Raw genomic sequence first — 72,089 nt, 5'->3', positions numbered from 1 at the left:
TATAAGCAACAAGTCTTTTGACTGAAAACAGTGAAAAGATCCTCGAATATGAATCTTGAGACTATATAGGCCTACAGAAAGAAAAAAAACCAGAAAATGATGATTATGATTATTATTGATACTACAACAACAACAACAACAACTACTACTACTACTACTACTACTACTACTACTACTACTACTACTACTACTACTACTACTACTACTACTACTATTAACAACAAGAACAGTAATAATAATTATAATCGTAATCACGATATATAATTTAAGATTTATATAGCGCACGTATATTTCGATAATGGCAATCAAGGTGCAGTATGAACAAATACACATATTACCATGATACGAAACAACAAGAGCAAGATCGGAGCAGCAACAAGAAACACAGAAAAAAAGGAGAAGTAAAAACTGGCCCATAAAATGAACTTCAGGAGATTACTGGCGATATAGAGTCCGAAATCGGGATTTTCCTCGCGACATTTTACCGTCAATGCGGGGTCATTATATATCGAAGATAGATTTTTGTTCAAATCCTACCGTCTTGAAAATGTGAAAATAGAAAATAACGGTGGGCGGTATAAAGATACTTCGATCAATTTTCTTCTCGAAGTCCTCGGTCTGGCTAATCCTTACCAGGCATTTCACTAATTATCGGAACGAACGAAACAAATTATAATTAACAATATGTCAATATGACCTATTAAAATGGCAAAGCAGAAAAAACACATCCTGGATTCAATAAACTCTGAGTTATTAGTATTGTTCGTAATAATAATGATAATAGCTGGATATATAAAGCGCTTTTTGCCAGAGGATACAAAGCGCTGCTATTATAACCCCGGCTTTAGCTCGAGCTACCATCACCGGCGCTCAGTGCATGCAAGGAATTACTCCTGCTGGGTACCCATTCACCTCACCTGGGTCGAGTGCAGCACAGTGTGGATAAATTTCTTGCTGAAGGAAAATACGCCATGGTTACGATTCGAACACACGACCCTCTGTTTCAAAGGCGAGAGTCAGAACCACTGGACCACGACGCACCCACATTAATTCCCCCAAGAGTAAAAAGGAAATTGTTGAAGTGCGTATAAGTCAAACTAGTTTTCATGATTTATCAGTTTATGACAAGCAAATTTCTCTCCCATCAGATGTTGCGAGTTCAATATTTTCTAAGCTCAATTTGATTCCAGTTCAATATTTTGACTAGGAGAAAAGCAAGCTTGTCCAGAGTTTGGAGTGAAAATAATAAGACTATAGATGAAGATATACTTAAAAGACAACTTTAGACATTAATAATAATTTTCCTTAAATATTCTGCTTTCGACATGTTCGTAGGAGCTGTGATGATGCCGGGGGGGGGGGGCACTCAGTATATAATGCATAGTGGGTATCACGGTGCCGCGGAGGGGACCCCCATTTTCACACTCAAATTTCCGTTCCAAGGCATAGCATTTTTGCCTTGTTGAGAAAAAGAACAAAGAAAGCCGCTCCAAGGCATAGCATTTTCTTCTTATCGAGAAAAAAAGAAGAGAGAAATCCGCTCCAAAGCTTCGCATATTTTTCGTTACGCCGCTCCGATCGCATTGAATGAGCCGCAATTTTGGTGAAAAGCGGCCGAAGAGCTCTCCGGCGGAGGCCGCGCTAGCTTCATCATGCACACATGACCGTTCCGTATAGTCTAGGAGCCAGGGGGCTTTATTCAGAATTTTTGGTGGGGAAGGTTTGACAAGCTTATCCTGGGTAAAATTGTGCGCTGATTCCAAAAATGCCACTCTTATTTACCGTACTCACGCCATTTTGGTCATTTTGGCCAAATTTTGACCAAAAATGACCATTTTGACCACTCTTTGGAAAATGGTCCCTTAACAGACTGCTTTTGTAGCCACATGCAATTAAAAGGGTCTATCTTAAGTAAAAATGCACACAGATTACAGATAAAGTGCTTTCATTTGCCAAATCACAATAGCAGTGGTCATTTTGGCCATAATTTGGCAAAAAATGACAATTTTCATGATTTTTTGGCCGAAATGTGTTACAAATATTGATCAGAGCTACGACTGGATGTTTTTAGAAATCCACATTTATTTTCAAAATGTGCGCTGGATCATAACCATCAACCTCATGTAATTTATTCCGTCAGTTTTGACCTATGAGGGTCATTTTGGGTACTTTAGACATAACTGACCATTCGCGCAATTTGCATTATTAACTGTTCAAATAGGCAGGAAATTGAGGTCTTCAGCATGCTTTTTCTTCTTCCCTTATGAAATGAGAATGCATTTATATGTCCTTCATGTGTAAAATTTTATGCTGATTCCAAATATATCAGTCATAATAACCCTATTTAATAGCTTGTGGTATTTTTGACCACTTATGGCCCTCAAAATGGCCAATGACATCAGTTCATTTTACCCCCAAATACTTCGAACGTTACCAGAACCATGTGTGCTGCGACACCTAACATTGGTGTGTTAATCCTTTAAATTGAACATCTCACAAAGTATTTTGACCTTATGTAATTTATTCCATCAGTTTTGACCTATGAGGGTCATTTGGGGTACTTTATACATAACTGACCCTTCACGAAGTATTGCATAATAAAGTGCACATATACATGTAGGCAGGAATTTGAGGTCTCATAGCGTGTTTTATCTTCTTCCCAATATAAAATGCAAATGCGTTCAAAAATCCATCTTGTGTAGAATTTTATGCAGATTCCAAATATATCAGTCTTAATGACCCTATTCAATAGCTTATGGTTATTTTGGCCACTTATGGCCCTTAAAATGACCAATGACATCAGATCATTTTACCCCAAATACTTCGAACGTTACCAGAATCGTTACAAGGGTGTGTTGCGACATCTAACATTGGGGTGTGTTAATCCTTTAAATTGAACATCTCAAAATTATTTTGACCTCATTCCATCAGTTTTGACCTATGAGGGTCATTTCATTTTGGGTACTTTAGACATAACTGACCATTCGCACATAGGCAGGAATTTGAGGTCTTCGGTGTGTTTTATCTTCTTCCCTTATAAAATGGGAATACATTTAAATGTCCATCTTGTATAGAATATTATGCTGATTCTAAATATATCAGTCTTAATGACCCTATTGAACACCTAATGGTCATTTTGGCCACTTATGGCCATAAAAATGACCAATAACATCAGTTCAATTTATACAAAATACCTCAATGTTACCAGAATCGTTACCAGGATGTGCTGTGACATCTAACATTGGTGTATTAATCCTTCAAAATGAACATTTCAAAAGTATTTTGACCTCATGTAATTTATATCATTAGTTTTGACTTTTGACCATTTTGGGTAACTGACCAATCGTGCAATTTTGCATAATAACTGTGCAAATCGGCAGGAACTTGAGGTCTTCAGTGTGCTTTATCTTCCTCCTTTATAAAATGGGAATGATGCATATGTCGTTCTTGTGTAGAATTTCATGCTGATTCCCAGTATGTCAGTCTTAATGACCCCATTTAACAGATTATGGTCATTTTGGACAATTTTTGGCCCCAAATGACCAATACCATCTGTTCAATACTTCAATTTATCAAAAAATACTTTGAATGTTACTATAATCGTTACAAGGGTGTGCTGTGACACCTAACACTGGTGTATTAATCATTTAAATTGAGTGTCCCAAAAATATTTTGACAACCTTGGTCATTTTGGCCAGATTGTCCCCTGCCCAATGTGTATACTAAATTAGCCTATAGTGAACATAGTCATGATAGTGAGGAGACAATTCAGGATTGTGTTAATATTAGCATCAATTATTGTTAAATTGGAAAAGTTTGAAAGCTTTAGGGTGAAAATCAATGCAATGATTCCATATAAATCAGTGTTATTGGCCGAACTATTGGACTTTGTGGTAATTTTGATCACCTTTCCTCAATAATTTCTCGTGACCACACATTATTTGATTTAAAAGGGCTCAAATGTTGCTTAATATTATTTTCAGCTTGAGCTACTACACCAATAATCAAGAGTTTAATGAATGTGATAAAAACCTTTACATCAAGTACACATAAGGTTGTTTGACCATGCACTTTGGTAATTTTCATGATTTTAGGCACATTAACCATTTTGTAATTCATGGATACGAATTCAAGAATGATGTTAGATAGGACATATTTCAAAAACTTTCTGCACCAGATTAATACGATGATTTAGAATATATCAGTCTTAATGACTACTTAGTGGTCATTTTGGTCCCTACAATTAGCAATGACAATTACATGTATCAAAAGTATTCCAATGTTCTTGCTCTATATTTTTGTAAGATTTGTTGTATCAATCATAATCAATGACAAATTATTTAATTCAATATGATATTACTAATAGTACATAATCAAAATGTGACCATTTTGGCCACTTTGACCGTTTATCCAATGTGTGAATTTTGAAATAAACATGACTTAGCAGCAATTGTAGGTCTATGAACATGATGAAATGCGTTCAATCCCTTTTCATGGGAAATATTAAAGGCTCACCTTGAGTAAAAATTGTGCCAAATATCATGTGACTGTCTACTGTGGCCCCTTTGATCACTGTATGTTCCTAAATAGCCATAATTATTTTCCTTCTTTAAACTTGTTAAAGTCAATTTGTACTGAGAATCATTACAAAGCAAAATAGGTCACAGTGAAGTTCACAAAGAGTTTTGACTATCATTCATTTTTACAATCTTTGTTTTTTCTTGTACAGTGATTCACAAAGCTCACATTGGCATGATTGGTGAGCAGCAAATTTACCCTTAATTCTTTTGAAGACGTACTGGGTAATAAAATACATTCTCTATATGAAATTATTCTCTGTGCCGAATTTTGGCCACTCTTTAACAATTAAGGGCAAGTTTTCCACTTTCAACTTTACCAATCATGCCAATGTGAGGTTGTGAAACATTATACAAAATGGCAAAGGTAATAAAAATGCACCATGGTTAAATCTATTCGTGAAATCCACTTTGACCAATAGCTTTGTAATGACGCACCTTTGAGTTCAGGATTAGTGCCTTCCTCTAGAATATAGTTATCTGTATAATTTAAATAAAAAAGGAGGGAATGATGTTATGGCTACTCAATGACCATACAATGACCAAATGGTGAGGTATTTGGCACAATTTTTTACTCAAGGTGAGCTTTTAATATTTCCAATCGAAAGGGATTGAACGCATTTCCACAATTGCTCCTGTCATGTTTATTTACAAAAGTCATACATGCGATAGTCAAAATGGCCAAATTGGTTTCAAAATTTTGATAATGTGCTATAGTATTAGTCATATCATATTGAAATCAATAATTGATATAATACATCTTATTAACAATACGGAGCGACAACAACATTTGAATCCTCTTTGATACATGCAAATGTGATTGGTCATTGTCGGGACCAAAAGCGACCAAAATGACCACTAGCTCATAAAATGGTCATTAAGACTAATATATTTGGAATCATTAATCTACATTAATCTAGAAAAGTGTCTTAAAATAACATGTAAATGATGCTAAAATGTCTCATTCCTGAATTTACTGCCCCATATATGTGAGGTTTCCATAAACATTTACTGTGTGGTCAAGGTGGCTAAAATCATGTAAATGACCACAGTGCCATGGTCAAACAACCTTATGTATGCACGATGTAAATGATTTTATCACAATTATCAACACTCTTCACCGATTGGTAGCTCATGCTGATAATGATACTGACCAGCATTTGAGCCCTTTTTGACTCATCAAAGCATGCAAGGTCTCTCTCTTAGCTGATCTCTCCACTAATTAGAGATTCCTAGGGTCCATGGTCACTGGTCAATATTGAGGGAAACGTGGTCAAAATGACCACAGGGTCCATAGTTATGGTCTGTGTGGAATAATTTCATTGATTTCCACCAAGAAGCTTTCAAACTTCCCCATTTAACAATAATTGATGCTAATATTAACGCAATCGAAAATTTCTCCTCACCATGTTCGATATCACCTGAATTAACATACACAATGAGCAGGGCAGGCCGGGGGTCAAGTTGGCCAAAATTTTGACCCCCCGGTCAGCCCTGCTCATTGTGTATGTTAATTCAGGTGATATCGAACGCCCAAAATGACCAAGGTAGTCAACTTTGGGGATGCTCAATTTTAAGGATTCATTCACCAGTGTTGGGTATTAAAGCACACCCTTGTTAACATTCTGGTAACATTCGAAGTATTTCTGGATAAATTGAACTGATGTTATTGGCCATTTTAAGGGACATAAGTGGCCAAAATAACCTAAAGCTGTTAAATAGGGTCATTAAGACTGATATATTTGGAATCAGCATCACATTTTACATAAGATGAACTTTTGAATGCATTTCCATTTTATATGGGAAGAAGATAAAACACGCTGAAGACCTCAAATTCCTGTCTATGTGCAGTTTATTATATGCAAAACTGCGTGAATGGTCAGTTGTGGCTAAAGTACTCCAAGTGACCCTCATAGGTCAAAACTGATGGAATAAATTGCATAAGGTCAAAATACTTTTGAGATATTCAATTTCAAGGATTAATACACCAATATTAGGTGTCACAGTATGCCCTTGTAACGATTCTGGTAACATTTAAAGTATTTTTGGATAAATTGAACTGATGTCATTGGTCATTTTAAGGGTCATAAGTGGCCAAAATGACCTTAAACTGTTAAATAGGGTCATTTAGACTGATACATTTGGAATCAGCATAAAATTCTACACAAGGACGTTTAAATGCATTCTCATTTTATAAGGGAAGAAAATAAAACATGTTGAAGACCTCAATTTCCTGCCTATTTGAACAGTTAATAATGCAAAACTGCGCGAATGGTCAGTTATGTCTAAAGTACCCAAAATGACCTTCACAAGTAAAAACTGACGGAATAAATTACATGAGGTTGATGGTTATGATCCAGCGCACATTTTGAAAATAAATGTGGATTTCTAAAAACATCCAGTCGTAGCTCTGATCAATATTTGTAACACATTTCGGCCAAAAAATCATGAAAATTGTCATTTTTTGCCAAATTATGGCCAAAATGACCACTGCTATTGTGAGTTGGCAAATGAAAGCACTTTATCTGTAATCTGTGTGCATTTTTACTTAAGATAGACCCTTTTAATTGCATGTGGCTACAAAAGCAGTCTGTTAAGGGACCATTTTCCAAAGAGTGGTCAAAATGGTCATTTTTGGTCAAAATTTGGCCAAAATGACCAAAATGGCGTGAGTACGGTCAATAAGAGTGGCATTTTTGGAATCAGCGCACAATTTTACCCCGGATAAGCTTGTCAAACCTTCCCCACCAAAAATTCTGAATAAAGCCCCCTGGCTCCTAGACTAGTAGGGATGCATACGAACTCACACGCTGGCGATCGTTCCAAGGACCCCCGTTTTCACAAACGTTTGTCGTTCCGAAGCCCGTTCCGAGGACCCTCCTTTTTACAACAAGGCCCCCGTTTTTTGTCTCGCCGCGGCCCCACCATTTTTTGTCACCCCCCACTTTGTGGGGGGATGATGATATTATGTATTGGTATAGCTTTATATAACTATACATATTTTATTTTTACTTTACCCTATTGGTATTTCCACAATAGTGGACAGTTTAATAGTCACGACCGTGTATGGGAGCATGACCTTTATACGCCTATATAGCTAATACTAAATATCATGGGTGTTTTCCTTTTTTTTTTAATTCCAGTCAAACAGATCGTGCTTTGATATGGCATATACGGGTAATGATAACACCAAAATATTCGCAATTCCAGAAGAATGTGTTGAAAACTGCATGGTGGTCTTACTACGAACTAATGATCTTTTAGGGGGATGTTTCTTCAACTGTACTTCGGCCGACTTACCTCGCCGTGAATGCAGACAATCATCGCCATGAAACCGACTACCTGTACTGTGTTACCATGGAAACGACTGCATTGTTGGTACTCCGCACATTATATACCACATTATGAAAAAGACACTTCTGAGTAAAAATAAAACATTCGCGCGATTATCCACGCCTGATCCGATCCACAATCTGATTATACGCAGTGAAAATATCAGAATCTCATTGAACCGCACTCCCCTGTCATGAAAGATAATATTTCTATTTATAATAGAAATCTTCGTGGGGAAGCACTTGCTTTATATAGGGCCTACATGGTGTACTATCGTGTACGTCAAGGGACGGGGGCGTTGTGAGGATATATGGGGGGGGGGGCGGGTGAGGGAGACGATAAAATTAAGAGGGATATTGATATAGACAAAACGCTAAAGTGTTGTCTGACCATTTTTTAAAAATGCTCTTCACTTTTTTTCTTCTCCACTTCCTCCTAAACCGGCCTTTTTGCCCCTTTCAAATATAAATTGAAAATATAAATTGGGGGGGGGGGTGGGGTCACCCCCTGTCATCGTGATACCGCCCTTTGAGGCTTGTCAAACCATTACCATGTGGTGATATTATACTTTATAAACGAGGGTTTGATATCATGGCACAAATCTTTTAGTCTGACACTTTTTATGCCGTTGGGGGAGGGGGGATCCCTCGATCTCAGTGGTGCCTACATTCTAAAAGAAGGTTTTATATCGCGGCATAAATCTTTTAGCCTGGCACATTTTTATCTCCTCCGGAGCGAACACTGATTCGTTTCAAGAAACACCTGCGTTACGATCTCGATGAATGCAAGATCTTTCAACCTTGGTCGTCAGAAGTGCTGACCTCTATGGATCTCTCATCGTAAACAAAGACATCACGTATGTTACCGGGGTTTAGTCCTGTACGTGTGTATATTCGAATTAAAGGTTTATGAATTATGAATTGTATCTCAAACAATCATGCATAAAAATATAATGTGTATCCAACAGATCGAGTTGGCTCAAATGTAATCAAAGCAGGTCTGGACCTTGATGCACTACATAAGCATGGACCTATCACAAATAAGGCGTACAAATATTTCCTCATAAATTATTATTGTACACATGGGGTATGAAATATGGGCGGGGGCACCGAGGAAGATGGGAGGGGGGGGGCGGGCAACCAAAATATCAGTTTTTTTACGTTATGTTATCGGTAAACGTAGCATCCATTACTCCAAAGAGGCTGGGGTCGGAGAAGAGTTTTATCTTAGACCTAAAAGTGAAAGATATACAATAAATAAGCCATTTCGTAGTTCAATTCTGCGCATGATCAGAAGAAGGTCATTGGTACTAAAGTGACATGGTCGGGTTCAAAATTTAATGAGATAAGCACCAACTTTGATGTCTTGATGATTCATATATTCTTTTGAATTGTGCATTTCATTAGATCCACAAAAAACAACACCGTCTCCACCTAGCTCTGCGACTGGTATTTCACAGTTGGCAAAGTTTAATGTTATAACACCATGATAATGCGTCTAAAGTAGAAATACCTTCATAGAGTGTTCATTGGTGTGCTAATCTAGTCACATGGTCTATTAAATTTCTTCATCCTGCTATGTGAGGAATTCCACGTAATATCTTGCTTTGAAATCTGCCTATCGTAATGAACAAAAAGTGAAAGGTCATTTGACCCAAAATGCCCATGAACATGATGAAGTAACTACGAACTGGAGTATTTCTTTCTCTGCTGTAACCATGGACATGTAGTAAGTCCATGGTTTAAATGATGTTAAGTGCCTCCCTGGACACGTGGAATTCCATTATTTTAACATTTTGTGGTTCAGGCAAGGAGGTCTAAATTGTCAAATTCGTAAAAATTAAAATATTGTATAATTCAAACAATAACAGAACAAAAGAAATAGTGAGTGACATCATCGACTCTCATTTGCATATCACTGAGTAGAGCATAGAAATGTTTTGTGAAAAATAAGCGAAACTTTATTTTACATCCGATTTTGATGAAGTTTTCAGTGTTATTCATGTTTGATTTTTCTCTATTTATTTGAATCAACTGTTTTCTGGGGTGGACTTGACCTTTAATTTTTATTAGGGAGGGTAGGGGCGGGTTGGGGTGCAAGACAACATGATGATGACGTCATATTTTCAGTGAAAAAAAAAGAAGAGGAGTAGTAATTATAATCAAATAATGAAGATACATATTTATTGCATGAACGAGACCTATCTATTTGTAATCTTTCCCCTGTTTTCTCCCTTTCTCTTTCACTATACCTGAAAATCAGAGGTGGTCACCCATTTTGGCGCAATTAACCTCTGTAGCCACAGGTCCATACCAGTGGAGATGATTCTTTCCTTCCTATCCCCGGTTGTCTTTTCTTCTTATTCATTTCAATCTCTCCCATCTTCTCCGTCTCACTCTTCCTTTGTATTTCCTCACCCGCTCCCTCGCTTTTTCCACATGTTCCATCCTTTCCCCACTTCCACGTCTCCTCCCTACCCGTTCCCCTTCTCTCCTTCTCCTCCCCCTCTTCCCTTCATCCCGCTCTCCTTCGTCCTCCCCTCTCCCGACTTCCCCCTCTTCTCTCTCCCTTCATCCCGCTCTCCTCCGTCCTCCCTCCTTCCCTCTCTCCTCCCTTCATCCCGCTCTCCTCCCCTATCCTCCTTCCCCCTCTTCTCTCCTCCCTTTATCCCGCTCTCCTCCGTCCTCCCCTCTCCCTCCTTCCCCCTCTTCTCTCCTCCCTTTATCCCGCTCTCCTCCCCTCTCCCCCTTCCCCTCTTCTCTCCTCCCTTCATCCCGCTCTCCTCCCTCCCCCTCTTCTCTCCTCCCTTTATCCCGCTCTCCTCCTTCCCCCTCTTCTCTCCTCCCTTTATCCCGCTCTCCTCCGTCCTACCCTCTCCTCCTTCCCCCTCTTCTCTCCTCCTTTCCCCTCTTCTCTCCTCCCTTTATCCCGCTCTCCTCCGTCCTCCCCTCCTTCCCCTCTTCTCTCCTCCCTTTATCCCGCTCTCCTCCGTCCTCCCCTCTCCCTCCTTCCCCCTCTTCTCTCCTCCCTTTATCCCGCTCTCCTCCTCTCTCCCCCTCTTCTCTCCTCCCTTTATCCCGCTCTCCTCCCTCCTTCCCCCTCTTCTCTCCTCCCTTTATCCGCTCTCCTCCTCTCTCCCCCTCTTCTCTCCTCCCCCTCTTCTCTCCTCCCTTTATCCCGCTCTCCTCCCTCCTTCCCCCTCTTCTCTCCTCCCTTTATCCCGCTCTCCTCCTCTCTCCCCCTTCCCCCTCTTCTCTCCTCCCTTTATCCCGCTCTCCTCCGTCCTCCCCTCTCCTCCTTCCCCCTCTTCATCCCGCTCTCCTCCGTCCTCCCCTCTCCCTCCTTCCCCCTTCTCTCCTCCCTTTATCCCGCTCTCCTCTCTCCCCATTCCCCCTCTCCCCCTCACCTCATCGTCTGTTTTATATTCCTACAATTAATTCACTTCATTAATCAAAATTGATACTATAGAAAGGAAAGAACGAAATAAACATTTTTCAGTGAAATATCTTTATTGATCCCATTAACATGATTAATGACGAAGTATGAAAAATTGACAAGAACTGAAAACCCCCGAATCGATTAAAAATCAAGCCCATGAAATATTGCTCCAAATTCAGGCGAAATTATAATATAAGAATGAAACGACTGTTAACTTGTCTGTTTAGCTTAACATCTAATAGCGTTTGCTATTTTTAAAATTTAACAATTCAGCTGAATGTGACATGCTTATTTCTACATTTGACTTAAATAATAATTTTCTTCCGTAATTTATGGAGGAGATAATTGTTCTAATTTTGAAATCCATTTCAACAAGTTACCTACTGTACAAATTGTAGATCCATAATGCAACATTTCTCGTACCGTTTGCTTCTTACTGTTTGTTTTCTTTAAAATTTTGCCTCAAGGTGGCGCTATTCATTGCACAGCTCGGAATCAATTCAGTTAATATATATAAACCCCTCAAAAAAAGTTGTGCAACTCAGTTTTTGGGGATGATATCTCTTTGGTTAATGAAGTATAAAAGATGAAACTGGTTTCATTGGAAAGCTGAATTATTCCTCTTTACAATGACATGCCATTTGCTGTGATTATGTAATCATGGAATATGCAGTCACCATGAACATTGAGAAAAGTCAGAAGTGAAATGTTGCAAAGTGCATTGATTTCTAACAAGAGTCTCCATTTCTATAGAATTTCCACCATGCTGGCCGGCCGGCGACAGTGAATGCACTCGGTCCATCCTCAAAACAATTGGAAATTCGCTATTGGAAACGATGCATTTTGCAACATTTCATTTCTAACATTGCTGCGTATTATCATGTCTGTGTATTCCATGATAACACTAGCATTACAAATGACACATGATTGTAAAGGAGAATAATCATGCTTTCTAAAGATATCACTTTTACACATGATGATGGCACATTAAGAAATTTATTGGCACTCAAATTTGCAGTTTGAGTTGCAGAACTCAAACATGAAATGGCAACGAATTTTGCAACATTTTATTTTTTACATTGCTGCATATTTATCATGTGTGTGTATTTCATGATAACACTAGCATTACAAATGACACATGATTGTAAAGAGGAAACATCATGCTTTCCATTGATACCACTTTAACATATGATGGCACACTAAGAAATTTATTAGCACTCAAACTTGAGTTGCGGAACTTTTTTTGAGGGGTTTATATACTATCATCAGTTCATTAATATCCCGACTCCTGAGCAAATGAGGAAATACTGGTGCTGCAAGGGCTGCTTACATGTTTTTTGTCACGTTACGAATGGATTTATGCATGACTTAAATTCAGTAAGACACCGTCACTTTGAACAACAACATCTCTCGTCCTAAACCATTCATAATACCACCCAAACCTGTACCCAAGGTGCAACATTTATGAGTACTGGGTAGCCATATTATTCAATTATTTTAACTCATTTTATGACTGCTACCACAACTGCATGTGGAACTTGGATTTAAAACACATAATGAAATTAATTACTCATAAAATATTCATAGTAATTGTTTCATAGGCCGCCAGGGGAAACTTTGAGCTCACACTTGGCACTTCATACTCCAGCCATAAACAAAGGTGTTCATAACTTCACAATGTCTAAATGAAACATGCACTGCATGAAAAAACTGTTTTCTGGAAATAGACTTTCGATATTGAAAAGCAATCATCTTAAATTTTCGCCATAAGAGCAATTGGACAGAAAAATATTTAACATGCAACCCCCCCCGAAAAACTCCAAACACAATCAAGCAACAACAAGGTGTGTATATGGGAGATATTTAATTGTGTATGATCATAAATACACAAAACACCGACGGAACATATATAAAATTTCACTTTGGAAGTAAAAATGTGAATATAATCAATATACAAATAATAAACATATTGAGTTATAACATAAACTATTAGATAAATAGATAAATAATTCAAATCTAAGGAATGAAATATATACTGGAAAGCATTCATAAACTATCATGTTCAGTCGATACATGTATAAATACTATAGTAATAAATAAAATTATAGTCTCATACACTCTACTCTCAGAAGAATGAGAATACATCCATTCCTATTAAGTCAGAATCTTAAGCTGAATTCCCCATCAATCATTCCTTATTAGATTAAAGTACAATTTTGATTCTGTTCAAAATAAATATGAAAAAGTTGAAATAAAATGTGCTTAGTATTTCCCGTCAAAGAGCACAAAAACAGGCATCAGCAAGAAAAGCACTATACAAAATCTACTTTTTGCTATAACCATGATAGGCTGGAGACCATTTGAAAATCGACCATTTGTTGATATTGATGCACAAATAATAATAATAAAAGCAAATTTAATTTCAAATCAAATATACATCGACCCTACAAAATATACTCTCATTAAATAAAAAACAAAATAAATACAACTTGTAAAGGCATGCATATAAAGTTATTTCAGAAATAATGCTATGGATAAAATGGCAAATGCTTTCACCGCAACTATAAAAGACTTGTAACTCCTCCCAAACCTACCCCCTCTGCATGAAGTGCAAAATAATATACATTACTTCAGTTTTTTTGTGCTAACATTACAAAAATACAACATAATCTTCATTTAAAAATCAATGGTATAAATCTATGTGATCTTAATGCAAATTTCAGAAAAAAGAAAGCGATATTTTAATACATTATTACTGTGAATTCTATTTTAATTACTTCTATTACAAGTAATTTTTAGTACTTGTCAGTAAAAGTGATCAAATTCACTCTAAAATTTGATAACGAAAAAATACCCTTGACATTGAGACTAAAACCCCCTTTTTTATTGCTAATATAAGTTGAAAAGGTGGACATACATTATGTAGGTTAAATTCCTGGGGGGGGGGGCACTTCCATTGACGAGTGGATACCATGCGTGACCATTGGGTCTCGAAAAAGTACCCTAAACGTGTATTTTCCATATTCTGAAAAAGCACCCCTTAACAAGTATTGGCGTGTGAAACCCTACCCTTAACAAGTATTGGAAACAAAACGATATCCTTGGCAAGTAGTCCCTGAATTGAACCCTAAACAAATACAGCGATATTTTAATTATGTCACGGACGTCGGTCGTCGGTTTACCTACATCATTGGGTTTAGTGTACGGCCCCACCTCCTACACCTCGCGCAAATCTTACTCTAAACACGTAGTGTTGACTGTTAAGGCAAAAAGTACATCCTTTGTAAAACATTTTAGGCTTAATTTTTTATACCCTCGCAAATTTGACCCTAAACACATAGCTTTCTTACCGAAAATAGATACCCTTTTTTCATTATTTTAGTGTTTTGACACCCTTATTACGTAAGGAAACGTGCCCCATTTAAAAAAGCATCCTTTTTACGTGTTTTTTTTGGTCGCGCATGGTATCCACTCGTCAATGTAAGCCCCCCCCTGGGTTAAAATCCTCTTTAAGATATTTAGGAAATGAATAACAGTACCATGAATACCCTGAATTAAAATTTTCAAAGTGCTGTATATAATATAGAGAAGCCTTTGGACCCAACACATCATTGCAATAAATAGGCCAACCAATTAGATGAGAAATGGTTGAAATTGACATAAATCTTAATACCCTGTCACCATGCAACAATATCAATTTTCATCAGATATTGGCAACAAAACTATAAAACTTGAATATATCAAATATTTAAAATAGCAAGCAAGTTCTTGGTATTCCAGCTATAGGATTAATTTTGAGACCTTAAGCAAGGTCTTAAAATCAAATGACGACCAAATGCCTCCGCATCTACAAATACAAACTAGACATTATAAAGCATGAAAGTATGATGAAACAATGTATAAGCTTGATAATATTTTCAGTTACCGCATTTGACGCAAACTTTCCATATTTATTTCTTGATGAAATGATTTTTTTTAAATTCTAATAAAAGTGGCATCTCTAATCATTCAATTAACTATTAAATTATGAGTTTTGAGTTGCATTGTTGTTTGGAAGAAACGTGGACTCACATTTATTGCAAAAGTCAAGTCTATTTCAGAAGCATGCTGCAATATATTTGCTGGCAAAATTACATAATTTCATGTTTTTGACAGAATCGGCAATGGCATTATGTCATTATAAAAATAGAGTTATATATATTTTACCTTTCTTGCCAAACTGTGTCTATTTGCTAGCAATACCACACAGATTCTGAAGCAAATATAATAGGAAGGGAGTTCATTTCTGTGTATTAGTTCTGCAATGAATATAGGGGTATTTGTATATTTCTACAATCCAGCTCTTGTATATATATAAGTATATACAAGAGCTGGATTCAAGAGTTGTATTCATATATACTTATTGCATATACTTATGCAATAAGTATATATATATATATATATATATTTCTCTACATCTTTGTTTAAGCAATTTTTTTTGGTTTTCTTTCAATGTTCGTAATGCGCCTTAACACACTCTACCTTTGTCTTTACGTCTACATGTGTATTATGACGGAATAAATCCATTCATAGACTTCGCCCTTTCCTATAGTGTAGGCATATATAAAATATATATATATATATATATATATTATATATATATAAATTCTCCCTTTATTTCCTCCTCTTTGTATACACTTGAACGATTATGGGTGGGAGGGGGTGGAGCTTGAGGGTGGTTGGTTCCCTGTAATGCAGACAATCCTTAATGATTATAACTTTTAGTTTTGATTGACCACACTTTGCACCATCAAAGAAAGGTTGTCATTATTTCTTATTTTCATAAATCATAAGAATATAAACAAAAAACATCAAATGGCAACCCTCTCCTCTTCTCAGAAAGTCAAGGAAAACTTGACAAAAAGGGTTCCAGGCCTTTACACTGTTTCCTACTACTTGTTGCCACCCAAAGAAGGCACTTCAAAGAAGATATAAATATGTTGTATTCAGTTACAATATGAAATCATTGATGGAATAGAGGCTTGGAGTTTTGAGTCCGGGAGATTCACGTCTGGGAGTTTCGAGACCCAAGGCTGCCAGATAGAAGTTTCTCCTGCAGACTTTGTTTGCATGTCCTCAGACAAGGCCAAGGTGGGCAAATTGTCACCTTGAACCAAGCTTCAACTCCACCCCTGGAAAACAAATTATAGACATAAAAAATATGTTTATTCAAATATAATCAAAGCTTGCTTTGGGCCATGACCTGTTTTTCCTTTGCAAGCATACTTGCCACTTCTTCCAAGACAACACATATCTGCTCCAGATAATGGAAGGACACCTTCTTGTGGACTGGCAGGTACACCACATGGTCCATCAGGTACCTTGCCTCATCAGGGTATTTCCCTGACAGTTTTGCCAGGGAGTTCCCTAGAATCCTCTTTGGGGAATCTCCCGAAGTCCTGCTGGGGGAGTTCCATGATAAAGTCCCTCTAGGGGAATCCCTTGAAGTCTTATTTGGGAATTCCCCCGCTTGTCCTGCACCCCTGTGGATACCACCTCCAGACAGTTGGTTTGCAACAGATGGTAGCAGTCTCGATTTCTTCTGAGTAGGAACAGACGTGGGATCACTGCAGGATTTATTGCTGTCATCAGAACTATGAGCTCCTGAAAGGTAGTTTGAACCTCGAGTGGAAGATCTGTTGTCACTGGATTTCCTATTCTTCAGAGATGTCTCAAAGTTGCTTGAAGGGTGTTCACAATGGTCAGAGACATCAGAGTAGTGAGGATGCAAGTCAATTAGAGAACACTTTAGCTGACTTTGCACACTTGAATCAGAGCTGACTTGATGATTCTTCAACTGGTTGTGCATTAATGAAGAGAGGCCTTCTGATCCAGCTGTGCTGGCAGCGCCAAGAGTTCCAGAATTAGGCACTTGTGCACACTGAAGTCCTGTACTGACCCCAGTGATGCCAGTGATGCATTCTTGAGCTTCACAAATCTGAGACTGCTTTTCAGAATCTGGAAGACGCAGTGACATATGCTGTGCAGTCTCTGTTGCTTCAGTATCGCTGCTTTGGCTTTGAGCGGGAAGATCTCTCAGATGGCTATTGGACTGTCCTGCAGCCTCTTTGGAGTGAATACTTACATACTTTGGTCTTTCATCTTGGAACAATTCCTTACTAAGTTTAGAACCATATCCAGCCGTGTCTCTAGATTCTCCAACGCCCCCATCCTCATCACAGGATGTAGTGTCATCTGTAGATCCTAGAGATTGGTCAGGAGTCCCCTGGACCTTCTCTGAAGGGTTGGCAAGGTTCCTTGGGATTGCTACATCGGATTCTATCAAGCTTAGTTGGGTTGCTCCTTTGTACGCATCGATGCCACGGGCATTTAGCTCCTTCATCACTCTTTCAGGATTATCCTATAATAGAAACAGCCAGAGAAAGAGAAGGAGAGAGCGATTAAAATGGATTACAGGTCTACCATTATACAGCTACTCTTATCAGTGAGAACCAAGATCAGAGAATCAGACTGTTCAAGCCATTACACATAAGTTTGGTCAGTGCAATAAGAGTATACCAAAATTAGGAAATGACAAAATTTTCATCACTTTTTTAATGTATTATAATTTGTATTTGTCGAAATATCATTGAAATTATTTTATCGGAATTTAACAGAATACCTTCCAGTTCCACTTCTTCAGAACTTCAACACTAGTTTCATGATTCGTTGTCTAAATATAATTTTTTTGTGTGTGTTTCAATAATGTTTCAATGCTGTTTGAAGTGTTCATTTCTGTTTAGGATGAGATGTTTGTCAGCATGAACACACCTTTTCTTCTTGAAGTGTAATTATATGACTTCCGAAGTTTCTGAATTGCTGTTCTAAGGTCATATGTTTTTGCAAATTATGTCAATGAGAAATAAAAACAAACACAAGAAAAGAATAATTCGCCTCCAATAGCCCTCATATAATCAGTAGCATAAAAATGCGAGATAATTGCTATTGGGTTTCATACAAATAAAATTTGGGAATAAACAGTTGTTCGAACTAGATAAAACTTCCAACGAACGCAACATTAATTTTTTGGGGAGCAGCTAAAGCTGTAGTCTCTTGACTCTTGACGAATTATGCATGCAATGTCATCGGTACTTTGTGATGACAAATAATGTGTGCAAATATTGATGGTACAATCTCAGATGTGTCAATAGGTTGACCTACTGTAGAGGGAGATCCAGGATTTTGAAATAAAGGGGCACAAAACGGGAGTTTTTAAAATGAGGAGGTGCAGATGACGATTTTATTAGATTCAGCTATAGTAATGCATATATTTGTTTGAGTGAATTCATATTTGTAATAAAAGAACATGATGCAAAATGATTCATTATTACAGAATAAGTACATATTAAAAACATTTTCATAAAAATGTACATACTGTATAACTGTATACAATTTTAAGTCAAATACATGTGTGTACGTATATTATGTTTATTCAATTTTCAACCGATTTAACAATGAACATACAATTTGAATATAGGAGAGTGCCTTCATGAGTAGGTTGTTTGATGCTGATGGCAGCCTCAATGGGATGATTCTCTAAATAGATCGATAGAGGGAGCACATGTCCCTTGCATGTACCCCCTCCCCGCATGGATCCGCCATTGCCTAACATGGCATATACAGCCATTTCTAATTGCAAGAAAAGTATGGGGTGGGGATCAGGGGGGGGGGGGGAGGTCGAGGGTCACCAAGCTCTCCTGTAGATCATGAACAATTAGTCCCCCCTCTTGTCCTCAATGGGGAAGGAATTTCATATGTTGGTGATGGATGAATGTTATTGCAGATCACTAAGTGATAATTAGTAATTTCCTGGATGTTTTACACTTTAATCTAGCTCTCTGGGAGATCTTGTGAGTACAGATCTTGTGAGTACAGATCTTGTAAATAGTTAAAACATGTTTAGCCAAACAGAATTTTAAGCACAAATTGAACACCATGGAGAAAAGAGGTCTTTTCTTGCTTTTTATTAACTGTTTGTTAAAAACTTCTGACATATGTCCTTTCAGGAAACTCTCCATTGCAGAGAACTGTATATAACAACCATGAAAGCACATAATTCAACATTATGGATGGTAGTGATTTTTTTTTTGGGGGGGGGGTGGGGGAGCTAGGGGGGAAATATAGTTCAAGTTTAGTTCAAGTTTATTTATTCAAAACCAAAAACATCACATCATAATCAAAATAGATGTACATACAACGTAAATGACTACATGAATATACATCAATCAGACTATAGCATATAGGAATTGGTTTTAGGACCCCTTTAAAAGCAAAGCTTGTGAGTAGGGCCCTGGAATACTTATGATTATTAACATAAAACATAGGATATACTAATCTACAAGATACAGAGAGAGAGAAAAAAAAATGTATAATAAGGTTAAGATGCTAAAAATAGAATGGAAAAAAATATAACAAACACACATATATACACAAACCCACACACACACACAACCACATCGACCCACAAATATACATGTTAAACATAGATTCTGAGTAGGTCATCAACTTAAATGCAAATACATTAACTTAAACACATATTGAAGGAAAATAATCACAATCTGTCAAGAAAATAAGTTTTGGATAATCTTTTGAACATGAAAAGAGTTTTACTATTTTTTATATCAACAGGTAAATTGTTCCACTCTTTAATACATGATATATGAAAGGAGGTCAGAGTGACATTTGTTCTTGCAAATGGCTGACGAATCAGATCCTTTTGACGTGTATTATAATTATGTATTTTTGAATTCTGAAGAAATAATTTTTTTAAGGTACATTCTGTGGGCATTGATTGTAGTTTGAACATGAACAATGCACAATTAAACAACACAAGTTTACTAAGTGGTAGCATTTTCAGACGAAGAAATAATGGAGTACTTGGATGTCTATAATTAGAATTTGTTATCAGTCGTATTGCCCTTTTCTGCAATATTCTCAATTTATCAAGATAAGACTTGAAAGTGTTTCCCCAGGCGACATTACAATATGTCAAATAAGGTAGAACAATACTATTGTATATTGTTATGAGTATCATTTCAGGTAAAATTGATTTTAACCTATAAATAACGCCTACACTGCGAGACACCTTTGTGCAGACAGCATCTAGATGATTTTTCCAGGATAGGTGCTCATCGATGTATACCCAAGAAACAAAATATTTGCACTTGGTTCAACATCATGACCACCTATATGAAGACAAGTTATACGCCCTGGTAGCTTTTTACCCTTAGAGCGGAAAATTATGCATTTGGTTTTTTGAATATTCAACAATAGCTTATTACAACAAAACCATGAATACAGCTTCTTGATTTCTTGATTTGCAACCAGTAACAAATTTTCTATTGACTTATCAGAAAGCATCAGACTGGTATCATCGGCAAACAGGGAGTATGAGAACAATGTTGATGAATGTATTATATCGTTTATATATATCAGAAACAACAGGGGACCAAGAACAGAACCCTGAGGTACACCATAGTTAATCGTAGCATGTTTGGATCTAGATCTATCTATCATAACAAATTGTGTTCTATCACACAGATAGCTTCGGAACCATGACAATGCTACACCACGAATTCCATAGTGTTCAAGTTTCTTGAGAAGGATATCATGGTCAATGGTATCAAATGCCTTTGACAGATCTAAAAATATCCCCAGACAATATTTGTTTTCATCAATAGCCTTTATGATATTACTCAATAAGTTAAAAACACCCATTTGTGTGGAGAAGTTTCTACGAAAACCGCACTGCTGAGGAATCAAGATGTTCTTTTTAGATAAAAAGTCATTTAAACGTTTATAAATTATTTTCTCTAGAATCTTTGAAAATATTGGTAACAATGCTATCGGCCTATAATTTACGACATTCTTACGATCAGATTTTTTATACACCGGCACAACTTTAGCTACCTTTAATTTATCTGGAACGACCCCCTGAGATAATGACATATTGATGATTTTACATAAAGGTTCAACAAAAATGTGAATACTCTCCTTTATAATCCGAGGTGAAATATCATCAGAACCACTCGATTTAGAAGGTTTTAAAGATGATACAATATTAATTATCTCAGCTTTTGTAGCAGGGTTTAAAAACAGAGAAGCATTATCTTTACATTGTTTCATATAATCACGATGAGATTGTGGTACTTGAGGAATTTCTGTAGATATTTTCTGGGGCAATCCAATGAAATATTTGTTAAAGCTTTCAGCCTTATCCTTGGCCGATGATAAAAGTATACCATTAAAATTCATCTCTTGTGGAATAGAATGCCTATTTGAGCGTCCAAGCAATTCATTAATGTGAGTCCAAGTCTTTCTGATATCACCTTTAACATCATTGAACAAATCATTGTAATAATCTTTCTTGGCTGAGCGAAGAACATTAATCAATACATTCTTATAATCAATATACTTCTTTTTACTTTCAGCTGTAGGTCTCTTGATGTAAGTACTATAAAGCGTATGTTTACGATTTATCGACTTCAGTAAACTATGAGTTACCCAGGGCTTTTTACATTTGTTCCTTGTTGCTGCCTTAACTAGTGGGAAACAAAAGTTGTATAGGCTGAGAAACTTTTGTAGAAAAACTTCGTAAAAATCATTAACGCCTTCCACTGAGGGAAGAGCCTGCCAATTAATTTCAGCTAAGTGTTGTTTGAACCTTGTGATTCTTACATCATTAATAAGCCGTTTCATATCTTTCTCACTTTTCTTAACAGGAGTTACTAAGGAATCCTTTCTTATACAAAATATGGGCATATGATCTGAAATATCTGAGTGAATTACACCAGAGCAAAACTCATTTTGAATGCAATTTGTGAAAATAGTATCTATCAGGGTTGCACTGTTTTCTGTTACACGAGTAGGTTTTGTGATAAGAGAGAACATTCCAAAGGAGTACATGAAATCAACAAAACTTTTAACACATTGATCATTATCATAATTCAATAAATTTATGTTAAAATCACCCATCAAATAGATCTCCTTGTTCTCTCTACTCACAACCTGTAGCTCATGTTCAAAATCCTCAATAAAAGACATACTATCATAGTAGTATAATACTTACAACTACAATAGGAAAAGCCAATGGTTTATTTTTTCAGCCTTCAGTCCCACACCTTGCATCCCAGGTGGCAATCTCCTACTTACAATGTCACATTTGACATTTCCAAGGCTGAAGGAGTTAGGGTCAAAGTTCTTCAATCTGTAAAACAAAACAATGCAATGTCCAGAGGCCTGTAAAATAAATCTTAGCAATCGATTCTATGCATTATGATTACAACTGTTTGTACACGATCAGTCAAATGTGTTCTACAATCTAAGCATTGTCTTAACATGAAGCTAGGCACAGGAATGGTGAAGGACTTAATTTAATTCATTAAAATCAAATTGCGAAAAAAATGACAATCACACATCACCAGTTCAGATGGTGGTTGATGGCAGTAAACATAATATAATAGGAACATGACCAGTAAGACAACATTTCCCATATCCCTTTGGCAGTCTTTACAGGATTAATAATTATAATAACACTAATAATAGTGTTTTATTTTTCCAGGGTAGCCACTTGAGCACTTATGAATTGCTCTACCAGTGGGTCCTGATTGACAAAACATTATTATAAGGCCCTAACCTACTCCATTCTGTAATGCCTAGTTCCTGGCTATAAGGCAGAGATTCTCATTTTTAATGTCTCTGGTATAACTCGGCCAGGGATCGAACCCACTGTTCATGACGCTGACACCCTGCCGACTAAGCCAACATGGTAGGTTCAGTATATCATACATTTTTCATCCAGTTAGTACAATTACCTCCTATAGAGCATACAGAGCAGGGTGATACTAGGTCTCATCCTGATGTTGTCAAAGAAATCCTTGGGGAACCCTCGGACATGGTTCACGATGATGTCCCGATGGTTGATACCCAAGGCGCTGGCGAGCTGCATGCCATGCTTGACGAGGAACGGTGAGTTGAGAACGGTCATCAGCATCGGAGTACTTGAGGAGCTTCTTGAGGTAGGTAGCCCGGCCTCTAATCGGGTAGGAACGGTAGAGGGTCCGCATCTGGGACAGGATGGAAGGGTCCCGCACCACGGCAATGGCACCTGGAGGATGAAAGTAAGAGCAAGGTGCCTATTCTGATGATCTGGGAGGGGCCATTAACAACTCCTCCAGGAAGAAAACTTTCCTTTTGGGTGTTTCATAAAGCTGTTCATTAGAAAAAAGTAATTTTTTGAATGACTGGTGATCCTATCATATGGTAAAGGATACACCCAAAATTTTAATACGGGTATAGATTCAATTAACAAGAAAGGATCATCAATTGTTTGTTTGTAACTTACAAAAAGCTTTATGAAACACACACCTGGGTCCCGTTTCATAAAGCTTGTTATAATAACAAAATTGCAATAACAGTTTAAAGCTACCAAAATCTTGTAATTTGATTGGTTGATTCAAAATTTGTCATAAAAATTTTGCACTTGTTACTGCAACAAGTTTTTATGAAACGGAACCCAGGTCGCAGGTAAGATTTCTTTTAAGGATCTGTCATTGGGTAAGTATTTATCATGCAGGAGTAGTAAGCAATTTTTCCTGTTATGAGCTACTTCGATTCCTTGCATTTGATTGGCTGAGAGCTAATTATTTAGTAACAGAACTTTTCAAGGAACCCTCCCCTGTCCTTCCAGCAGCTCTCTCCAGAAGAGATGACCTCAATGTTTAGGTTTCAATCACATCCCAGGGAGTTGTTCTCTTACAATTGATCAGGATAGGAAACCAACTTCCCAAGATATGAATACAAAACCCCACAAAAAGCTATATTCAAAGGAGAACTCCCCGGGGGTAAATGCCTTCAGGACAATTCCCAGTCAGTAAAAAGTGGTCTTCCCTGGGGCGTAGTCCTATAAACAGAGAGCGCTGAAATCTTTAATAGACCTAGTCCCCTGGTCGGTGAAAGATTTCAATCCCAAAACCCACAACACCTCAGAGAACTAGGCTACACTAGCCTGTATATTACCCTTATATGAAGAAAGAAATATGTTTGTGAACATTGGATTATTCAGTGGTGCCAGAATGTTCTGACTAGACAAAGAGAAGAGGTGAGCCACTGTGTGAAAATAATGGCTCTACCCACAATTAAACAGAATGTTCTATTGCACTTCATGGGATTATTTTACCATGATTATTGTGCAGCCCTAACCTGTAGGATCCAATTGGTATTACCCACCTCCAAAGGCTGTATTGGTCTTGATGAGACCAAAACTGAAGAAAGTGATGTCCGCAGCTGGGTTACCGTGGTCCTGGAGGCCACAGAACGATTCTGCACAATCCTCCAGGACGTCGAGATGATGTTCCTTGGCAACAGCCATGATGTCTTCAAGGTTGATCCAACGACCGTAGAGGTGGGCAACAAATATGGCTACTGTCTTTGGTGTGATGAGGGATTTCACATGTTCTACCTGCGCAGAGAGAAAGGAATGTTTTCAAAATAATTGATCATAATTCTGAATCGCAGTGACAATTGACTAGAAGGGCAGAAAATCATCAAGAATGAACCTTTCCCTTTTGTTCAAAAAAGGTGAGATTTTACCACCTGAAAAATCTTGTATCAGTGACAATGACTAAGTTGATGTAAAGACCCGCTCTTATTAACATATCATTTCACAGAACCGTTTGCTACTTTAATACCCCTTTGTTTGTTTGTGTTTTTTTTTATCTAGTTTGGCGGGGGGGGGGGGTTAAATTGATATCCAATAGAAAATTTTTAAGAATGACTGGTATTATAAAGTGGATCACATATATTTCTTGCTTTACTTGATTGTCTTTGTGAAGAGTGAACTTTCAAGATCTTAAACTACACATCCATCTACATATTTGCATATTCTCTTTCATATTTTCCTAGGCCTTCATAGGCCTATATATCTTTTATTCTTCATTTCATTTTTGTATCATATGCACAGTATGATTTGTAAAAGGTAACACAACAAGTGGAATGCCTCTGGCCGTCTCACCTGCATCACGCGGTTCAATATAGCAGCAGTGCTCACTTTGAATACTACTCTAACTCGCACAAGATGTTCAGTGATACATGGTTACTCTTATTTCCCTTTTTTTATGAACTAGACCAATAAACTTACAGAGATATGATGGTTATTCAACAAAAAACCCCAACATGGCCAAAGTTCATTGACCTTACATGACCTTTGACCTTGGTCATGTGACATGAAACTCTAATAGGATGTTCAGTAATACTTGATTAACCTTATGGCCAAGTTTTATTAACTAGGTCCATATACTTTCTAAGTTATGACATCATTTCAAAAACTTAACCTCAGGTTAAGATTTGATGTTGACGCCGCCGCCGCCGCCGCCGTCGCCGCCGCCGTCGCCGTCGGAAAAGCGGCGCCTATAGTCTCACTTTGCTTCGCAGGTGAGACAAAAATCATTTGTAATTCAATCTGCCAGCAGTTATGTTGATTTATAAATCAATAGCCAATTAAATTTTCCTCATTTTATAATCTAATCACACTAATTGTATTTCATATTGTTTTGATATGAGGATTAATATAAGATGTTCTAAATACTTTACAAAAATCTTACTCTTTATGAAATCATTTGAAATTCAGCCAGGTAGTGCCCAGTTCATGACACCTGTTCTAATAAAAACAATTGCTAGAACAGTTTAAAGCTACTAAAATTATTGGATCTGATTGACTGAAGGTAAAATTTGTTGTAGAAATTGTTCATGTCTTTGTTAAACTATACCCTGGATGCAAATGGCGATTAAATGAAAACAATAAGGGGCAGTCAGGTCTGGACATTTTAGCAAGTGCAAGTCGACCTCTATGCGTATGGTCAGTCTACATATATTTTTGTCTCACATGCATAGCAGAGTGAGAATATAGGCGCTGCTTTTCCAACATCCAATACTAACCCGAAGGTTAAGTTTTTGAAATACAGCATAACTTTGAAAGTATATAGACCTACTTCATGAAACTTGGACATGAGGTTAATCAAGTGTTACTGAACATCCTGCCTGAGTTTCAGGTCACATGACCAAGGTCAAAGGTCATTTAGGGTCAATGAACTTAGACCATGTTGGAGAATCAACATCAAAATCATAACCCAAGGTTAAGTTTTTGAAATTTCATCATAACTTTGAAAGTATATAAACCTAGTTCATGAAACTTGGCCATAAGGGTAATCAAGTATTACTGAACATCCTGCCTGAGATTCAATTCACATGACCAAGGTCAACAGTCATATAGGGTCAATGAACTTTGACCAATTTGGGGGTATTTGTTGAATTACCATCATAACATGATGTGTGCACATCCTCCTCTCCCAGGGGAGTATTCTAGTCAGTCTCTGGTGAGGCGCACACAGTACTGGACAAGCTACAATGACTTTCACATCCTAACGGGTACCCATTTAGCACCTGGGTCGAGAGTGGCAAATTGTGGATTAACGCCTTGACAACGGACGCCAGAATGCGGTGGGATTCGAACACACCACCCTCTGTTTACAAGGCGAGAGTCAGAACCACTAATCCACGGCTCCTCCACGAAGGACGCTAGGTCGTGGTGGGATTCAAACAGACGATCTCACTGATTACAAGGCGAAAGTTCGAACCGCAGGCTCTTCCTCAAGAATTGTATTTTTTTTTACAACACAAAATTTTAAGAATTCCAATAAAGAATAATTGTGTTGTTAACAAAACGCAATTCTTGACATTAAGAAATTGGATTAAGAAAACGGCGGCATACGCTGGCGAAAACGTTTATGCGTTACAGTCCCTCAATTCATTTCACAAAACTTTTCTTCCTCTTTGAGTTCAGGCTATTATGATTCATATCATTACTCTAACATGTTTAATACGCATGGTTTTATTTTGTCCTTTTGTTACTTGCAGAGCTAATAAATTTTGAAGGAAAAAAAATTTGAATTTCAGCCAGTTGTCAGTATCATGAATGATGATAAACATAATATTACCCTTATTTATTCAGCATATGCTTTTGTTTTGTTTTATACACCTCATTTGTTTATTGATTGATTATCTTGATGTATGGTATAATTCAATTCAATATGCTGTCTGTACTGGTTGTATTTGTGTATGCATACTACTGTAACTTCAATATTTTTAAATCAGTCAGTAGACTACTTTAGCTACCAATGCTGGTGGTAATTGCTTTTAGGCATGTTTCCCTTAGAAGTTTGAGGATATTTTTTTACTGGTATGCTACCATAGATTTAAAGCAAAACCACGTACACAATTATACAATGCAATATACATACATATATATATAAAATGCATCTGAAGTTTCCACAAGTAATCAAAATTTTGCATGTGGTTAAGAAAAATCTCTCCCATCAAAGGCATGACAGGGTATACTTGACAACACTTCATGAAAGTTACTGGCATTAACTGATGGTCATTCTCTGACGCTTACCATAGTAACAGAGACCAGTGCTTCTTGGCCAATCACAGCCGTTTCTGAAATTGTCAGAGCTGAAAGTTTGCAAACAATTGTGCTAACAATTGTTCTGAAATGGTTCACATGACTTGTGTAAAGGCCACTTTACACCTAACGATCAGGCGCGGATCCAGGGGGGGGGGGGCACGTGCCCCCCTTATGAGAAGCAAAATTAAAATTTGTATTTGAAATTGAAGACCTTTTTTTTGTCAATTTTTGTCGGGTACGAAATATCCTTAATTTGTGGTTGAAAACCTTTTTTTTTTGGGGGGGGGCTTGTCAAAATTTTCCTCCAAAAAAAATGCCACCCCTTAGGAAAATTCTGGATCCGCCCCTGCTTACGATTGGTCTTCAACCCGATTTTGGAATAAAATGTAGAATTTGGTGATAATATTGAGACGGGGAATATATCTCACTGTGTAATGTTTCGAGTCCTCTTACGAATATTTATGTTCAAATCTGTGACTATGCTATCATCCGTATTAGCATAAACGTGAATTTAAAATCTATATATTCGTAATAATGTCATAGAAATCTTACGATTTGATAAACTAATTTCACTTTTACTCCAGAATGAAGGCTTGAAATAATCCATAATTGGTATATTAGTATTCTTCCAAGATACAATTAAGTCGAACCTCAAATAAAGAGATAATTTTCATTCGCATTTTCAGAAGTTGAGCGAGTGCGATTTGTTCTAAAATTGGATCGTGGACCACTCGTGAGGTGTGCTGTGGCCTTGAAGATTCTGTGGGAAACAAATTGGATGGCAATATTTCTCTTATGATCCATGACACAATACAAAATAATATTTCCGATCATAAAACTCTCTTAAATAAACAAATCAAATACAAAATCAGCACTCGTAGTGCAGTCACTATACAAGCACTGTAAGTGCTAAATTAGCACTTCATTTTTTACAGTGTATAGGAATGCATTCGGTGTATCAGTATGTTTAAAACATAGACAAAGATACATACATTCAGGTAGAAAAGAAGTAACGAAGAAAGTAAACCAATGTTATGGTTATTCTGGTAGGTTTTTCATAAAGCTGTTCGTAAGTTAAGACCTACTTTAAGAACGACCGGTGAACCTTTCTTACATGCTAAAAATAATCACCAACAAACATTTATGGTGAATAATACCGTGTTTACACAGTGACACGGCTCGGGGGTTCGACACGCGAGCCGTGCTCAACACGGCAATTTTATGCTGTGTAAACGCGATCAGTGTGATCCGCGAGCCGTGTCGAACACGGCTTTTTTGATCCGCCAAAATCGTAGGTTTCAACCAGCGAGCCGAGTCAGACTCGGCAATTTTTTTCGTGTGTAAACAGAAAGCCGTGTCGAACTCTCTTGACCAGGTCACTGCGCGCGCTTTCACTTTTGGCATTGTTGTAGTTCGCACGGACAAGATTCGATTCCGGCGGTGAATTTCCCGCGTTTAATTTGCGACGTCATAATTCTTCCGTTCGAGATCCGCGAGCCGAGTTGAACTCGCCTTTTTATATGTACGTATAAACGCGATCTCTGATCCCTTCTTCGCAGTGTTCAATCCGGCTCGCGGATTCAACACCCGAGCCGAGTCACAAGAAAAGATCACAGTCGTTCTTAAAGTGACTCTTAACTTCCGAACAGCTTTATGAAACGGCCCCAGGTTTAATCATCTGCAAGGCACCACTTCAATGGATGCGATTAAAAAAAAAAAAATCCTGGTACTACTTTTGCATATAGTTACATATCTTCAATATTTTAAGTGAGGTAGGGATTTTTTTTCTTTGATAATTTTCAACCATTATGATGGTTTTTACTTTATGATGAGATGGAAAAATATAAAAACGTGAATAAAAACGTGAGAAGCAAAATAATCTATCGCCGAAATATGAGGGTCTTTGCATAAAAACATTACTATCATGATGATTTTGCCATCAGATCCAGGAATCGAACTCTGGACTTCAATAGTGTAGTCTGGCGCCTAGACACTCGGCCACGGCACCTAGCCCCTCACACACACACATACACACGCACCCTTACAAACACACACGCATAAATACACGCGCGCACATCCACCCCCACACACGCACAGACTGGCCTATGGTATTACCTTTGGGGTCATCGTCTCTAAATCGACATCGACGGCAACCAGTTTGAGGCCATGATGCCGAACGATCCTGGCCATGTCGGGGATGTTGATGGCGCAGAACACCATCTCCGAACCCCTCGGGAACCTTTTGATCGATAGGTAGAGGTCGAAGGCCGTGCGGACGGACAGGCACGGGAGGATGGGACTGGGTGTGGCATGGGCGTGGTTCCAAAGCTGGTCCAACTTGTACTCGATAAGACTCCGGTGGTTTTCCGGCTCCATGGAGAAGGGAATGGCTGCCAAGACATCGCTCCATGACGCATCTTTAATGATAAAGAAATGAATTTCCGCTCATGAGATTAAAATGGGGGGGGGATCTAAAAAAAAATTAAGCTAAAACTAGCTTGGAAGCCATGGACCACCTCCGCCCCCCCAAAAAAAGGGGGGGGGGAGAGAGCGTCACGAAAGTTTCACGAAATTAGAAAAGGGGAAAATAGGAAGGTGAAAAGGGTGAATTGTGATCTTGATTTTTTAATTCTATTAAAAAGGTCAGTCTTCGTTCACTCTCCTCACTCGCTCGCAGCCTTTTAGAAATACGATCATGTACGTGGCCGAACATTTCAGCCAGCTTTATTATATTTGAACATTAATAGGCATACATTATGCATTTAAAATATAATCCATTACGATGGGACAACTATACTATCTGACTTTTCTTCCTAAATAATTTTTTTTTTTACTATTAATGTATTATCTATTTTATATCATTATTATTTTTTTATAACAGGGAGCATTTCATGAAAGGAATTGTAAGATATTTCAATCCAACAGTTGCCAACAGGGTCCCTTAGCTTATCAAAATCAAGGATAGTTATCAGCTCAAACAAACAACATCTTATTGGGAACAATAAGATGTATTTACATGTATTTACCTTAATCTTGGGCGGGGGGGGGGGGGGGTTAACTACATTACGATGCACGATGGCAAAAATGGGAGACCTCGACAATAAAGAGGTCCAATATTTTAATCCAAATTGTTTAATTTCAATTCTACTATGATGATATCAGTTATTAAATTAATGCGTAGTATAGATGGCCTCGCTTCACAATATACCAACCTATCACTTTCATCTTGTTTCTAAGGTCAAAGGGTCCGTGATAACTACTCGAACTGAGAGTGGATATTAAGTCTCATCTAACATGTCAAGTATTAGAATTTAATACCGATTTTTCGTATAGGGGTCATACGTTGGAAAGTGCAGAGCTTATAAGTATGGGTCGTGGAGGGTTTTGAAAGTGACGGTAAGGGTGTGTGTGCGTGTGTGTGTGTGTGTGTGTGTAACCCATTACGTTATTAAATGTATACTACAAAATATTATCCAAGGTTTTGGCAGCAAGGATCAAACAGGTTTTAAACGAAATAATTCATTATGATCAGGTGGGATACATAAAAGATAGAAATATTGGGGAAGCAGTTCGACTAATAGAAGATATATTATTTTACTCTAGACATTACTTGGAGCAAAGACAAGGATTTTTTATTGCGGTAGATTTTGAAAAAGCGTTTGACTCTGTTTCTCATCAATACTTATTGAAAGCACTCAATTTTTTTGGTTTTGGGGAGTCATTCTGTTCTTGGGTGAAAATACTATATAAGGATATAAGTAGTTGTGTTATGAATGGTGGGTATTCCACCGGTTACTTTAATGTAGAAAGGGGGGTCAGACAAGGTGACCCACTTTCGCCCTATTTGTTTTTGATTGCAATAGAATTACTGGCACATAAAATAAGAAGGGACAGAATTATTAAAGGGATAAGTTTGGGGGAGTATGAAATAAGACAGGTCTTGTATGCCGATGATATGACAATTTTTTGAAAGACATGGATTCAATAAAAAGGTTGCATTATATTTTTGAAGAATTTGAAAAAGTCAGTGGCTTAAAGGTAAATATGGACAAGACACATTTTATGTACATGGGTAAGGAAAATGGAAAACAAATGACCCTGTATATGTATTTGGCAAATATGTTAGGGAAGTTAAAATTTTAGGAGTAATATTTTCAGTTGACTTTAGATTAAAAGATGATCTGAACTATAAAGAAATATTAAGTAAAATAAAAAAGCTTTTAGGTTGGTGGAAACAACGGGACTTGACTATTATGGGAAAAATACATTTATTGAAAACATATGCATTGACAAAGTTAAATTATGTTTCATCCATCCTTGTTGTCCCCTCATGGGTGTATATAGAAATCGAGAAATTATCATTTGATTTTATATGGGGAGGGAAAGATCGTATTAAAAGAAAAATTATGTATCAGAATTATACTTGTGGTGGGGTTAAAATGATAAATTTTGAAATATTTGTTAGAACGCAGCGTATAATGTGGGTAAAAAGACTTTTGTATGGAGAAAGAAATCTGGGGTGGAAGTTATTTTTTGATTATTCCCTAAGTTCAGTTGGAGGAAGGTTAATTTTTCTATGTGATTATGAAATGAAAAAGATTAAAAGTGAGTTGAATATTCCATCTTATTATTTGGAAATGCTAGATGCTTGGCAAAAGATTGATAATTTAAGACATTTCAATGGTTCTAAAAATCCAATCATTTTCAATAATAAGAATATTTGTATAGAAAATAAAATGATATTTGATAAAGATTTATTAGAACGAGGGTTAATTAAGGTTGAACATATCATTGACAATGGACATGTTAAACCAGTCGCATATTTTTTGAACCTTGGTATGGGAAGTGATCTTTTGTTTATAATAGGTGAAATATATCATGCAATTCCAAGTGATTGGAGAAATGATTTAGGTTCGATACAATTTTGTGAGATAGACTTAATTAATTATAATATAAACTTGCTTCTGTTGGGGAGGGAAATTAGCTTTAAGGAGGTATTATCAAGAAAAATATATGAATATTTTATTAAAGAATTGCAAAAGTCATATGATTTACGGATAAGAGATGGACAAAATAATTATAATTATACAGAGAAAGAAATTAGTGAATGTTTTTTAGACCAAGAATAACATTATTAATTGGAAGACAGAGGGAATTTCAATTTAAGCTTCTGCATGGGGCAATTTACACTAAAGTTAATTTGTTTAGATTTGGATTTGTTGAAGATAATCTCTGTTCGTACTGTAAACTGGAAACGGAAACATATTCACATATATTTTTGTCTTGCTTAAAGGTCAAACTGATATGGGAAACTTTGATACAGCGATTTGAATTAGATGAAATAAAGGACTTGAATTGGCGGGATATATTTGTTGGTTTGTCAGGCAATGCAAATAGAATAAAAAGTTGTAATACTATTATCTTTATGGTAAAATATATATTTTATATTTAGAAAGGAGGGGGTTTTACCAACCATTGACGATATACATAAACTTATTTAGAATATATGGATCAAGAAAAGAAAATAGCTATTAAAAGGGGGAAATTAGGGCGGCACTTGCAAAAATGGGAAACAGTAAAATTGTGACAAGGTTAAGTTAAATCTTTATTTACTTTCAATATATGTAATGCTTCTCCCGTGAGCTTGTTATATTCAAAATTTTTCATCGAATTGTTTTGTACTTTTAAACATGATTTATTTATAATGAGTGTGAGCAGATCTTCTGGGCAGTGGTGTGTTGGGTGTGTGTGTGTGTTTGGGTGTGTTTGTGGTGGGGGGGGGAGGGGGAAGTTTGGTCTTTAAGCATTTTTATAATAACTGATTTCATTGTTGATTTTTTTAAAGATATATATGACTCATGATTTTGTTAAGTTAGTGGAAAAAAAGTGAAAATATGAAGTGTAAAGTATTATATATGATTTGAAATGTTAAATTGAAATGTTATGTTCATGAAATCAGAATAAAAACATTATTAAAAAAAAAAAGAAGTGTGGAGGTGCCGTGGCCGAGTGGTCTAAGGCGCCTGGCTATACATGGAAAGTTCGGGGTTTGATACCCGGCCGCGGCACCTATGCCCGTGAGCAAGGCATTTAATCTACAATGCTCTTTTATCCTGATTTCAAATTAAATGGAAATGCTATATATATGCATTATTGGTAACTAGGTGTGCACTTGTTAAAAAAAAGTGTGTGTGTGTGTGTGTGTGTGGGGGGGGGGGGTGATCACGCAAGCAAAATATCTCACAATAAGATATGTGCATTTTTTGTGATGCAATACAAAGGCGTTTCTGCAGGGGGACAATCCCCTATGTACCAAAAGCCGGATAATAACGGGGAAAAAATAAAAGAAAGATGAGTATTCATGATAAAGTAAGATCTGGGACGTTTACCAAAACTACATGAACTACTTGAGCGCGTGGGGGTCTAGTGTTTCTGAATTTCGCCTTTCAAACAGAGGGTCATGGGTTCGAATCCTAGCCATCATGGCCATGGTGTGTTTTCCTTCAGCAAAAAATTTATCCACACTGTGCTGTACTCGACCCAGGTGAAGTGAATGGGTACCCGGCAGGATTAATTCCTTAAGGCATGGTCACACCGCCCGAGCGTTGTTGGAGCGGCCTTGGAGCGGAGAGAAAAAAATCATCACCGCTCGCTACCGTCCACCATTTTCGATTTCGATTGTTTTTTTTATGTTTTCGATTTTTCCCCCCGATTTTGAGAGCGAAATTCGACCCTCTTTCCCTACCGCTCCACGACCGCTCCAACGACGCTCGGGCGGTGTGACCAGGGGCGGTATTTTGAGGTCATTTTATCTTTAAAATATTTTATTTTATCTCTTAAAATGAAATTGGTATTCTGAGATGAGATTTTATCTCTCAGATAAAATGTTAGATTTTATCTTGCTATAAATTTTATCTTGCGTATCTACATAGATGATACGCAACAGAACAATGCCTGCGTACACATACCCATCGCGTATCTGGCCATTGCAACGCAGATGATGTTCTTGCGCCCATGTTACTTTGAAGAAAAAAATGAAATAAACTTAAAAGAGGGTAGAGGCTATTTTATCTCTGCGACGTTGATTTCACCAATATTTCTTGGTGAATTAACCCCAAATGGTGACATGAAAATGAAGAAAAATTATATATTTATTGAGAATAACACCTTAACGTTGTTCCTGTACAATCAGCGAGTATTTCATAAGACTTTTCTTGACTAATATTGTCTTTGAAATGATGCTTGAAAAGATGCGATAAAGACTTCGAAAAAGATGAGAGTATTGTCCTTTTTGTTAAAAAGAAATCTCCGTAAAGACGCGTAAGCGTTATAGGGCAAGCGTATTTGAGGTCAATAAATTGACGCAATCTCACTCTTTTGCCACACCTCCTGGTGGAATGGATTTTCATTGGTTGAGTGATATGAGAGAGCTATAAAAGCGCGTTTCTAATTGGACATTGATTAAAAAATAGGTGTGTCTTACGGAGATAAAATGAAGATAAAATGGTTCTCAGAATACCAATTCGGAGAGATTTTAAGGGTATTTTATCTCACTGATTTTAACGGAGATAAAATATTTTATTTTATCTGAGATAAAATGGATCTCAGAATACCACCCCAGGCCTTTAAATGCACGAGCGCTGAAAGGCAGCTCGAGCTAAAGCCGGTGTAATAATAATAACAATGCGCCTCATAATACATTGTTTCTAGATAGATAGCGCTATACAAATGCCTATTATTATTATTATTATCATCATCATTATTATTATTACTGTTGTTGATTAATAATTAAGAAAAACAAATGCATCATCTTTAGGTCGTATTGCTTTTTCCTGGCGCAGACATTGATGTAAAAATATGATACACAAAGAATCATGTATATTTTATGCATTTCATCATTTTTTTTTCTTTTCAGGCATTGGCCTCTGATTGCAATCCAATTGACATGGTGGAAAGAATTCAACCTGTATTCAATAGACCAGTCCGTAGTTACTTCATGGGCAATTTTGGTCAAATGACCTTTCATTTCTTTCATCATGATAGGCAGATTTCAAAGCAAGATATTACGTAAGCTTGCCTTACATAGCAGGATGAAGAAATTGAATAGACCAGGTGACTAGAATAGCACACCAATGAACACTTAATGAAGGTATTTGTTGCATTCCTACTTTGAATGCATATTAGAGCATGCTGTACAATCCTTGGCAAACTGTAAAATACCAGTCGTTCGTGGAAGCATTGTCGTTTTTTGTGGATGTAAATGAAAACGACAATTCAAAAGAATATATGAATAATCAAGACATCAAAGTTGGTGCTTATCTCATTAGATTTTAAAGCACCATGTCACTTTAGTGCAAATGATCTTCTTCTGATCATGCGTAGAATCTTTTGATCATGCGCAGAAAGGAACTACGAACTGGCTTATTATCAAGACCCCTTTGCAAATGCATGACCCGACATTGATAACAACTTATTACAGCCCAATGAAAAGGTTTATAACAAGTAATGCAATAGGTTTAGAACATCTGCCAATCGAAAACAAATTGAATACAGTGAGATATTAGGTCCATGGTGCAATGGACATGATAAAAGTATCTAAACTCGATTCCAAAAGAAACTGATCAAACTGCACAAGGCACTGCACAGTTCCACCAAGTAAAAAAATTGGTTCAACCACAGAGAGGCTATAGCCCCTCACATCAATTGGTTTCAGAAAATGGCAAACCCCCCCACCAGACCAATGAATATAAGATGGGATAAAACAATATTCCCAATTTATTACACATTGTCATCACGGGCATGTTTCAGTGATTAGCTCAATCTCCAAGAGGCTAAAGAAATTAACATTTGAATTTTAAATGAATGGAACAATCACACAGCAACACAAATTAGACCCCCTGCGGATGTCACGGTAACCAGGGATAATCTGAACACGGTTGTGTCTGTTTACTTGAACAGTGTGTTCAGATTATCCCCCGCTTGCCGGGACATACCCGATGGATCTTGGATTCTGTGTGTGGCCGTGGGATTGTTCCAGTCATTTTGAATTTTGATTTTAACTTCCTGTAGCTTCTTTGTGATTAAGCTAATCACTTAAACATGCCTGTGAATGACATGTGTGATAAACTGAGAAGTGTGTTTAATCCCATCTCATCTTCACCGGTCTTTCTTTTGCCATTTCTGAAACCAATATACGGAGGGCTATTGATTGAAGCAATCTCTTGATTACTGGCATGTGCCTAGCAAAGATTATTGAAGCTAGCCTGTGTAGAAATTATTCTTAATTTCCTGCTTTTTGAAAATTTCTGTCATGTATTTCATGATCTGAACAAGATGTGATTCCCACTGAATCATATGTTCTAATCCAATCAGATGCAGGGATTTCAGTAGCCTATAAACTAGGCGGAGGCTGCATCCGGTAGCTGCTTCGCAGTTCGTAGTCTTTGCCACATCAGACTTATCGCTAGTCCAGTTTGGACCTTGTTGTTTGGAAGCGCCCTTTCCCCAAAGCTAACATAGAGGGCACATGTCTCCCAATCTCTAATCAGCGCCAAACCACTCATCTTCCCTGGTTTGGCGCTGATTAGAGATTGGGAGACATGTGCCCTCTATGTTAGCTTTGGGGAAAGGGCGCTTCAAAACAACAAGGTCCAAACTGGACTAACTTATCGCTTGCGTTCAGAAAGGGTGAGAATGAGAAGAAAGACATGAAGACGGGGAGTGGTATTTTATAGAAAATGCTTGGTCATACACGATCATTTTTAATCCTTTTTGTTGAGAAAAGCACAAAGAAGTCGCCGTTAAGGGGCACGCATGAGTGATCTGAGCTCCCATTCACCTTGTTCACTCACGGTCTTAATTGACAACTTATCAAACAGTCACAGGAAACTGATTCACAATCAATGGTTTTAGGTGTTTAATCCATCGAAATAAATCATTCGAAGTACCAAAATAGATACATTAATTGGTCTTTTTTGTACATTCAGAGCAAAACCAGAACTGCATTACCGACATTAACGATAATACTGATAAAACACATATTATTACAAATTACCTCCTTGTTTCTTTAAAGAGCAAAACTGTGAAAATATTGAATACAGAACCTTCATCGTTTACATATTAATACACGAATATTTTAGAATGAATTATTCAATCACTACAAGTCACACGATTTTTTACATGCATCGCGCAGATGATATTAAATTACACATAATGTACCCTTAATTTTGTCACTATGCCTTGGTGCTAACCTTCGTTGGTAGATCGAATTCTATGTCAGCACTCTGTTATAAGTCAACGTATAATGTTCGTGAACCGGGTGGGCGGTATTGCAAAACGTAACATGCTTACGAGTAACCAAACGAATGACTTGGGATTAAAATGCTCAAGGCGCTTAGAAAAGAGCGAAAAAAAGTATGATGGAGTGTCCAAACTTCGCGCACTTTTCAAAAATATTCATCAGGCTTAATTTTGTCCACAAATTATTCATAATTTATACAAAACCAATTCAAGAAATAGTTACCACATTTACGGCAAGATTGTAAACTATAAATTCATGGACGAAAATGTAAAGTAGGTCAAGGGGTTTCGCCGGTATCGCGATCTCAAAATTCTATTCCGATCGGCGAATGCGGGCTGTGCTGGAAACCCGTTCAGAAAAAGTGTGACCTAACTTCGCGCACCAAAGCTTATGTGGAGATTTAAACAAAGACTCAAGCTCAAAAAGTGAAATATTTATATCAGATTGATGGCAAAATGCTATGGAATCGGTTAGTACCACATTTAACTCACATTTTTTATGATTTCTGCTTGTAAAATGGTGATATCGTGATGCTTGTTGCTTTCTTCAAAACGGGCGCTAACGGTGACAAATTTGCCGATGTTTTGCCAATATTTTCATGAATACTGGACTAATCCTAAAGAAACTTTCAACGAAGGGTAATTTTAGATCGGATTTCACATTGATGATGTCAGATTTTAAGGATATTGGCTAGTTTTGGAGATAATGACCGTCCGCGAAGTTTAGACACGCGCGAAGTTTGCACTCACTGCCACATACAGAGAACTACAAGAAAAGAGGAAATGAGAGGAAAAATTTCTGTCTTCGAACCTAGTACCTGCTGGTGAACAAATGCCATTTTAGGTTACACATACACCTCAGCCTGAGATATCCCATGCCATGCCTCATACACGCAACATCCTAAAATATCAAATACCTATATTTTCAAGAGTAAATGGTACCGTACTTAAAAAAACAATTAAAACGGATATTCAATTTTGGACAATTCTGAGGAATGATCTTACTTTTCTGTTCATGACACTTCATTTTCTTTAATATCATCACAAAGTCAGCATGAGATGTGATATTGATACTATCTAGAACATTACAAATACAAAATAGGGAATATTAACATATAAGGGCAGGTCGGGTTACTCCAATACAACCTTCTTTTGGCCTCAGAAAGAGTCAGCAGTCGTGAGTAAAGTCACGTCTAACTTGCAAACAAATTTGTGAAACGGCTAAGGCTTGACTAAACCGAAATGAAAAGGGGTTCACAATTCGATCTTGAATTGATTTCATTCACCGCTTTATTCAAGCATTATCTGTCCCAGAAAATGCTGAAATATGCGTATATACGGGGAAAAACACGAAAAGTATTGTGCCATTTTCTCGTCGAGTTGGACCATTGTATTAAAGTCATCTATCCACCTCTATACACTTAACTCCACAAATTCGCCAGAATTCGTGGAAGGAATGTCATACGATTTCTCACATTTTTTAGGCATGTAAAGTCATTGATTCAATTTTCACCATGATACAATCCATATAATATTACAATAAATAGTGGTAATAAAATACAAGCTGTGATTGGATAAATTGGTACCAAGTGACCTCCCTTCAAAAAGTTATGTTGTACATATGTACAATATAACTTTCGATTTTTGGAGGGTAGCCCGTGTTATATGAATGGGGAGAATACTGTAATGGTAATGCGTATAATTTAGCCAGTATAATAAGCCATGCGCGTCAGCATTAACTATACGCGTATGAAAATGCGTTGAATCTTAATTTTTATAGCGACGTCACCTTTTCCTGACCCTTGCAACGGTACACGTGTGCAATGGTCCGAATGTTTGACATTCAGCCTTCCATTTGCTCGCGTAGCCGTAGTAGGTGTTGTACACTTTTCAAAAATGAATAGTGAACGTTCTATTATCCAATATTACTGGACAATATGAACCCCAAATTATGAAATTAATCCTCGTGCAGGTCTATTTCTCCTCAGCTTTCGGCCTCGGTGAAATAATCCTGCACTCGGGATAAAACGGGTATATTTGACGTAAATACACTCAGGTATTTTACTGTACAATAGATTGTACACTATTGATTATATAATGTTATTAGAACTACTCTATCCACTTAAAGTCAACTTGGAGCTCACATTGTATGCCTGAATTGCATTTGTTGTGAGCGTATTAGCATAACCCCGAGCGTAACAGACATATTTCATGTCATCGGAATGTCTTGTCCATTTTCATCTCCCACCTTTTCTATTAAAATTTGTAAAGTTCGTAGCGCTTATAACAGATTGTCTTCTAAACTGAACAAGAAATGTCCGACAGTCTGAATACTGTAAATTGTAAAGTGTAATGCTTTGATACTATCTAAAATGTCATGTCCGTTACGAAGAGTCAGAAGTGTTGAAAAAGCTTGTTTCATGTTCTGGAAACGCCCAAGTATTATAGTGGTTCGGCAGAATGTTTCGTTTAATAATAACTTAACTACGTTTTGAAAGACATTAACTATGACCAAAAAATAACCGAAAACTGCAGAAAACCGCGAATTCATCAAAGTGAGAAATATACCCTGAAAGAGCTAAAAAAAAATTGTATAGAAACTTGTCACCGATACAATCAAGATGTTTGAGCATGGAGCTACCGTTAGTAGCTCTATGGTTTAAGCATGTACTTTCCAGTTTAAGGTCATTATTCTTCTAGTATTTACATCACTCATTCAGTCTTTCATAACTGTAACAACACATTTTATACATGAATGAGGTATGGGAATCACATTTTGAATCAAATATGCACACTCAAAGCTATCTAATGGAGACAGCTTTTGGCTTATACGCCCACACGAATGTTGCAGTATGCATTTGAATGTATATGACAATATACACAATAGGCCTGAACATCATTTTCATGATGGTCAATTTCGTTCAATTTACCAATTTATAACCTGCATAGGCCTAAATATATATATATAGGACTACCTGTAAAATGGTGTAAATTTAGGCCATTTTTTAAACACAAAATGTCAATCTAGTAAATAATAACATATACACATTCGCATGACTTGTGCATCACGTGTATCATATTCTCCTTGTACATGTAATAGAATTGCATTACATTTCCAATGTATGAAGGAACTAAAAATTCCCCTGGGGCCCGTTTCTCAACACCGTCATAAGTCTAACTTCTTGACTAAATCGGAGATAGTGAGCTACTTGTCCGCTAACCGTTTCACGAAGCCCTCTTTACCAAGATCGGGTACAACAACCTAACTAAATATTTATGACACCTCCGGACCTGTCATAGCTTCTTTCTTGATGACGTAGTGGCATCACGTGGGTAGACTATGACATGCAAAAGTGCCGAGAAAATTATAATCTTACGAAATCATAGAGGTTGAAATTACATCCCAAAACAAGTGGGATAATGCATTCAATGATCATTGTCATACAAAGTAACTATGAAAACTGTGGGTAAAACGCCACAAAACTATTCATTTTGAAATAGTAAAATAATTTAATCGATAAAAATTCTACCACGTCAGGCCATCCATAACTGGGGGGTGTTTCACAAAGATTTAAGTTTGACTTAGGTCGCACTTAAATGTCGACGCGTACATGATATGCAACGCGCAATCTTATTGATCAGTACGCAGTAGTGCGCGTCCTCTTGGCATGATCTGACCAATGCTGTCATGCTTTTTATACTGCGCGCAACTAGACATTTAAGTGCGACTCTAAGTCATACTTAAATCTTTGTGAAACACCCCCCTGGACTTGTATTTGTCGTTTTCAGACCCTATTGACATTTGGATAAATTCTAATCTCTAATTTATGCATAGAATCTGTCAAATCGTAAAATCAGTATCAAAGATTTATAAAAAAAAATGTTAAATTATATTTCGATGATGTTTGGAATTGTAAAACATAACTTTACAAATAAAACCGTTAAGGTTTACTTTCGTAAAATATCAAAATTGGATATCCCGGGGGTACCCATCTCAACGTCCACATGTGATTTTTTAGTCATGAAATAAATTATTCATAATTCAATTTTCAGCAATTGAATGCCCCAGTCTTCATGGTCTAAGTATGTATGATGCATAATTTACCTGTGCTATCATTTTTAAAAGATGTAATTCCCAATTCATCACAAAATTTGCAATTTTGTCATCATTTTTCTTTTTGAAAATTATGCTATTTTGTGACTAAGGCTATGTCTCGTCTGCTCTTTTCACCGATAGTATCGATATCAAGGTATTTTAGTTAGGAAGCCTTTCGTGAAACAGGTTTAGTAAGATTGGAACTAACTCCGTGGTTTGTGGATAAAGATATGACTATAACTTGTCCAGGTGTTGAGAAACGGGCCCCAGGTGTTTATATTGCCATGTGAAATGCACAACAAAACACTGACATGAACTATAGGTGCTTATACAGGCGTGACATTGCCATGTACAGCTTTTCGAGTTAAGCAGTGAATAGTGACGGTATCCTTGACTGTTATGTTACGTCTTTTTGTAATATTTGCTTTACTTTGTTTCTTTGTGAACAACAGTTGGGTTAGACATGCAATATTAGCCGAGTATTTCATACATGGAATATTCCCAAATGCCAAACTGGAGGCCAAACCAGGGTGGCCAGATTTCACAGAATGAAATACGGGACAATCGACAAAAAGGATCAACAAAGATACACAGTGTTAGACTTGTGAAAAGAAAGAAAAAACGAACTGAAGGGAAAAATGTAGAGAAAAAATTAAAGAAAGTAAGAATAAAAGAAGGATGAAAGAAAGAATAAGAGAGAAAAGGTTTCCGTCATTCTTTGAAATGAATATAGAAAGTAAGAAAGAAAGAAAAAGAAAGGAAGGAAGGGAAGATGAATAAATGTGTGAAAGACAAAATAAAGGAGAAAAAGTAAAAAAGAAAATAAGAAAAAAGGGGTGAAAAGAAAGAATGAAGGAAAGAAAATGTTCCCCTCATTCTTTGGAAGAAAGAAACAAACAAAGAAAGAAGAAAACAGGAAGGGAGGGAGGAAGGGAAAGAAATGATAAGGGAAAAGAATTAGAAGGAAATATATAATAAATAATGAAAGAAAGGAGGAAAGAATGAAGGGAAGAGAGAATGAAAGAAAGAGAAAATAATGGAAGGAGAGAAAGAACAAAAAAGAGAGAAAGGGAGAAGGTAGCAAAGAAAAGTTTAAGGAAAGAAAGATGAATTCAGGAAAAGAAAATGAAATTTAATAAAGGAAATCAGAAAGAAGGAAAGAAAGACAAATGAACAGAGAGAGAGAGAGAAAGCTTCAGGAAAAAAAGATCGGAAATAAAGATAGATGGAACAAAAAAGGGCAAGCAGGAAGGATATAAAGATGAACAAAGAATGATACAAAATAAAGAAAGAGGGAAAGCAAACAAAAAATCCAGTCATCTAACAAAAATCATAATATTTGGTGCTTGATACATTTTTAGAATTTTGAAAAACAAAAATGTTTTAGACAATAAAATTTCAAAGTAAAACATTGTCAAACTTAAAAATTAGATGAAACATATCATACACAACAAAACTCAAAACGAAAGCTGAAACAACAAGATCTAGTTATGACAACTCAATAATATATTATTTGTTCCACCGATTACATCTCTAAATTAGTTTCATTCTTATCTCTGCTTCGTCATCTGTCGGTTATTTGATGAAAACTCATCACTTTTAAATGTATTAACTACATTTTGTTCAATATTCTTAATACGGGGACAAATAGGCGTCCCGTGAAGGGTTTATCGGGACGCAGGGACAAATGAGCAAAATACGGGACAACCCCGGGAAATACGGGACGTCTGGTCACCCTGGGCCAAACTGCACCACTTCTTCGCGACAATTGTGAAAGGTGTTTGTCGTGGGCGGCAACTTGCATGGGGGGGGGGGGGGCATGATCACCCTCTCGAATTTATACAGCGGCCTTTCTCGTGCCCCCACCCCTAAACAGACCAAATATCTCACGAAATCGCAGCAAGTAGTACTTTTGTTGGGGCAAATTGCCAATTCGTCTATTGCAAGCCTGTCCACTTACCACATGGTTCTAATACCTTCATTTATTCTAATGCCATTGAGCCATTCCGTTGATCAACATTTCCTATAACAACATTTGGTCCAATCCTCACTTCGTCTTCCATTTCAAAGGGGGGGGGCACCTCGGGTTTTCTTCTCAAGGGGGGGGGCACATTCCCCTTGTGCCCCTTCTGTGCCCCCTCCCCCTGGATCTGCGCCTGATCATTTCGTCTCATAACCAGTTGGTCTAATATCCATTTTACTTTCATTCACTTCGCCCTATTGACGCTTATTCCAATTAAACCAAATAGTTATTATGGACTAAATGGCTATTGAACCGACCAGCTAGTATTAGACGAAATGCTGACTGGGCGAAATGGCAATTAGACCATGTGGATAATGGACGAACTGATGGTAGACGAAAATATAATAGACAAATATGTAATTGGACGAATTGACATTACACCAATTGACAATAAATCCTTGTGTCTTATATCACACTCACCTGCATGGGCCGATAACATAAAGCTTTGCGATTGATCGCCGAGGGGCTCCTTTCTATACGATTGATCAATACAGCAGTCTATATGCAACCAGTCGTAGATATCAGCCCCATGTAACAAGACCCTATACATGTATATCTTGCAGGTGACACATTTACTCCGACAATTTCTCCAGGATTTGTTCCGATTTGTTTCGTCAAACACGGTGGCAATAGTGTTTTATACTTTAGTTTCAGGGTTATAGGTTTAGGATAGGGTGAAGTGTTAAAGTTGGTGATTCCACTAGTGTCTGTAATTTGATTTGATTTGATTTGATTTATTGTTTTCTTCTGCATCCATAACATTTGTATAATACATTTTCCATAACATAATAAACATAATATGTTAGCATTTTTGGCATAAATTGTAAATAAAGATTACTAAAAAAAGATAATTCCAGACAAAAATGATTGACTATATGATGTTAACAATTTGCAGGAGAAGGATTGTCATCATAAGCAGATTGCTTGAAAAAAAAAAAATGACAATCCCAAACTTATACTAATTGAAATTAATACATTTATAACATTGATAAAGCAGAATGGGCATATTCTTTCAAATAGCTGAGGGTGATGGTGATATGATGATGATGTTGATGATGATGATGATGAAGGCCATGGAGATGATGATGGTCAAGATGAAGATATTGGTAATGAATAAAACGAAGGAGGAATAAATTCACGATAAATTCACAGCGGAGCAAATGTCGCCGGAGCAAATGTCATGGAACCATGTTTGCCAACATGATTGCCTAACATAGCAATAATGATGAATGCAACTTGGTATTATTGTAGCGTAATCATTACTAAATTAACTTGTGAGATCGTTATATCTCTGGGATATTCTCAAAAGTGAGCAAGAACTCAAATTCATATTGTATAAGAACAGAATATAATATTGCACCATTACAGATCGATACAACAATAATTTTCACAAAAGAGTGGACAATATCCCGTTCAAGTATGAATAAAACTGAAAAGGATAATGCCAATCAGGTGATATTAATGTAAATGCGGGATGAAAATAAGTTTACAAAAACTTTAAAGCGTGATACAAAAACTATCAGTGGTGTAAAATCGAGCAAATATTTTGAGAGGGCACTTCATTATATCATTATGTGGGGAAAATTTTTGAAAAATTGCGAGCGAGAAAAAATCTTAGTCTTCTTAAGAAAGAAAGTCTAATTTTGTAATAGATTTAGGCATATTATTCATAACATTTTTGGGTTTATTTTTGTTCATTTATTTATTTCTATTTTTTTTTTGGGGGGGGGGGGGGGGGGCTAAAAGCCCCTCATCAAACGTGTAAATGATGCATCACGTGACTTTATTTAGTGCTGGTTTTGAAAGCATGCTCAAGCTCCAATAACAGACTATGAGAGTTTCAAATCATATTGAAGGTATAACATGTCCCAGTATAATACCAGCAAATTTGTTAGGCTTGGTGAAACATCTGTCCAACTATACATCTCCAAAACCTCAACATCAAACTTGAGATAAGCCTTTGTTAGATACACATGTCACGGAATCGCTGAAAAGCAGTATGTCCCCGACTGAATTCGTGATTCGGGATTGGGGTGAAGCTATCGAAAAATATCAATATCGACGAGCTTATATAGATTGCTGCAAATGCTTCTCCGGCCACACAGCCGTAGCGGTTGCGCGAATTGCGATTGAAGCAGAAAGGCAATATTACTGATATTACGATTTTGTTGCCTTATCATGATTAATTGCGGTCTAAAATGTTTTGAAAGTATAGCTTAATAGCAGATTTCTAGTTCCACATGTAGGCGTACAATTACAACGTGTGTGAAATAGAGAGGAAGAAGGGGGGTTGTAGGATGGTCGAAGGGAGAGAGCGAAATGGGGGGGGGGGGGGGTCGTGGCGTGAAAAGGGGATGTGGAGAGAGTGTGTGTGAGATTGGTGAAGAAGTCAATATTCGAAGCGAATACATATTTATAGACGTCTATATTGAACATAACATTGAACTGAATTGAATGATGACGGCTGAATAATCTTTCTTTATGTCTGTATATTTTGGCGATTTTATATTATCAAAATGTTTTTTTGCGGCATGAGTGGGAAGATCGAGGTACGTGATTCAATAAATTGCATCACGATATAACTATAGGTGTATTCTTAAAGTTACAGAAATTCATGAACAGATTATTAAAAATGAAAAAAAAAACAATAAGTTAGAAAGATCTTTATTTTATATTTGAGGTCACGAAATCAGCTGATTCGCACTCGAACAACATGTTAAGGGTGTTATTTTGCACACAGAGAAAACTCGTTTCGGGGGTGTTTGGAAAAAAATTGGTCACGTTTGTGTACAGCAATACATTTGACTGCCCCCCGGGTGTCCCCCTCCCGGGATTCAGGCAATGCTTAATTCTTCGAATAAAATGGATAGAATATGTAATTTTTTTAGCGTTAATCTGAGGTGATCCTCTTATTTCAGGTCTAACAGTATTAATGTATGCACTGCAGCATGCATGCCTGTCACACAAAATCAATGAAGGAATAATGAACGAAAGTTTAAATTACATTTGTAGTCAACACCATTCTTGGCGTCGAACAATTCATCAATGGCACCTAAGGAAAGCATTTTCGGCACGAAAAGATCTAAAACGAGAGATTTTTAGGCGAAAACGTACTTGCCAAAACTTTTGTTAAAAAATGCATCCACCAACGAGTGGTCGCTGAACCATGTGTCAATAGCTCCTTTGCTGAACCAAATCGATCGGACTCCGCATTGTAATGTACCAAAAGGAATTAGAGGCCAGTATTAAGTCGATTAGGGTACTACTATTTGGTGTCACTCGGGTTGATAAAGTCCGGCTAAGCTCCCTAATTTAGTCCGGCCAATTCCATTAAGCCTCTTGGATAAAGAGTTTGTCGTTAATTGAGATCATCGAGTAATATAATTCGATCACAGAAGGCAGTGACTGTATCAAGATTATTTTCAAGTGCATCGAAAAGAAATGACATTTGGGGCACTGGTCTGTCTATAGATTGTACCAACGAAAATGCTAGTCTCATTTCTAGGTTAAATTTCAATCCATAACAGTTCAAGTTCACCACCTTCTAGGTCATATTATCTTCTTGTATATGATATATTAGTACGTCATTATATAGGAACAAACACCTCTACCATTTTTAAACAGGCATAATCCAAAATATAATTATGTTTTATTTTGAATTTGAATTTCACTTTTAAATGTCATTTGTATGAAAACCAATTGTCTTTGTTTATTTTGGTATCCTGTTCAAAAATAATGTTTGAATGTCAAAAAAGAAAGAATTCATTCTTAAGCTAATGTCAAATGTCAAGGGTTGAAGACAAAACAAATATGACTCATTAAGGTGGGTACATTAGTCCACCTCTCAACAAATGGAAGAGATACACTTGACTCAGTGGAGAGACCGGGAGGGAGGGGGGGGGGGGGGGGGGGAGGAGAGAGGGGGGGGAGGAAGAGGGAGGGGAGACTGAAATAAAGAAAATCATTTGATTTCTTCTTCTTCTTGAAACAGAACAGTCCACCGTCTGGTGTATTGTCGTACTGGTGAAGTGCAGCGTGCAAGTGTATGTACGTTATCCGTTAAAATTTGCTTACAGCGTGCAAGTAAAAACAACCACCGTTATTAACGGAGTTGGGTCTTGTACCTCTTGTTTAAAGATGTGTAGAGAGGTACAGACATGGGTTTTAACTGTGCATAAAAAATAATATCTATCATGTCAATGACTACTTATTAAATCAGTTTCTTTTGGTAGAACACGATTTAAGCCAATTGCACCTCTTAGTAATGGATATGTCTCCCCCAAAAATGAATAGTCAATAAATAGATAATACTTACCTATATATATGCAACCATAAGGCACTAAAGGGAATTTCTTTCGGGATGTTGACGATGACATGGTGATGCAGCTCCAGTTACAGTCGAGCAATCATGAACTTGTCACCTATGCTTTACGATGTACAATGAAGTCTCCATCATGATACGAGGACGTTTAATACGTACCACTCGCTCAACCAGGCCATGTAAATTAAATCAAAGCGGTGCGTTGTTGAATTTCGAATTGACAGAACAGTCACGCCCACTCAGCATGTTAAAGGTCCAATTAAAATGGCAAAAAAAGCAAGAGGAATAAATTTCATCAGTTCCTGTGATGCAATGTAGTCGTGGCAGCAACTGCCGTACACGTCTTCAGCTCGGAGATCAATCATACTTCACCGGGTCCCGCAGGCAGCAGCCTCCGTGCGGACTCCTTCTCCTTCCGCATCTTCTTGGCCTTGCATATTAAAAATGTCTCCGTTTCGCATCCTACACCGCGGTCGTACACCACATCGAGCAAGTGGAGTTACCGTAATATCCGTGTAGTACCAAAGAGCTACCGTGTACTGCTACTCAGTGTATAACATCTTCCCTATCTCAACATTCAATGTCATCTGTCGACTGTCAACCGAATGATACGTCGGCCATCAATCACTCTACATGCATTTAGAAATGTGTATAGTGGAATTTTCTGCAGCGATACAGTCGAGTCGGCGCTGATGGAAAATACATGCATGCATCTGGCGACATGTATGCACATTTAGCGGACGACACTCGAGCAGAATACAGCACGCATGTTAATGTTTACATCGATCGCGTGAGATAATCACATTTACCGGCGGCATGCGGTTAAGCCACCGCGAGGGAGGTGGAAGGGGGGGGGGGTGAATGGGTTAATGGGCGGGTCAAGTGTCTAGCCCGAGTGATTCAAACGTAAGAAGAGATGTCAAGTCTTGTATTGACCAGTCCTCTTTCAGCATTTATGTTTAATAAAAGTAATTTTTAAATTAATACACCCAAATATAGGCCAATATTATTCCCTGACTTACTATTTCACATGCTTTATATACTCGGCCTTTGACATTATTATTTATCTTTTCGATTATCACATTTAAAATGTTTTAATTTATCTTGTTTGAAGACATTTATTTGTCATTGATTTATGAATGAAATACAAATAATCCTGTCCTCCCCCCAAAAAAAGAAACTAGCTCAGTAATTTTTTTATTTAGTTTTCACTTTGAGAATGAATACGTCATTGCTAAACGTAGACGACTGCTTCAAGAAGCATTTTGCTTATGATATATTAGCTTATGTATTCTGCTTTCATATTCTGAATTAATACATTTTGTTTCTTAGTGCTTTACATTACAATTATTATTACCAAGGTCACCGGATATGCCATGCCTGCGCAAACTGTATGCACCTTTTCCACTCCCTGGGGGAGCATTCCAAGAGTTCCAAGGGGACCCAAGACGCAATAGCTGAGCATACTACCAAGGCTTTCACATCCTACCTGGATTAATAACACCCGAGTGGAGACTGGCAAAGCGTGGATTGACACCTTGCCACTGAGGACGCTAGTATAGGCCGCGGTGGGATTCGAACTCAGTAATGAATACTTGGCCATCGAAAGTCATAACCGTTAAACAACGACGCTTCTACAATAATGCATAATATATTGATATTATTACCTAAATTTTGATTATTATTATTAGGTCTAATTCATTTGTAATTTCATCAACCATCTTGTATGTTTATTGTTTTCTTTGGGATTTTCTCTTTTGATTTAACAATAAATGCATGTACTCGTGCAAATGTACACAAATAAGAGGAATCATTGATGGAGGGTAAGCAAAACCGCATACATTCGTAATTCCGAAGGTTCGTTATTCCGAAGGTTCGTAGTAGTCCGAAAACGAAGTGAGGTTCGTAATTCCGAAGGTTCGTAAGTCCGAAAGCGAAATGATTAATGAACCTTCGGAACAACGAACCTCATTTCGTTTTCAGATTAAAGAACCTTCGGAACAACGAACCTTATCGTTTTCGGATTATCGAACCTTCGGAATAACGCCACAAATGTTCGGATTAACGAACCCTTTTACGTTTTCGGATTAACGAACATCGAGGTATAGGCAATTTACCTGTTTCGGAATTACGAACCTTCGGAATAAAGAACCTTCGGAATTACGAATCTTCGGAAATACGAAGTGTAACCAGACAAAATTGATCAAACAAAGAGTTATAATGGTTTCAACGTTTATACGAACATACACTGCAAAAACTCCGTTGATTGATTTTCACCTCCATGGATAACATATTTATGCTTCTTTATGCTTTCATCCAAATCAACATAACAGCAGGGTTGAGAAAATAAACATAGTTATAATAAATACCTGCATGCCAATACAACAGATGGAATAATTAATTATATAATTAATTATTTATGGAATTAATTTGAAATTATAATCATACATTGAAAGATGAGGGGTCTTCTATATTTAAGCTTTTGATTAACGATTAATCTTTACGTAAAATAGTTTTAATATGGTCGGTCAACAACTTATTTAAACCTTGCATGAGCACCTGGAAACAGGATTTCTTTCTTGTATCTTGATAATATTTCACATTGAATGATGTAGGATGTCGATATCAACAACTTGAATAATGCCCTCTTTTGATCACAAAACAACAGGCGGTAAATTCGACAAGTTTGGCCATTTTCAGGCAAAAGAAAATTGAGCACCAAAGTGATAAACGTCACATTATAAAGAATGAAAATATAAATAAAATAACAATAAAAATAAATTACAAATGATAATAATAATGATGATGATAATAAGAATAATAAAAACAATTACATTATAATTATTCTCCTTTTCCTCCTCCTCCTCCTTCTTCTTCGTCTCCCTCTTCTTCTTCTTCTTTTTCTTCTTATTATTGTTATCGTTTTTTCATTTCCACTTTTTTTGTGTAGAGGCATTATCGTGCTTAACCGAAATATAGCCACGAAAATTAAAAGAAAAACAAACTTATGTGATGAAGGAGCCCGCTGGTAGAGCACTGGTATCACTAAAAATGGTCGAAATGTAATAATAAAAAAGAAAGAATTGTGATGATTGTATCGTGAGGGGGAGCGAGAGAGAGACAGAGAGAGAGAGAGAGGGGGGGGTAGGGGGTGAGGAAGAAAAACATTTTCATTTCTGATCAGATGAAATCATAAAATGATAGTCGAGTATTTTCGCTTTTGAACAGGAGATTGTACTTTAGAACACACACACACAAACACATAGGGGAAAATAGTAAAATCATTGGGCATTTGAAAATCTAATTTCTGTCCTTTTCTGTATTCACGCTGACTGGTTAATGGAGTCTTTGTCAAAAACCTAAAGAGTGCCCTCTGTTGGTTACAAGAAGCAGACAGCGTAAAACACTGTAAAAATTATTTGTTGCTGCAACTGCTTCGACATAATTGTATATACCGTATATACATAAAAGAAAGTAGAGATCAAAGGCCAATATACGCGCGCTCGTGTGTGTGTGTGTGTGTGAGACGGGGTGTGTGACAAAGTGATTTGGAAAAAAAAGGTATGTGTGTGAGAAGGGGGGGAGGTAGAGATGGATAGGGATCTAACTTCTTTAAATAAATATAGCCTCTCCATGGTAAGCTACGATTTATTTACATTGTTTTTATAAAAAAAATGATATCACAGTGTAGGCATAAACCACTTGTGTACCTATAGGAGAGGGGGGGGGGGGGGGGGAGGGACACGATGATATGACGAGGCTACGGGCAAGGGCCCTGGATTTTTCTTGTAGTGGGGGGGGGGGGCAAAAGCACGAACTGTGAAACCAATTTGTATTTGATTGGAGTCTGCTCAAACTAATTTTAGATCGCTTCCGCAAACGGCATTTGTGTTTTGAAATGGCACAACTTCCCTGTTTTACGTCCCCTTTGATGACTTTTCAATGGCATGTTTCATGGCCCATTGGCCGGGGAAGCAAGAGTGCTAGGGGCGCTGATACACCCCCAAGATTTTTCAGGGGATGCTGTGCATTATATTTGCCATACGGAGCAACTCTGCATGGAAACCAAGTTGACAAGCAAAAAAAAAATGCTCCCCAAAATGACGGGGAGTTTGTAGCAATCACTTTTTTTTGGTAGTTAATGTTTTTCTTTACCAAAATTACATTTATGGAATATTATCAGTTTTATTGCTTGTCATTCTTTTTCTGAACGAAATAATTGGCACTCCCTATTAAAGAAAAATCGTTCCCAGGGCCCCATTAGTCCAATCATGGACTGAGCTTTTAGACTTTATTTTAAGTGGAAATGTGCATTTTCTCTTCTGAACATGCTAAGGACAACACTATGATTACATTTCTAGTATTTTTCAAGGCTTCTTATTTTCAAGTGTAATTTTTATTGTTGCCTTCCTTTTCCTGTAATGATATTCCTATACGATTGTGCAATCTGATGATGTTTTGTTTATTATTAAGAATAAATTTAATTTGAATTTAATCAGTATGAAAGATATGATTAAGTGGGGAATGTCATTAAGATGGTTTCACAACCGTGCGCATATTTTTTTTTCAAGGAGGGAAAAATATTCTAGACAAATTTTAGTGAAGGGTGTGTAACTAAACACCTACTTTGATGAGAACTAAATAATAATCAGATCAAAACAACATCATAGCTCAACAGAAAATATAATATATAAACTAAACGAGGAGACTTGATCAGATCCATCTGTATCGTGTCTGTGTCTTTATTGAAATATCTCTCTATTTATACCTGTCATGCCTGTGGTCTTCTCGGCCTGCATCAAGATTTGATTCTACAGGAACATAACATTACTTTAATTAACTGGCCAACTGGCCAACTGTAATGTAGTAATCCAATTATAATATAAACCGATGAGGAATTAGGAGATGAAGATGATAAAGATGTATGGGTGATTATGTAATAATGGCAATAGAAACTATTTAGGAGTCGGCTGGCGAATGGAAAGAGTGGAACACCTGAATAGAATGGGTATGAAGATGAAAAAAAGAGAATCAGAGGGAAGGAATTCAGAGTGGAAAGAATGAATTGCATCTGAATATCATAAAACTCAAATAACCTAAGTGCACACTGCAAGGGCAGTGCTGAAAAGAAATGCAAATGAACTCAAGTCTAGACGGAACAGAAATGTAAAACAGATGGCAAAGAAAACATAATACAAGAAATAAACAAATAAGAAAATGCCAAAATACCTATCCGACATTAGCGCCAGAGCGAAGCGATCAAGCTTGGTATGGGGAGGGGGGGGGGGGCATTCAGGACTGCGCACTTACTTTATCAATATAAAGCACACTTTGTCAATCTTTTGTTGGGTTGGTTGGTAGTGAAACGAGATGCGGATAGTATTGATGACAGTAAAATAGGTCAAACATTTAAGCCGGGGGGGGGGGGGGGGGGCTGCCTATGCTCTTTCCCCGGCCTCTGGGCCGCAGCAAGCCACGAACGGCCATGATACAATCCAAGGTGTAGCCATGAATAAGAGGGAACAAATTCTAAACTATTTCATAAGCCCGACAAAATATATAGGCCCTAAAGCTCCTCATTTTTTTTAAAAGGTGGAATACGACATTCTAAAGGTTTCTTGAATAGAATTGATTGTCATCCTTATGGTTGAGTGATCTTGTAGAGCACGTGAAGAGCAAATATTCCCTTTTGTCCCGTGTGTCCTTCGTCAGTTGTTCTCAGGATAAGAACGAGTTAGGTGCACTTTCAGTCATCATCCTTGGGACATGTCGGAGGCGCTCGGATTAAAATCTATACGGGAGGAAGAAGCTGTGGACTATTATCAAATGTCACCGTACGCCGAGCCTTGAAGAAGAAACCACAAGTTTGTTACCAAAGTTTGGTATAACAAATAAACTTCAAAAATCCCATGCTCACTCCTATACTATAAGCTATACCACACAAGTCCATGATCTACCACTGTGGATGGAACTTGTTTGGAGGAAATACATGGAATAGCAAGATTATCATTGGTGAAATTCAATAGAGGTATGTATAATATTCTTTTAACGCGTTTCACTATGTATAGCTTGGATTACAGGCGCACGCCAATAACATCATAAAATCATTCATAATTTATATACACAAAGAAGCTATACAGTGGGAGAGAAGGAGAGAGGAGAGGGGGGGGGGGGGTTAATAATAATAATAAGAATATGTGTGTGTATATACATAAATATGCCTATAGAGTGGGAAAGGAGGGGGCGGGGTTAAAAATGACGCGTTTTCGAATATTGATTTATTTTACACCCATGTTGCCAGGGACAACGGTTATATAATTTAATTTTACCCTCATTCCCGTTCACAACGGTGTGAGATTCATCTCTTCCTTGCCTCTTTTATCACCAACCCGAGCGTGTTTTGCCTTCATCCCTTCTCAATTAGCCTTAAAACCCAACTACTTGGGACCCACTCTGCTCTAAAGGTCACCTTCATCTCTGCCGAGATTCATTTTGCAAATTGAAATGAAATGGAAAAGTCGAAATTCGGGTAAAAGGATGATGTCAAAGTAAGCAATAACCCAGACCACCACCACACGCTTCGCATCTCGTTGAAAGAGTATATGTGGAGAAAAGCAGATCATTAACAGAAACTCTCAATCTGTCAGATCCTTTGGATTACTTTTTTAATCGGATATGCATGGAAATTGGAAATTTATTTGGGGATCAAAAGTCGAACTAAGTGGCCGTCACACGAGCATAACGTGGAGGATGCCGGGGGAGGATGTAATTCCCTCATTAAAACTTAGTGCGTAAAAGTCTTCCGCCGTTCCTAGATATCGTAAAACGGTTCGAGGGGGGGGGGGGTGGTCGGGAATGGAAGAGTGCTCCTCTTCATAATTTTCATGATTTATTTTTTTTATTAAGTTATCAGAAATTTCATTATCAACATAACAAACTGCACATGGGGCTGAATTGTAATTATTAAGATGTAAGTTGTAAGATTTACAACCTTATATTCGAATCATTTACTTTGAGATGGTAGCGTCTTTGACTCATATCATGTTAAGCGATTCGTTGCGATCCGTTTTTCAAAGAAATTGTAATAACATTTGATAGAACATTCTAGCCAATAAATCTTAGCGATCAGAGTTCAGAATAGTGGTATAGGACTACTGATTCCGAGGTTCGGTCTAGTTCGTGTAGGAATCAAAGCAAATTCAAATCCAATTCGTGATGACGTCATCATCGGCTGCAACCTCAATCCGATTTCCTCCGACCACAGGGCTCGCCGCAAAGCAACATTATGGTTTTATTATTCCTAACATTATGCCGAACTCAGAAATGAAATAATCTTCTTGGAAATCCGATATTAAATGCAACGTATGCTGGGCGTCAAAAATGATCCTGTACGGTATCTATGGTATTCTGCTAGGGGCGCACGGCGCCAGGATATTGGGGTTGGGCGGGGAGGGGTTCTATGATAATGCTACATATTATGACGTCATAAATTTTGTTCTATTTATATTAAGAGTTACACGGCTAGAGCTCTATAATCATATTATGCTTTATTTCCTATTTCCCCTTATCTGTTTTGATTTGTTTTCATTACTTGACAAACAAACGAAAATCAAGGGGGGGGGGATGGATGGATGGATGGATAAAGATCTGGGGATAGATAGATGGATGGATGGATGGATATAGATCCGGGGATAGATAGATAGATAGATAAAGAGAGATCGATAGATTGTTTATTCATATAAAACAGGAAAAACATGGAAAAGAGATAACAAAAAGAAACTGGGAGATACATGTAGATAGCGAGAGAGTGATAGAGACAACATGACAACCACTTGCAATCGGGGGGGGGGGGGGGGGGGGGTAGTATAGGAGATTTAGATCCCGATACATTTTTTATTTTCGAAGATCAACGTTCTGAATGGTTTAGTCCCTCATTAATCACCGTGATTGCGAAATAATATAGAGCAATCTCGCTTCCGATTCGTCGACCATTATTACCAACGCCTTGCTCCTAAATTGATTGATGCCATTCTTCTTAGGATGCAAGTTCATTGCTCCCCATCTACCGTCGCCTGTCCGGTTTCAGGAATCGAACAATAAATCGTGACCAGATCACGTCTTTTTCAGTAAATCAAACCTACCCAATTTGATTTGTAATTTGTTCCATCATCAAGACCGTTGATAATAGGGAGTGATTCACTTACAGCTGAAATTAGAATTTGAGAGCTGAAGAGTATTCATGCTAGTGAATTATAGGGGTGATGGTGGCGGTGATGATGGGGAGTAGGGGGGGGGGGGGGTTGGGTGTCACGCAGGGGCGGATCAAAAAGAGAACACCCTTTTCACCCCCTCCCCCCCAAAAAATAAATTAAAAAATGTATCACCGCTCAAAGGGACCATTTTCTCCATGAAAGATGTTGACAAGCCCCAAAACAACAAGAACACCCCCCCAAAAAAAATAACAAAACAGTAGGCCGATATACTGTATTATCGCATCTAAATCAATTAAATATTAAACTAAACATGTCAATCTATGATAGAATGAAATGTCTATCGGAAATATCATCTTAAAGTTCCTTCGCTTCGCAAATTAAAAACCTGTTCCTCCAAATTATGTACCCATTATACGATACTGCGTGATCGAACCACTTTCTGGAAAAGAGTTATTCTCTTTGAATTTTTCACTGGTTGTAATTTGAATTGGTTCTGTTGTCTACAGCCCCACTGGCGTTACTCAAAATAATAGTCAAATTCAGTTCATTGGAAATAATCATCATATAATATCCAACATACCATATTAATGTAAAACACACGCACACAAAAGCAAATAATACCAGCTAATGCCTGGGGACTATCAAAAGAAATCAAGTTTCTGTTAAAGTTTCTCCCCATTAGCTAGTGCTAAAAAGAACACTAACATTAAAATACAGTTGAACAAATAATAAATAAAAATGACATTTGTAGGCACAATTCGCATTTGAAGACATAATTCAACTAACATCCGGTATCTACAGGAAGGGGGGGGGGGGGCGATTGCAGAGCTTGTCCCCGACGTGCATGACGTCACTTATTTGAAGGAATTTCAAGCTACGCCTCTGAATGAGGGGCAAATATTATGTGGAATGGATTTCTTTGATGTCTTTATCAATAAGAATGAGCACCAAGCTTACGTTAATTACACTTCCAAATCGGCTCGTATCAAGTACAAAAATCTGTAAACAGCAAAATGTGGTTTAAGCTGTTTATACCGTGAAGACCATACTAGTCATGTTACCCGGTGTTCATTTACAGTGTTGATTCAACACCATAATACTTAAGCACGCTTTGGTGTTATGTTCAACTCTAGGGTGTAATTTTAACTCCCTAGGGTGTGGTTTTCTAGGCGGGACACCAACTGGGGAGCGTTTCATGAAAGGACTTGTCGGTGTGTCGGACGGTCCATCCGACAAGTCCCATTTTTTCCCGACCGTTACCATAGTAACAGTGACTCTCAGCCAATCAGAATCAAGGAAAGATGTCAGATCTGACAAGATCTGACAATTTGTCAGACAAAAATATTGATGAAACGGTCCCCAGGAGAGTGTTTCATGAAAGGAAATGTCAGACATTTTATCCGACAAGCCCTTATTTATCCGACCGTTATCAAACTAACAGTGTCTCTCGACCAATCAGAATCAAGGAAAGATGACAATTTATCAGACAAAAAATATTGATGAAGCGGTCCAGGTGTCGATTTTTAACACCCCATACTTTTTTACAGTGTAGGTTCTAACATGATTGCCTTCTCTTATCTGCAAATTTAATCATGATCCGAATAAGATATGGTTTAACACGTCACAGAACGTGAATAGATTGGAAAGGTGCCATTATGTGAGGCCCACAGATCCAATAAAGTTCAATTTAGGTGAGTTTAGGTCGGGTAAATCAAATGCGATTGATGTTCAAGGATTATTATATTCAACGAGGGAACCGTTTTTCACTCGACCCATCAATTGGGGGTATATAAGCATACCATTCACAATACTGTCCAGCTCTTCCACAGGCACTGCCCATAGCCCCGTATACATGATTGTGCACTTCCATTTTATAACAATGTTTATATTTAGAACAAATGAAATGATTCTTTGTTCATTAATGATACGAGAACATTTCCGAGGCTTCAAAATTATCTAGAACTTTAAAGCCCAAAGAGATTGGTTGTACAGCTCTCAAAATCACAGTCTGAGAAAAAAGAGGACTGATGATTTGACTCTTACTCAAAAGAACAGCATCAACAACCTTGTATAGCCATTAAAAATGACTTAGATTTTCTTTCATTTCTTACAACAAAGCAATGTAAACGCCATTTTAGATACTTATGACCCCCCAAAAAAACTTTCGTTATTTATTCATTCCAGCCATTCAAGTTGAATAACGAATTCAAGTTTAGTATTCAACCCCGAGATTTAGAAACGATTTAAAGAAAATTTCATTAAAAGAAATAAAAAGGAATCAATGAATCAACGCAAACTTGACATGCATTTGAAGATTTACAAAATGGGGGAAAAACAAGACATATTTCCCATTTTCGAACTTCAAAATAATATATTTCTGGCGTCAAAAATGCTCATGATGAAGCAGTAAATCAATATTTGAACGAGGTACTAAAATAGATTAAAAGAGAGATTTCATAAGGTCCCCTTGCTCGAAAGATGCACTCCAAATTCCTCTGATGCGAGGCCTGCCATGTCTTACCAAGCGCAACATCTTGTTGCCATGGCAACAAGAACGAATATGTTTTTACCTCCTTGTTTCATATCTCAGAAATGTAGTTAAATGACGTCTTCTTTCACTTTTTAAAGCGGATTATATCTCTGTCTTTCATTTTGCCGGGTCTTAACCGGATATCCAATAACAGCAAGGATAACATGTTTATTTTTTGTGAGGGATTACGATAATGCAGCTTGTAAATGATTTTTTAAAATCATATTGCTGATTGTATTTTTAAAAATGATGTACTGCAATCCGATTTGCATCGAAGTGAGATACGGTATAATGAATATTTAAAACAGGTTATTATTTCATTACAAAAGGCATTCAAACAAAGATGATTCGACATGCGATTCTTGTTATAACTTTACCAAGGTCATTTAAAGGAAAATGAAAACTTTGGAACAAGATAGCTTGTGTGAAAATAGAGAAATCAAAGAAGCAGATCAACAAAAGTTTGAGAAGATTGGGACAAATAATGAGAAAGTTATGATGAGCATTTGAATTTTGCGATTACTAATGCTATGGAGATCCTCAAATTGGCGATGCGACAGAGATGTGTGATGTCACTTGTGAACAACTCTCCCCCATTAATTTAGTATATATTTCACTTAAATTGCCTCTTTTATCATATCTATCAGTAGATCATGTGTTCTTTCTATAGGAGGGCATGTAATACAGATTTTTGAAGAATACATCAAGGATAAAGAGTTTGTATCACCATAAGAAAAAGCAAAAAGAGACATTTTGATGGTATTTCAATATCCATCAAAGGGAAAGTTGTTCACATGTGACATCACACATCCTTGTCGCATTGCCAATTGGAGGATCTCCATAGCATTAGTGATTGCAATATTCAAATGCTCATAACTTTCTCATTATTTTTCCGATTTTTCTCAAACTTTCTTTGTTCTTTGATTTTTTTTGTTCCGACACAAGCATTTTTGTTCCAAAGGTTTCATTCCCCTTTAAACTACTGCTCAGATTTACTTCAAATTTCGACAGAGTTTGGAATATTTTGAGTTTTAACCGAGAAGCAATATACATTCATCAATTACCATACGATTGAAATGGCTTCTTTATTTTTGTTGGTTTATTTACCTATTAAATATCCATCATTCCACTGAACTGAAGTATACACACGTTGCAAGATCTAGGGAAAAAAGATCCTTTTCGGTGATATCAGGGTTGGATCCAGGATTTTGCAGGGGGGGGGGGCAATGTTTAAGAGCTTGGCTGTAAGCAGTATTGGAAGGGAGAGGGGGGGGGGACTCTTTCCCACATACATTTTCGAAACCTTTTACCTATGTCTTTTTAGAATATCACTATAAGTACACACATACACCCACCCACACAGAACAAAAAAAGAAATCCTCGTAAAAGGCTCGGTCAACTCCCTCGCTTGCGTATGTTATTGAAAATTTACGTGCATGCAACGATCCCTTCCTCAACGAGGTAGCATTTTATTTACGGATAGTGATAACTGTTGGGGATGGGTTGGTAAAAAATGGATTCCGATCAAAGTGAAATATCTTGTGTTCAGTGGCGTAATGAGCAAAAAAAAAAAAAAAATTAGGGGTGAGATATGACGTATCGGGCCAAAATTTATTAAAAGTTGTGAACGAGCGAGCCAAAATTGTTGACATTTTCATTATGAAAACCCCCAATTTTGTGATACATTTTTACATAGAATTCAGAAAATAATATATTTCAACCTTGTCTCTTTCCTTTTTTTATAATTCTTAGTGTTTTTTTGGGGGGGTGGGCAAGCGCCCCAAGCCCCCATCCTCTGTACGCCACTGCTTTGTATTCATACACTGTAAAAACTGCGGTGTTAAAACTGACACCAATTGGTTTTAATAGAGGACCACACCCTGAGGTGTTAAAATTACACCATAGAGATTAAACATAACACCAAAGAGTGTAAATGTAACAACAAAGGTGTTGAAATAACACCTATAGGTCTAAAACTAACACCACCAAACACCGGTGTAAAATAAATGATGTGGTCCTCTATGTACACCGGTTAACACCACAGTTTTTGCTGTGTATATCTCACCTGCAAAGGCCCACTTCGGCTGGTTATTTTAATATCCAAACTGATAATTTACGCAAGCAATTGCCAACGTACCGATGTCATGATCCCTGTATACCCTCTCCAGCCAACCTGAATCCCGCAAACATAATTTAACCGTACTCTCTTCTGTAATGAGTTAATCGTTTTTGTGCATCCACTTCCACCATAGCTTAGCGAATTTTATACGAATCGATCAGTTTTGATCGCTGGTATAACCCATTAGGTTGGATCAGAAGGATTAATATTAACGAAATAACACAAATCACCTAAATGTATGAAGTAATTCCGGATGTATAGGGTTCGCCGATTTGTCAGGGGGTATTACAATCGTTGATGTGTATATGGTTAATCATTTTAATTGATAAACGTTTATTCATTTGTTTTCAATTTACTGTCGCGCCCCCTACGAAAACACGAGAACGATGTAGGGCCTTTATACATGACTTATAATGCTCTATTGCAAGTATATCATTATATTATTGTTTGAATTGATGGCATATATCAGTTTTCACAAGCAATAATTTGTATGTTACATGTAGGAAGAAAACCAGAAACCTCAATTCGTTCTTAATTGCGATTTGCGATCACCCCCAAAAAAAAATGCGGGGGGGGGGGGTCAAGACAACATAAGCTTGATATTTTCTTTTCAATTAAATAATAAAGGGGTATCATCGACAAAACTTTTAAACTCTCAAGGCATGGTCACACCGGCCGAGCGTTGTTGGAGCGGTTGTGGAGCGGAGAGAAAAAAACCATCACCGCTCGCTACCGTTAACCATTTTCGATTTCTATTGTTTTTTTGTTTTCGATTTTTTCCCCCAATTTTGAGAGCGAAATTCGACCCTCTTTCCCTACCGCTCCACGACCGCTCCAACAACGCTCGGGCAGTGTGACCAGGCCTTAACTCCTTATTTCTTTCTCTCGCTCTCTTTTTTTACTTCTTGAAAACAAATTTATATATGGAGAAGTCACCTCATACCCTTCCTCTGGAGCCGCTCCTTAATGCAACCTATGATAATTTGATTTATTTACACAGCAAAAGCTTAGGTGTTAACCGGTGTACATAGAGGACCACACCAATTATTTTACACCGGTGTTAAATTGGTGGTATTAGTCGTACACCTATTAGTGTTAGTACAACACCTTTTCTTGTTACATTTGCACTTTGGTGTTATGTTTAATCTCTAGGGTGTAATTTTAACACCTCAGGGTGTGGTCCTCTATTAACACCAATTGGTGCCAGTTTTAACACCACAGTTTTTACAGTGTATTTCCACATTCCCATAACAAAATCGAGTCAAGTGCAATTCTTTTTTTTCTCGGCATAACAATAAGCAAATGACATAATAATAACATATAATATATACATTCATTCTAACATTCTAATTGAAATGTAATTATACCTGATAGATTTCTGATTCTTATTATTGAAACATATAGCAGAAAAAATATATATACTATATATTATATCGACATAATACATTTTGAAATGTGGGAGACCTCCGTCTTAAGCTTAGAGCTTGAAATTGATGGATGAGCCTGAAAGAAAAGGGGAAAGAAAACCAGACAAACAGTGCAATGATCATTTCAATCTTAAATTTATTTACAATCAACTGAAAATCAAGTGCTCAGCTTCCCATATAGGAGCAGATTTCCTTCCCGTGTTCAATGCAAGAAAAGAGGGTCGTAAAGTTGATACGAAATCGATATTAGAAGTTTTGTTTGGGGGAAATTACTATTACGTCCGAGACAAGACAATATAAAATAAAATCCAGAGACAATATCCTCTTACCTTTCTAATAAAATTGCCGAAATAAAAAAGCAGACATGCTACTCTTTTGATTCATGATATTGAATTTTCATTACTTTTACACGGCCATCAAACATAGGAAGATCGTTACAAAGTGTTGATTTTTTTTGTAGGATAGAATATCATCAGATTTGTCGTGCAACAGGGAGACAGGGGGGGGGGGGGGGGGCAGTTGCTCCCAGACATTTTGAAAGTATATTTTTTATTGAAAATTGTCACAAAAATTCATCAAACTTACGCACAAAATCTTTCAATATCGGTTATTAAAATTCAAAAGCACTCGAATGACAAGCTCGGTTGCTCCCTTGTTTTCTTATATATCTTTATGCGTCCTGCCCCCACAGAAAAAAATCTGCTTACTTCCCTGACAAAGTGATATGATCATTTAAGAAATGCTTTGGTGTAAGATATTATATTGATCATAAAATACACTATAGCGAACTTTCTTGTTAAACATGACGTGTGAAAAGTTGGAACCAGTGATAAAACATTGAAGATTAATGAGATTTTTTTGTGTTAATCGATGTCGAATTTACAATGCTCTGAATCACTTTGATTGCCTTCTCCTTTGACGTGATTTTGGGGGGTTAAATTTTAGCATCTGACATGTATTATAACGATCTACTTAAACTTAAAGTGAATGTCGAAAGTAACACAATTGCAGTGACTATTCCTCGGTGATTGTATTTCTTGTCACAAAGATTTTGATGAGTTAGCCTCGATAAGTGATAAAAATCCGACCTTTCGAAAACCTATGTAACACTGTAATAATCCTCATTGTTATGTTTCAAATGCGACTCAACGAACTAAAGGTGTTTTTTTTTTATTGTGATGAGTCAGAAGTTCAGAATGTTGCAGGATTTCGCTGAGGTGACACGACTTTTGCTCATGCGACAAACGCTCCGGGCTGAAGCGTTATGGTGATGTGGTTCTGACTCTCGCCTTGTAATCAGAGGGCTGTGTTGTTCGAATCCCGCCGCAGCATATAGCGTTCTTTGGCAAGGCGTTATTCCACACTTTACCACTCTCGACCCAGGTGGTAATTGGGTACCTGGTATAGGATGTGAACGTCAATGGGATTAGATTCGCACGTGTGCACCACTAAACGGTTGCCTGGCCAGGATACTCCCCAGGGAGTGGAGATGATGCACTTTATGTGTGGAACAGGGATGGATCCTATGACCGGGGTAATAATAATTACAATGTAAAGCACTTAGAAACCAACGTATGAAGCGCTATAATGTAATAATAATATTTTCATTTATATAGCGCTCTTACAATATATAATCGTTTCACAGCGCTTTACACAGTTATGGAATACAAAATTATAATAACTAATACATGTATTATTAGCACAAATATTATTGATTAGGATATAATCAATCAATAATATAATGTAATTATTATCATTATCATCATTATCATTATATTAATATTATTAATTTCATCTAAGAATGTAGGGTTAGGGTTGCAATAGGGTTTTATGTTCGGTATTAATACTAATGAATATGATAATAACAATAATAAAACTAATAATGTAGTTTTTCTATTGCGCATTTCAGGGTTGTAAAGATTCTCAAAGCATTTTCCAGAAATGAAATTATACAAATATAAATTAGAACGGTGGAAATTACTTTATGAGCAACATAAAAAAATAACCGATTACATATGGCTTAAGTATAATGAATAAGCTAATTTAATGCTTCATTAAAATATACGTCTTAAGTTCTGAATTGAAAAGTCCAGGATTATTTTGTGATCGGAGAGTACTGAGTGAGGGAATTCCAAAGGATGGGGCACTGATGTGAAGGGCCTTTTGCCGTGCGTTTAGGGGTAGGTTTAGGGTAGGGTATAGTGTTAAACCCAGGGTTGAAGTTGGCAATTCGAGTGTGAAATAAACAGCGGAGAAATTATCGCCGGCGCAAATGTCATGGAACCTCCTTTGCAGTGGAGGAGCCGTGGTGTAGTGGTTCTGACCCTCGCCTTGTAAACAGAGGGTCGTGTGTTCGAATCCCACCGCGGTGTTGGCGTTCTTTGGCAAGGCGTTAATACACACTTTGCCACTCTCGACCCAGGTGCTACAGTAAATGGGTATCCAGTAGGATGTGAAAGTCATTGTAGCTTGTCCAGTACTGTGTGCGCCTCACCAGCGACTGACTGGAATACTCCCCAGGGAGTGGAGGATGTGCACACATTATGTGCGGGTATATTATGACTGATTGAATCCGATGACCGGGGTAATAATATATCTGTAAAGCGCTTAGATACGTCGTTCCGATGTATTATGCGCTATATGAAAAGGGATTATTATTATTAGTAGTAGTAGTATCTGATAAAACGTTATAGAGAATTTTTTTTCGCACATCGCGTTCTAAAAATTCAAGAATAGACAAAACATACACAGCAAAACCTGTGGTGTTAACCGGTGTACATAGTGGACCACACCAGTTATTTTACACCGGTGTTAAATTGGTGGTGTTAATTTTACACCTATAGGTGTTATTACAACACCTATGGTTGTTACATTTACACTCTTTGGTGTTATATTCAATCTCTAGGGTGTTATTTTAACACCTCAGGGTGTGGTCCTCTATTAACACCAATTGGTGTAATTGGTGTCAGTTTTAACACCACAGTTTTTAAAGTGTATTTGTCAAAAGCCCTTCATGGCAAAGAACAACCAAGAAGTCTTTGTCGAAAAGTGATGAATCAAAACAGCAGTTTAACCCTTTGACTCTGGACGAACGACACAATTATTTGCACTTTTTCGTTAACACCGGCTTTGGACGAAACTCCTGTCCCGGTTCAAAAGTATTCGACAAAGACCTCCAAGCTGCTAGTCATTATTTTGGCGGGCATTTGTTCTTGATTCTACATTCTACATCGCTCTTCATACTCCAAATCATGATCAGTAAGATAGAATGATATATTTCTTAAATTGCTGATTTATTTTACTCATGGACTCTTCACTCTTCGCTCGCTTGTATTTTTTTTCCAAAGAGCAAACACAAAAACTTAGTTTTTTATGGCTTTACCCCTTCGTCTGATTTTGTCTTTTATCAGAAACACGCGAACATGCACATAATCTTGTTTAATTGAAAAAATCCTATTGAGTCCAAACTGATTTATGATGCTCTATTACAAAATAGAACTGCGATGCACAATAAAAGGGCAATTACGATTAACAAGGAAATTGCCCCTTATAATTGCTGCATGCACGCGTTTATACCAAGGTCTGGTGAATATCAATTTATGTCGATAAGGTGAATCATTAAAGGGATGGTCCTGGCTGAAAGTATTTATAGCTTCATAAATAGAGTAGAATTCACTGAGCAAAAGGCCTAAAATTTCATCAAAATCGGATAACAAATAATAAAGTTATTGAATTTTAAAGTTTAGCAATATTTTGTGAAAACATTCATCATGAATATTCATTAGGTAGGCTGATGATGTCACATCTCCACTTGTTCTTTTGTGTTTTATTATATGAAATTAGGTTTAATCAATTTTTTTCCTCCAAGAACAAGACAAATTGGATTTACAACTGATTTAGCGCATTAGATATTTATTGCTGCAACTTATTTTATTATAAGGAGACATATTACTCACACATGTATGAAATAATGAAAAAAATATGATTTTATGTAATAACATAAGAAACCGGAAAGTGTAGATGTGACATTATCAGCCCACCTAATGAATATTCATGACGACTGTTTTCACAAAATATTGCTAAACTTTAAACTTCAATAGCTTTATTATTTGTTATCCGATTTTGATGAAATTTTCGGCATTTTGCTCAGTGAATTCTACTATATGTATTAAAATATAAATATTTTCAGCCCGGACCATCCCTTTAATAACAGTATCGCACACGAACGATTGGTAATAATACTAGAGTTTGGAAAGAAAGTGAATCTGTGGGTAAACCTTGTCTTTTGTCATGTTTAATGAGGTTAACATTTCTATCGTCATGAAAGCAATTTTCCTTTTTTCGATATATTCTGAAGTCTTTCATGTGCGATGCTGCACGATAATTAGTGGTTGGCCATCAAGGAAGTATCAGTCATAATGTACTTTTATTAAAACAAAAAGAAATCACTAACAATGTTTTTTTGTTAATGCATTTTATACAAGTCGTTGCCGAAAGATGAAGGGAATGAGAAGAAGTCGAGAGAGAGAGAGAGAGAGGAGGGGGTGGGGGGGGGGGGGGGGTACATATAGAAGAGGGGGCAATACAATAGGGCCAATACTCTCTCTAAAAATAGTTAGTTTTCACTCCCCTTGGAAGTGACGTCAATGATCACTAAAAATGGAGTGAATTCAGAGTGAACAATATTACAAAAACGAAATTTTAAAACAATTTCACTCGTTAACCGGGTGAAATTTAACTCAAAACAAGTCTCATTCACTCTGCGAGGAATGGAATATTCACTCGACTTTTATTCAGAGACTCGCATACATTCGTAATTCCGAAGCTTCGTTATTCCGAAGGTTCGGATATTCCGAAGGTTCGTTATTCCGAAGGTTCGTATTTCCGAAGGTTCGAAAGTCCTAAAAAGAAATGAGGTTCGTTAGTCCGAAAACAAAGTGAGGTTCGTAATTCCGCAGGTTCGTTGATCCAAAAACGAAATGAGGTTCGTAATTCCGAAGGTTCGTTAGTCCGAAAACGTAATGAAAAACGAACCTTCGGAACAACGAACCTTATTTCGTTTTCGGATTAACGACCCTTCGGAAAAAACGAACCTTATTTCGTTTTCGGACTAACGAACCTTCGGAACATCGAACCTTATTTCGTTTTCGGATTATCGAACCTTCGGAATAACGAACCTTCGGAATAACGCCACAAATGTTCGGATTAACGAACCCTTTTACGTTTTCGGATTAACGAACATCGAGGTATAGGCAATTTACGTGTTTCGGAATTACGAACCTTCGGAATATAGAACCTTCGGAATTACGAAGTGTAACCCAGAGACTTATAGGGGAGAAAAAATTCCTCCTGGTGATTTACCAACCCTGTCTCACAATCAATCTCTATAGGAAACCAATGGTGTTGTCTTAATTGGATAATTCAGGTTCTCACATTTATTTTCGGATTCGTGAAACAACCCGGCCCCGAATTCACAAAGGTGGTTTTTAAAACCCACGGTTGAGTCCATGGTTTATGCAGATTTCCTGTATAAATTACGCTTAATTTAGCGCGCATCGGGAGCATACATGTATGAAAAATGTCCAATCCTGATGCGCGCTTTTGTCACAGTGCGCCAAATTGAGGCCTGTTACCATGGTTAGGTACGCTATTTTATTCATGAGTCCACTGTTTGAAGAGTGGACTCAGGAATAAAGTAGTGTTGATAACCATGGCAACAGGCGTCAATTTGGCGCACTGTGACAGAATCGCGCATCAGGATTGGACATTTTTCATACATGCGCCCGATACGCGCTAAATTAAGCGTAATTTATACAGGATCTGCATAAACCATGGACTCAACCATGGAGCTAGCAGAGACCGTTTGTTTTCAAAATCACCTTTGTGAATTCGGGCCCCCCATGTTTCAATTATTTCGAGAAGATTGATGGAAAATATGTTTTTGGAATGAATGGTAATCCATTTTCATTATTTCAGGGGGTAACTCATCAACTAAAACCGATGTTAGATAGATGAAATGCCCCTCATTTACTCCTAGAAATCGGGGCTAAGTATACCATTACCATGATAATATTGACAATATTACGGTTAGCCGATCCGCTTGTGTGTCTGTTAGTATAAGTAGCTCTTTACGTAAAAATGCAAACTATATGTAAATATTGGTTCACATTCAACACATAATTATATATGTTTTCCGTATCGCTGTTTACTTACATCTTGTTAGCATTTTAATCTGAAGGTCAGTTGAGGTGAGCTCTAAAATACCGCATATTCTTGATCGGCATTTCATCAAAAATTAAGCGTGAGTCATCAGATCTGTCCAGTTAGAGTATACTTGTTTATAACATGGATAATATGATAATAATTGTCAGTTCTTGTATAGCGCAAAACACATTATGAATAATGTCTCTATGCGCTTCCATACTTGGATATTATTACCCCAGCTGTAGCTCAAGCAGTCTTTCCAGCGCTCGGCATTTCAAGGAATAAATTCCTGCCTGGTGGGTGTTTCATAAAGCTGTTCGTCATGTTCGTAAGATACGAATGACTTTACGCACAACTGGTGATCCTTTCTTGTGCTATGTGATACCCCTGTGTAATTGAGTTATGACCTGAGAACATGTTCCAGTCGTGCGTAAAGTTACGAACAGCTTTATGAAACACCAACCTGGTACCCATTCACTTCACTTGGGTTGAGTGCAGCACAATGTGGATAAATTTCTTGCTTAAAGAAACTACGCCATGCATGGCTGGGATTTGAACCCACGACCCTCTGTTTAAAGTACGGAGACTAATCCACTGGGCCACGACGCTCCACAACGCTCCATTATGTGCAAGTTGAATGTATAAAAGATTAACGCTTTTTATTATTGGGATTGAGACAGAGGCGGATCCAGGGAGGGGCAGATCCGGCCTGTTTGAGAACAATAAAATATACTGGAAAACGACGTGCATACGTTAGTGAGGACCTCTTTCCCCTTCTTCTTTGGCTTATCAGATTTTTTCCCGACATAAACAACCATTAATAATTGGGTGTGAGCGAGTTACTTTTTTCTGTACAAAAATGCCCCTTTGAAAATCCTGGATCCGGCGCTGGATTGAGATGATTATTTAGAAAAAAACAACAACAAAAACATACCAATGTATCAAAAGAAATGTATCCCACTTTAAAGGGACATTTTAGAGTGAAGTCGTATTTCTTTGAATAAACATGGCAAAAAACAAGCAAAATAGTGAAGAGGGAAAGCGAGTAGGGGCGGGGTACCACCTATAGCCCTGCCCCATTTACCCATTTCATTACCGTTGTATCACTGCAAAATGTGGTTTCGAATTTCAATGTACATGTATGTTGTCCTACCTGATGCGATAATTGCCATGATGATATTTGTCTATTGTAACAACAGTGTCATATTACACGTCCGAGTGTTCATGCAATATCATTTCATATCTCCTCGATATCCGGGTTATGTCCGAACTATCGAACGGCGTGTATAAGACAGGGTGTGTAGTGCAAACTAATCACATACATGTGCGTTATACTTGACTCTTTTACCGGTATAATTGAGATTTTAGTATGACGTACAATTTCTGAAATCTTATTCTGTTCCAACTGCATACTACGTTCTCTTATCATATTGCTATAATTGGAACTATCTAATTGGGTGCTATTAGCGCCTTTCCAAAAGATGCATAGGGATTGGGAATGAAACAAGGTAAGTACATTTCTTTCATCTTATTTTGCCTTTCATGATCCGAAAGGTGTCGACAGTATTATGACCCATATTGCAAAATAGATTAATAGCACTGTTTGTGTTTGTTTCTATGTACAGAGTATACGATACCGACTTATACAATAGCCATAATCAACTGGTTTTAAAGTGTCAGGACCAAAAGTTACATACTTGTGGATTTAACTTGAAAAAATGAAGCCTTCTCCCGTAAATGCGCTTCGCGCTTGAGTTTTGTTTGAATCTCTTAACCACACTAATTATGAGTAAAACAAAAGTTGCATGCATCTATGTGATCTACTTTCATTTGATCTACATTATTTACTTTTACTTTAGTTATGATTATTATCATGTCCCAAGTTTTTGTTTATTGTAAATAATGATCATGTATTTCACCTAGAGTGACGAATCGTCGAAAAGTGCACATTAGAAGCACTTATTATTATTATAAATAAATTATATAGCTTTATTCATATTCTTTCCAGACTAGGGGCCCGTAACATGAAGCTCAGCAATGATCGTAGAACATTTTTCTACGATTGATTGCATAGAAACAGTGTACAATCAGTCGTAAATATCAAGCGTATTACTATATGATTAATCGCTAACCGTTGTTTTACGGGACCACTTCATCTCCATCCACGTACGGATGTGAAAAGATTGGGCCGATTGCTTGCATAGAATATAGGCATGCACCTAACCCCTCCATTCTCCTTCGTCAAATTCAAATATAATAACTCGCCTGTAAATATTGGCGGTATATACACATTTCACTCTTTACGAGGCTTTGTTTAAAGGTCAAGTCCACCCCAGAAAATAAATGCTGATTTGGATCAATAGAGAAAAAATCAAACAAGCATAACGCTGAATGTTTCAAAAATTAAAATTGGGTGTAAAATAAGAAAGTTATGACGTTTTAATGTTTCGCTTATTTTTTCACAATACAAATACTCAGTGATATGCTATTGAGAGACTCGATGATATCCCTTAATAATATTTCTTTTGTTTTTGTTGTTTGAATTGTACAATATTTACATATGAAAATGTCTTATGCTTACTTTTGATTTAATTTTGTTATATTTTGTATCAGTTATTTCTGCCTTTTTAATTAATTTAAACTAGTTTGTAATTTTGACAATATATATGTATATATATATATATATATATATATATATACAAGTATACATGTATGTAAATATTTGTTTATTACGCTGTAATGCGCATAGAGAGAGGAATCTATTATGCACTTAATAAATCAATCTTTAATATATTTGAATTTTTACATATTTGACAATAATGGCCACCTTGACTGGACCACAAATGTTAAAACAATAGTAATGTTATTAAACGAGATTATGGAATAAAACTTCATTTAACATGACAATGTGAAAAAATATAAATATTTTCATATTTCGTATCAAATACAAATAAATAGTGGGGGGGGGGGTGCCATCGATCCTCTCATGTAAAATTAAGCGAATTTGA

General features: G+C 37.1%; 1 pseudogene; it reads right to left on the bottom strand.

The window, feature by feature from the left end:
- Positions 1 to 15,972: 15,972 nt before the first annotated feature.
- LOC121413153 lies at positions 15,973 to 49,371 on the bottom strand (annotated as a pseudogene).
- Between the last annotated feature and the right edge of the window lie 22,718 nt (positions 49,372 to 72,089).

Source organism: Lytechinus variegatus, chromosome 4 (genome assembly GCF_018143015.1).
Source record: "Lytechinus variegatus isolate NC3 chromosome 4, Lvar_3.0, whole genome shotgun sequence".
Classification (NCBI taxonomy): Eukaryota; Metazoa; Echinodermata; class Echinoidea; order Temnopleuroida; family Toxopneustidae; genus Lytechinus; species Lytechinus variegatus.
This window is presented reverse-complemented; position numbering and strand designations above follow the sequence as displayed.